This window comes from Sarcophilus harrisii, chromosome 3, assembly GCF_902635505.1.
Source record: "Sarcophilus harrisii chromosome 3, mSarHar1.11, whole genome shotgun sequence".
NCBI classification, from domain to species: Eukaryota; Metazoa; Chordata; class Mammalia; order Dasyuromorphia; family Dasyuridae; genus Sarcophilus; species Sarcophilus harrisii.
In genome coordinates, this window is record NC_045428.1 from 6,849,602 (window position 1) to 6,921,690 (window position 72,089).

The window sequence follows — 72,089 nt, forward strand, 5'->3', positions numbered from 1 at the left end:
GAGGCAAGAAGAACTAAAATTCTGCAAATTTGCCTGACTAAAAAGATGGTGATATTCTGGCCAGAAATGAAAAAGTCTAAAGGTTTGGGGCATGAGTGGAGGAGCAATAATAGATTCCATTGTTGATATACTGAATTTAAGATGCATTGTTGACTCACAAGTGAAGATATCTAGCAAGCAATTGTTGACATGGGAGAGAGATTTTGGCTACATATTTAGACTATCTGTATTGAAGTGACTTGATCCCTTGGAAGCTAAAGAGGATCCCAAAGGGGAAAGTGCAAAGACTGAAGAAAAAAGAGTAGAGTATAAAGCCTTGCAGGTAATTCTCAAAATTGTTGGGTGGACATAGTTCCAAGACAAAAATTGAGAAATGGTAACAAAACAGAGAGGGGGGAAATCAATGAATTTGGCCCCAAGGACAATTTTCAAATGGCCTTTCCCAAGTCCTAAGGGATTTATGATCTCTCTCTGAGCTAGTAGAGAGAATATCCCTGCCAATAAAATTATGAATCCAGGAAATACTTTGGTTTTCCAATTAATAAGCCACTGATCTCTACAGATCCATGGAACCCTACTTGCACCTAGGGAGACTAGAATATCTCTTCATCTGTTTGAACCACTATGGGGCCTCCAGCCCACCAGTGTTATGCAGAAATTTTAAATACAAGTCTTTAATTTAGCACATCCACCCACAAGGTTCCAGAAACTTAAGTCAGCATGAGCCTTTGGGAAAATATCACTCTGGAAAAAAATAGTTCATGTGAGAAAAACACTGTGAATTTAGAAGCATTTGTTTTACAAACTACAGCTGCAGAGTGAAGGAAAATGCCAGCCAAGCTGGAGCTGAAGCATTCCGACATCACACATTGGCTTGTCAACATGTTGCACAGTCATTTCCAGCTCACCCTTATAGCACCCTCAGCAGCAGATGGAGAGTTGATCCAGCTGTGCCCATTTTACAGATGGCAAAAGTAAAAACACCCTGAAATAAAAGCACTTTCTTAAGTGGGCAAATGAGTTCATGGAGCTTGACTACTCCCCTAGGATGTTCCTGTTTGATGTACTGCTCACCACATGCAAATAAATAAATAAAAATCATAGTTATGTTTGCCAAAAACTCAGGTCTTCCAAACAATAATTTTGATAGTTATCAATCAACTAAGAGTGTGTCTTTATTCTTAAAAAAAGAATGAAAAAAAGAGAATTGAATATGACATCATAAATCCCTGTTTTGTTCAGTTTGCTTTATTAAAAATATATCTTAAAAAAACATTGCTTAATTTGTTTGTTTGTTTTTATCAAAAAAGAAAACCAAATTACCAGTATCAAAAATAAAAGGGACTAATTCACCACAAATGAAAAGGAAATTAAAGCAATTATTAGGAGCTATTTTGATCAATCGAAAGTCAAATCTGACATTTGAAACAAAATGAGGGAATATTTACAAAACTATAAATTACCCAGATTAACAAAAGAAGAAAAAGAGTATTTAAATAACCTCATCTCAGAAAAATAAATCAAAAAAGGCATTAATTAACTCTCTAAGGAAAAAAAAAAATCTCCAGGATCAGATGGATTCACAAGTGAATGCTAGCCAAAATTTAAAGAACAATTATGTCCAATAGTATATAACCTATTTGGAAAACTAGAACAAGAAGGCATTCTGCAGAATTCCTTTATTGCCCAAATATAATGCAGATTCCTAAATCAGGAAGAGCAAAAACAGAAAAAGGTAGATGAGTTTCCTTGATGAATATCAATGCAGTGGAAAAAAATAAAATACTAGCAAGAGCATTACACTGTTATGTCACAAGGACCATACACTATCTTCAGGTTGTTTCATATTAGGGATGCAGAGTTAGGTCAATATTTAAAAGAATCCACAAACTTGAACAAAATCATTATTATGGTAGATAATTATCTCAATGGATTTGGGGAAAAAAAAAAAAAACTTTGACAAATTACAGCACTCATTCCTATTAAAAACACAAGAACACATAGAAATAAATGGAACTTGCCTTAATATGATAAATTATATCTACATAAAATCATCAGTAGGCATTATATATAAAAGGAATAAGTTTTCCCTACAAGATTGGGGTAATAAATCATCTGGAAATGTGACTTGATATCTCTCTCTTCAGGTGTTTCAGCCTCTGCCTCTCTAGCAACACTAACAAATGCAGATCTGATAAAGAAAATTCCCTCCCCCACCCCAATAAGGGACAAGGATGCCCCTTATCATCATCATTATTTAATATTTCATTAGAAATGCTACAATAGCTACAGTTACAAGATAAGAAGAAATTCAAAGGATTAAAATAAACAATGAGGAAACTCATTGCAGGTGATATGATGCAACACTTAGAGAATTCCAGAGAATGAACTAAAAACCTACTTGAAATCATTAGCAACTTTAGCACAGCTTCAGGAAATAAAATAAACCACATAAATCATTAGCTTTTCTATATATAACTAGCAAAGTCAAGAGGTGACAGATAGAAAGAAAAAATTATTTTAAAATATTTGTAGACAATATAAAATACTTGTGAGTCCACCTGCCAAGAGAAAGCAGGAACTATAGGAACACAATAAAAAAAAAAAAAAAAAAAAAAAAAAAAAAAAAAAAACAAAAGCACGTACACATACACACACAAAACCAAAACCAAAAGCAAGTAAACAAAAACTTCATACAAATAAAGTAAGATCTAAACAACTGGAAAAATATTAATTACTCATAAGTAGGCCAAGGAAATATAACGAAATGACCATTCTATCCAAGTTAATGTACTTATTCAGTGTCATACCAATGATATTACCCAAAAATTTTTATAGAGCTAGGAAAAAATATTAACAAAATTCATCTGGAAGAAGAAAAAGTCAAAAGTATTAAGAGAAAGAATGAAAAAAAAAAAAAAGGAAGATATTCTAGTATACCAAATGTCCACTTTGTACTAAAAAACAATCTGCCTCTGGCTAAGAAATAGAGTGCTGAACCAGTGGAATAGTTTAAATACACAAATACATTGTTATAAATAATTGTAATTTAGTCTTGGATAAACCAAAGATCTAAGTTTTGGTGATAAAAACTATTTGACAAGAATTTTGGGGAAAACTGGAAAACAGCATGGGAAAAACTAGGTATACACCAACATCTCACACCATATACTAAGATAAATTCAAAATGGGTACATCTTTTAAAAGTAAAGAGCAATACCACAAGCAAAATAAAGGAGCATGGAATAATTTATCTGTCATATTGATGGATAAAAGAAGAATTTAGTATCAAACAAGAGACAGAGAGATCACAAAGTATAAAATGGATCCTTTTCCTAATATTTAAAAGGTTTTGCACAACAAAACCAATTCAAACAAAAATAAAAGGAGAACAAAAACCTGGGGGGGGGGGTATTTTACCTCAAATATCTCTGATAAAGATGTTATTTCTCCAATATATGAAGAACTGAATCAAATTTGCAAGAATGCAATTATTTACCAATTTAATAAAAGATCAAAGGATTTGATAGGTAGTTGTTAAATGAAGACATTAAAGCTTTCTATAGTCATATAAAAGTGCTGTCGATGACCCAATAATACCACTACTAGGTCTATATTCTAAAAATGTTAAAAGAAAAGAATTTATTTGTACAGGGGTACTTAAAAAAGCTCTTTTTGTGTGGATAAGGATTGGAAATTGAGGGTATGTCCATCAATTGGGAATGGCTAAACAAGTTGTGGGATATGAACGTAATAGAATACTATTATGGTGTAAGAAACGACAAGCAGAATGATTTCAGAAAAGAAAAACAAATCTGCAAAGACTTAGATGACCTAAAGCAGAATGAGGTGAACGGAACCAGAGAACACAGTAACAGCAATATAGTACAGGGAAGAATTATAAATGACTTAGATGTACAATGATCCAAGATAATCCCAAATGACACCTAATGAAAAAATGCTATCTGGGAAAGAACTAATGAAGTCTGAAGAATACTATTTCTTTTTCTTTTCTTTTGCTCCCTCCCTCTCTTTATCCTTATTTCCACTTCTAATATTCCCATGATGCATGATATGAGGCATTTACTAAGTACTTACTATATATTGAGAGTTGTTCTAGGCTTTGGAGAAACCCAGATTAAAAAGACAGACCTGACAAAGTTTATATGTCACTTAAATGTCAACCAAATCCAACGTAACTTGTAGGGGCAAAGAGGGAACCAGACCATGTTAGTGGACAGAAATAGGATGAATTGGTATCTAAATGAGAAGATATCTCTAGAGAGGACGGTATCTTTGACCAAGAGTTTATGGAAATCCTACCTCACATTAGAAATTAGGTACATAGCAAAATCTACTAAGCTCTCTAAACCTCAGTTTCTTCATCCTTAAAATGGGAATAATCATATAGTCATCACTTCATAGGGCTATTGTGAGTGAGACTTAGATGAGGTGACATAAATAAGGCTATTTGTAAACCTTAAAGCCTCCACACGTGTCAGCTGTTGCCATTTGTCTATAATATGTTTTAAGAGTCCCTGTCTCCAAGACTGAAATTTAGCAGACACTGGGTCTAAAATTAATCCCCACCCATTTACTTTGGTCTTCTCTTTGAAAGAGGAAAATAGCAGTTCCCTAGACCTCTCATCAGGAGTGTGATGAGGACAAATGAGGTAATTTCTACATGTAAGCCTGAGAAGGTCCCTGGGAAACCTTAAAATGATTCAAAAGATTTCTTGCTCTAGAACTCTCCTAGGGCTTGTTTCTCTGTGAAGAAAAAAAATAGAGAAGGGAATGATTCCCTTGAGGCTTGGGTTTGTGTGTTTGAAGGCCCCAGGGTGCTTTGGGTCACTTTGGAAAAGAGGTTGACTCCTGGGCTCCTCTGGTTCCATTTCCAGAATCAGAGTAATGATATTACGGACTATAAATAGTATATTCTTCTCATGCCCAGGGGAAATAATTTGGTCCACCACGGAAATGAACAATGAAGAGGGGAACTTAATATCCCACGGGCAACTAAGGAGCTGAGTGGAGCAACTTTAGAGACCTTTTCCATCTCTTTCAACTTGGGGGTTCAACCAGTTACTGAAAGCAGTCAATCCCCAGCTGACTGGTGGCTTTGACAGCTGCTGTTATCAGGGTGTCAGCATGTAATCTGTTATCCCATTTACCAATTTAAAAATGAACCGAGACATATGTACTGTCAATCTCCCACTTTGGCTCCTGCCTTCAGCTCCATGCTCTCATCCCCATCTTCCTCTTCTGTGTTCCAAGGCCCTTCTTCCCTGTGCCATGTTGAAAAAAGTCCTTTCTATATCCATGTAGATATTAATTCCCTGGCCTCCCGCTAGAAGGTAGACCAGAACTTCTTGAAAGGGTCCCCTGCTTTTCCAAGGAAAAAGAGAGGATCAATTTGAGGATGACTTTTTTTTTTCCCTTTTAAATGACAAATGCATCTTTTCTCTCAACTTTGCCAATGGAAGGTGATATTAAAGGAAAAAGAATAATAATAAAAGGAAGGCTCAGAGCATGGGTGTAATTAAACTGAAGAGATCACACACAGAGAGAAGAAAAAAACCCTCTGCAAAGACTTCCTCTCCGGCACACCCCTGTACACCCAGACCTCACCTTGGAAAGGTATGTATGCTTGTCATTGTATCAGAGGGCAAACACCTACTCTTTCTTCCATCTGTATCAGGGAAAGGAGCCTTAGCTCAGAGATTCTCCCACTCTTTCAGAGCACATGTTACTTCAGGGGAGACACAATATCACTGACTCTGTCTGCACATGTCAGCTACTAGGCTGGGCAAGGGGGGGAAGGCAAATGATTAAAAAAAATAATAATGAATTAATGAGAAGGATGACAATGATTTAGATGAGATACCAGTGAGGTTATGTCTGATCATGGTTCAGGTACAGTTTTAATTTATGCCAGGAAGACCTAGAGATATTGTTAGATAAAATTTGATATTTTGAAGGATTCGCAACTCCACCCCTGTTGGGTGAGTCTTCTTCATGGGACCAATGAGAGCTACATCAAACCTTCTCATCCTTTAAGACTTTGGTCATTTTGTAAATCTTCCTAGGGAGAGAGGGGTATTTATCAGAAATAGAAACATTATCAAAGATAAATCTAGAATTCCCCTCTCCCAATCCTAGTATGTTTTGGAAAATATATTATAGTGCGAAGTGTCGCGTACCTGAGATAGAAGCTTGTTCCAGGAGACCTCTCTCAAATAATAGACACTGTCAGTCATGTAGGAGCAGGCACAAAACTAGCATCTTTTCCCAGGTGTGATGGTTTCAAGCTTTCCCTGCCCCCTCCTATTCCAGTTGTATTGTTTTTCTTCTTTTCTTCACAGAATCTCAGTGTTGAAAGTTGTTCTAGTAGGTATCCAGAGGAACTCACAAGATCCTATCTAGAGTTTCTTATTATAGCCATCCAACTTTGCTCAAAGACCTCCAGTGAGAGGGGACCCAGTACTTTCCAAAGCCATCCATTCTGCTTTGCTTACTTCTGAGTGTTGTTTATTTCTTTTCCTAACTTTGAGTATAAATGGATCTGTCTTCAACTTCCCCTAATCAGTTTTTAGTTTTGCTCTCTGAGACCAAGAAGGATGATCCCTCTTTCATGCGAAGTGACGGCCTTTCACACATTGTCTTCTCTTCTCCAGGATGAATAGCTCTAATTTCTTTAACTAACATTCCTAAGCAGAGACTCTACCATTCTGCTCCCCCATATTATCAGTGTCCATCCTCAATTGTGAAGCCTATTACTACATACAGAGTTACAGGGCAAAGAACAACACTAACTTGAAATCAGCCTGAAGAAGTGAAAGCAGGCTCTTGGTGGATTCTTAGAATGCATGGAGCCCTGGGCATCCAACAGGCTGTTTACATTAATGCAGGCAGTATCATCAATACCATCACCCTTATCATCTCTTCCTACCTCAATATCTCTGTTTTATATCTCTCTGGGTATCTCTCTCTATCTCTGTCTTTGTCTGTTTGTCTGTGTCTTTTTCTGTCTGTATCCATCTGTCTCTTTTCCTCTCCCTCTTCTTCTCTTTCTCCTTCTTCCTCTCTCTTTCCCACTTCTCTCTCTGTCTCTGAATCTGTTTCTCTGTATCTCCTCCCACTTTTTCTTTCTCTCTCTCCGTCTCTGTCTCTGTCGCTCTGTCTCTCTCTCTCTCTCTCTCTCTGTCTGTCTGTTTCTCTCTATCTCTCCGAATCTTTGTCTCTCTCTCTCCTCATTAATCCTGTGGTTTGAAAAAAAAAACCAAAAGATTCAATTTCCTTTCTCTAGATGGACCAAGATTGTCAGAGAAATATATACTCATCTAAGACATTACCCAGATTTAATATAGTACTCAGTAGGCCAGTCAGTTAATAAGCATATATTAAGTATGGACACTGTTCCAAACACTAAAAGTACAAAAAATGGTCAAAAAAAGTCGTCCCTCCCTGAAGGAGCTCACATGGCAATGGGGCAGACAACATGCAAACAAATTTGCACAAAGCTGATATGTGGAGAGCAGATGGAATGTGTTATCCTTGGGAAAGCACCAGCAGTGGGGAACAGGGGCAGGGAGAGACATCCTGCAGAAGATCAGATAATTCTCCAGCCTTGAGCTCAAAGATGATGAAACCTGCCTTTCTCAATTTTTCCATACAAGAACTTTTCAACCTGCTTCTTAGTGAGTAAATCAGAGCTTGATTTGCTAGTTCATAGTCACTCCATAGTTAATGCTCTTGACTATAAACTGAATTTTCCCCAACTTCTAGAGTGTTTATACCAAGTAGGAGATGGGAAATATTAGTTACTGCTTGACATAGATCTTTCTTTAGTTCAGAATGTCTTAATGAATGGCTAGATTAAGTACTGAAAATTGACCATAAGAGGAAGAATCTTCCTTACTTTTACTGCCCTGACTCTAGTCTTAAAACTCCATCATCCCCCAATCTTGCCATCTTTTGACTTGCTTGAGAATGAAAAAAGAAATCCTTGTTTGAAAGTTTAGGACTTTTGGTGGAATGGCAGCCTACAGGAAACTAAATATTTTGTATTTGATTCCTGACCCCAGCCTACAGGAGAAACAAGTGATTTCTACTGAAGAACTGATCACAAGAGGGGACATTTTCATTTAATCTCTCTAGCCCCAAGTGGGTTCTACTGAGTGGCCCACTCCTAAACCACACCCAAACACACACCAGTGAGAAACACAATAGAATGCTTCCTTTAAAAGTACTCAGACCCACCCCTGCCTGGACAAAACCTGCTTGTCCTTGCCTGAAGCTATGGGACTCTTCCAAGTCCAACCCTTCCACCCAGATCATAACTTTTGATTATCCTTCATGCTATACTTTAAGTTCTGTGTCTCTCAATCTCAGCCTTTCTCTTTACTCTATTTTTTTTTTTTTTTCGTGTATTTTCTCTTTGTATCTCTCCAAATTGGTTTTTTCCTTGATTGGTAAATTCCAAGCTCAATCCATAATTCCCTGCTGGGGTGCCAATGGGACCCTCTCAAAAACCCTTTCCTTTTCAACTCATTTTTAGGTGTTATCTTCCTCTCTATTATGACATAAGCTCCTTGAAAGCAAGCATTACCTTTTTTTTTGGTGCAGTACTTAATAAACATTTTATCTATCTTTCATCTTTTCCTTCCCATCTCCCCATCCCCCTTCTCTGTGTCTCTCTCTGTCTTTCTGTCTCTGCCTCTTTGTCTCTGTCTCTGTCTCTGTCATTATTATATAATTTATTTTATTATTTATTATTTATATCATGTATTATATTATACATTATTTTATATAATATTAACATGTTATATTATATTATAATAATATAATTAACTACTTCGTATTTACGACGTCCATTCCAGAATTCAATATTCCAACAAAGTCATTTACCAAACTTAAAGATCTACCTTTGATCTTGTAGAAGGCATCTGATGTCTCTGCCAAGAACTCGAACTTTCTTCCTCTCTGATTCTTAGGACTCTCATCTCCTATTAAGGGTCAACTCAAGTGCAGCCTCCTACAAAAATCTTGCTCTATTTATTCCTTTTTAAATTTTCTTCATTTTTCCTTATTAGAGATTTATCTATACCCATGCTGTATTTCTACCTCTACTGTTCCCCACCTCAACTGAAATATATGCTTCTCGAGATCAGGGTCATTGTTCCTCACACATTGCCCGGCACAAAGTAATTGCTTAACACATGTAACTTAAATTAGAGAACCATTTTGTACACTTCACATAATAATTTAGGCCACCAAGGCGGGGTTCTCCGTGCAGTGAACCCACAAGAAACACTTGGTGCTTGGTTCTCATGATTGAATTGTTGGAACTAAGAAATACAAGAAAAGCTTCCTCGGTTCACAAAAACAAACAAAACAATTAATCCTCTAAGAGTTTAGCAGATGATAATATTGCCAAATGTAGCTAAGGGGTAGAATTGGACTCATTATTGCAAATCTTTGAGGGATAAAGATGTATAATGCTCTATTTTAACAGTCAACTGATAAATGTCAGTTGCAAAGTCTTCATGCCAATGTGATTTCCTTCTAGCTTCCCAGTATGCTTTGAGCTTGGCTCTACCTAGTCTTAGTAAGTCAGTTGTTATCCACATCAGTGCCCTCCCCACTTTGGGTAGAAGATTACCGAGCCAAATGTAAGAAGTAGAACCAACATATCATTGAAGAAAAGACAGACCTGTTTACTTATGATATAACCTACAACTCCTAATGTTTTCATGTGAATGGAGTCTGGTACCTTAAATATTACAGAATGCCTAATGATCAGGAAAAGGTCTGGGATGGGAAATGACAAGATGTTATATCTGTGGATCCAGAAAGGGAAGGAACTAGCTATCCAAACATGGAACTAGCTGCTTCACAAGGGAGTAGGCTCCTCCTTCAAGGTATCTGGACAGAGGCCAGACCATTTATCGACTATATTAGAGTATTAATTCTGTTGTATTTGGGTTGTTCTAGACAACCAATCCCTTCCAGCTCACAAAATCCCCTCTGATTGCCTTGATTTAATAAGAAGTACTAAGGATGTGGTTTCATAGGAAAGCAAGTTATATAAGCTGCTTTCCTTCTGGATGATCGATCATTTCCTTTTCCTTCTTCTCTGTTCTGGCCCTATTCTGATTGGACAGTTCTAGCATCCTGATTTATAAAGCAGTAAAAAGTCTTGCTGACATGGGATCCAGGGAAATGGTGCTGATTTTCAGTATTCTGGGGTCGACCTAGACATCTATAAATATATAAACAAACTACAATGAATATGGAATAATTGTGACCCATTTCCTGACAGATTCTGAAGTATATTCACCCTTGAAGTCAATTTTTTTTTTTAGTTCCTCTGCCCTATCATACATCTTACTTAAAAACAAACAAACCAAAAAGAAGAAAAAAAAAAAAAAAAAAAAAGAAAAGCTAGAGATAAATATAAAATTCTCTAAAGTAAGGAATATCAAAGGATAACAGTTTGGTGCAATGGCAGGCACTGGCTATATTCATGTCTTGCAAAAACTGAGGCAGGATCAGGGAAGATCATTTTCCACAAGTTCTCTCAATTTCCACAAATTGAGGCTGAAAGCTGTTTCTTGTGCTAACATTCTGGCCCTGTGGTATCACTGTTAATTTAATTTTTCTCACTCCCCAATGATTGTTATCAAGAAGGTACAAAGCACCCCCAAGCATAGCTCCCAAGCTGTGCTGCTGCTCGATTCTGGCCTGGAGCACATTGTCTCCTCCCCTAAGCTCCACCTTGCTACTATGGGAAGTTTGCTTTATTGGGATGCCAGAACAAACAGGCTCCAAAACCACCCCTAACATCACTAATGGGGATGCCCATAAATCAAAGAGCACCCTGGGGTCAGAGGCACTCAAACACACACACACAGACACACAGACACACACATACACACATACAAACACAGACACACACACATTCCCCAAAAATCTATTACAAAGGGGAAGGTGTGTCAGAGAACTCCAGATAAAATTACTGTGTGTATATAATAACACCTGACATTTATGGGTCCCTTTCATCCAGCACAGTCCTCAGAAGGGCCAGAAAGTGCTATCTTTTGAAAGCAAGCCAGTGCTTTGGGGGAGAGAACGAATGACTGCTTATAGAGTCATATAAGTGAAAGAGTCTTGGAGAAGTCATCTTATTGATTCTTCTGCCTTCAGGAAACCCTTGCTTCCTTGTAATTTATTCTTCCCATGAATCATATACTCAGACCCTACTATAGGTCAGGTCCTCATGGACTTACTACTAGATTATTGCAGTTAATTACCCAAATACCCCCTTCCCCCCATTATTCCTCTTTTTTAAGCTAGTATCTACACACAGGTTAAAACCAATTTCCTAAATCATAAGCCTTACAGGTTATTCATCTCCTCAAGAATCCTCAATAGCTTTTGATGCCTCTGAAAGTTGCCACTGAAAGTTCTTGTAGATCCAACCTCCCTTGGAAGAGTACCTTCCTAACCACCTTTTCCATGCAAACTTCCTCAAATTATTCACTGGAAATTCTGTCCTTTCCCAAGCTCAGATTTCTTCTCTTTTTCACCTCTGTTCTTTTCCACTGGCATCTCCATGCTTGGAAAATCCATTCCTGAATCTTCTACTTCCTAACATTGTTCCTGGAGCTTTATGTAAGACTCAGCTCAGGAGTCGCCTCATACAAAAAGGCATAGCCTTGATTTTATGACCTTCCTAGTTTTTTTTTTTTTTTTTTTTTTAATGCTTTCTTCATCTCCCCAAATACATACATTTTAAATGATTAGTATATGCATTCTTTTGGAAATATAATCTCCTTCAGGACAAGATCCATCTTTTTGTTTGCTGTGCCCTTGTATCCCAGTGCTTAGCACGGCGCTTTTTCCATTAAAAAAATAAAAAATCACAGAAACTAAGATTTCATGGGTGTGGACTTTTAATCAGAAAATTCTCTCAATGTAGGTCAGCAGCTATTCTAAATCTCAGAGTCTTGGAGACTTGCCTGGGGCTTTCAGTGCTTTAGTAAGTTGCTCGATTTCACACATTCCTATGTCTTTGAGGTGGGATTTGCACCAGCTTTTTCCAAGTTCCTTCCTTCTTTTTCACCCATTACTTCACACCATCTTTCATTTAATAAATGATAAGTAGCTAAAAATACTACTATGGATTGAATTAAACTGAATTGAATTGAGCATATACCCACATCTTGAGTGTGCTTTATTAGGACTTTTTCTGGAAGAAAAGCCCCTTCTGGGCAGGGATATATGGACACAGGTACCTGAATATAGAATATGCACCTAAAAAGGTAGTTTATGAGAAGAGATTGAATATCAAAAGGTAAGAGAATTCTGGGAGAGCTTTTAGTAGGAGATGGACCTCAGCTGAGACTTTAAGGGAGCTGAATATTAATTACAAGAAGTGGGAGACTATGCCAGACATGGAGGATGGTCTGGTAAAGGCATATAAAACCTGTCAAATACAATGTCAATCACAACAGCAGCAGTGGCAGCAGCAACAACAACGACGATGATAATAGCAGCAATGTAAGGTGAGAAGAACTCCTTGACTACAGAACATTACACAGGAAGGTCTGATAAAAATGATCTTAAGTTACTTAGTCAGTCAAATAATGCTTATTAAGTGCTTTCTGTGAAACAGGCACTGTGCTCAGCTCTGAGAATACAAGGAAAGGCAAAAACAGAAGTTCTGCCTACAAGGAGCTTGTGGTCTAATGGGAGAGACAGCATGCCTTAAACTATGTACATATGAAAGTTGTACACTGTTAATGGGAGATAGTTTCCAAGGAAAGGCAGTAGAAGTTTAGGGAAGGGATAGAAAAGGTCCCCTGCAGGACATAGGATTGGGGAAGAATCTTGAAAGAAGCTAGGAGGCAGTGTACTAGATGCATTATTCTGGGCAAGAATAAGAGAGAAGGAAAAGGAAGGAGATGGAGACTTGAATGCCATATTCAAGGGACAGTAATGAGGTCAAAAGTTGGATCCCATAAAGAACTCGGATTGGTCATAAAGTCTAAAAGGACTTGAAAGGTAAGAGTTTGTTGAGTAAGAGAGTGATTATTCAGACAAACTTTCTGGAAATCAGCTGGGCTACAGGGATGGAGTAGAGAGAGATGAATCAGAGAAAAGTTCTTAGGAAGTTTTTCAGTAGTTCAAGGTGCAAGGCAAGCAGGAACTCAGGATGTTGGCTAGAAGGAAAAGAGAAAAGGAGATAAATGAGACACTGGGAAAGTACAAAACAACTGACTTGGAGAACTACTTGTATATGCAGGATGAATAGGAATAAGAAATAAAGAATGATACTTCATTTTAGCATAATTAAAGAAGCAAACACTAGTAATTCTGTATTTCTTCAGCTCTACTGGTCAATGTCTTCACTCTAAGGATCTCTTTTAAGTCTTCCAGAATGCAATCTCATCCCTCATTGCCCTTTTACTTTCCCTGGACACCAACTCAGACACTTTAGAATCATCAAAAGTTCTAAATAAAAAAGGAACTTTTAAAGTTGTTTAGACTCAAAATCCCATAATTTTAGGATTAGAATTGTTTATATCTTTTAGCATTTCCTATAACTACTGAATTTTTGTTAAATTTTAATTTGTAAACTGTTATTAATAACCTGCATAGAACTCTCTCACCTCTTATTGCCCCATGTCAAAATTATATGTCTAATATTCCTGCCTGTGAGATTGGAATTACTCTGAGGACAAGTACCAAATAATTTTATTTTTTTTTCTTTTTTTACTCATTTGATTTCTCCTTTTGCCTTTACCCAGAGTTTGGCTTGTGACAGATGCTAAATAATCATCGTCAAATAAAATAATAGATGAAAGGATTAATTAATGGATTCATAGATGAATGCTCTGTTTCCCCTAATAAATAACTGACATTCATTCCCTGTAATGTATGTGGTCAATATTAGTCCTTACAGAACAGATTCCTTTTGATTCCATTTTGGTGTTTTTCCTTGAGTAGCAGCATACAAATATTGAACGTATGACATGTTGTTCCCAAGCCTAGCTTCCTGATTGTATTAGCTCTTTTCTCCATCACCTGGGACCTCTGAATCTGAACACGAGATTGCAAATAGAGGAAGCTGAGTCGTTGTTCAGTCATTTTAGTCAGAAAAGACTATTCATGACCCAATTTGGAATTTTTTTCTGCAAAGATACTGGAGGTGCTTAACATTTTCCTCTCTAGCTCATTTTATGAATATGGAAACTATAACAAAAAGAGATAAATTACTTTTCCAGGGTCACTCAGCTTGTAAGAGAACTCAGATCCTCCTGACTCCAGAGCTGGTACTTTATCTACTGTGCCATCTCATTGTCCAGTAAATTGAGGAGCCCATGTGGAGAGGCCCAAACTGGTTGACTCAGGGATTGACTTGAGATCCTTATTTGAGATGCTCTAGGCAAAAATGGAGAGCCCCGATCAGCCCATCTGCACAAAGAAGCCAATTTCATTCTAAAAAAGATGAGGTGGGTGGAATGAAAAGTCCCATTTGTAGATAATTCTCGGTCCCTGAAGCCAAAACTACACTTCAAAGAAACTGCCAAGAGTCTGAGCTTCAAAGGATCCCTGCAGGGTCAATTAGCAAGCAGAAAGGGTTATCTAAGTAGTCACTAATGGCAGTTAAACTCCTGTATAGTGTAATGAGAACTGACAGTCCCAAAGCATTCTGGCTGTTTAAATAAGTAGTAGGGTTTACACAGCAGACTGTGGGTGCCACTGAGGGGTAAATTCAGAAGCAGAAGCTTAGGGCACTAGGACAAATTTCCATCAGTGAGAACAGTTGTCTCACGGGAGTGACAACAGAGCCACGATCCCAATTTTTCGAGATGCATAGTATGATGAAATGCTATTGGGTCAAGTCTCACTGAAGGCCTTTTAGGAAATACTGGGTGAACATTTGTCAATTAAAAAAGAAGATATTCTTGGAGATTCCAGAATAGACTAAATTGCTGCATTAGGACCTAAAATTTCCAATTCTAAAATGTTGTTTTGTCTTTCAATATCATGACTCTTTCCTTCCCCTATTGGAACCCAACTCAAAATATATCTTGGAAATCGGGCAAAATCAAATTAAATATTTTTGGTTTTCTTTTGTTCAGCACTTTAGTAGATCCCAACTAGTCATAACAATGGACATTGATATAGTGCTCTTTAAAGCGCCAAGAGTTTCATAAATGCTATCTCTGATCCAGCAATCTTGGAAAACAGATTCTATTATTTTCCCTGTTTTAACAGATGAGGAAACTGAGACAGATAGGGCTTAAGTAACTTCCTCAGGGTCACATAGCTGGGAAGTATCTGAAACAAGATTTGACTCAAGACTTCCTCACACTAACACCAAAACTTCTTGTCCTCTACCATCTGCCATTTACCTCAGAGATTATAATATCAATCTATGTGTGTATATACATTTTATATATATTTAAATATATTATATAAAATACATATGTTTTGTATATTATACCTACATATATATGCAGACACACACACATATATATGTCATGTATGTTTGTGTATGTGTGTGTGTGTGAATTTGGGGAAAATAGTCCAATAAAGGTTGTTTTTCTACTGAATCCATTGTTCTCTTATTTCCCTTAGAGAACTTTAAAGAGAGAGACAGAGGTTCCTAGTGATTCTTTGAAACATCATTCCGGAGTCCAACATACAATTCTGGGTAATCAGTTAATATTTATTAAGTACTTCCAATGTTTTAGGCTCTGTGTTAAGCATTGGGGATACAAAGAAAGGTAAGACAACTTCTGTGCTCAGAGAGCTCACAATCCACTAAGAGAAACAATGTGCAAACAATTATGAACAAACAAGCTATAGACAAAGAATGGATAGAATTAAAATAGAAAAATTACAAGGTCAGGTTTATAAATGCAGAAGGTCTTTGTTTGGGTCCATGTGAATAAAACAGACTTCTGAGGGCCCTCCCTCATTTGAGATTGCATTATTAAACAAAACAAAACAAAACAAAAAAAATGGACAAAATCCCAGGGTTCTTACCTGGGAATTCTTAGCTGGTAGATCTGGTTAGATTAGAGACCGGCATCATTTATTTCTCTGTTCTTGTTAAGAAAACTTTACCTATGAAAACATTTATTTTGAGTTTGGTTAAGCCCTTAAAAAAAAAAAAAAACTGATTATGGGATCATAAGAGGAAAGCTCTGGATAATCCCTAAAATAGTTGGTCTGTCAATGGTGAATAAATGCACAAAAAATATGCAGAAATGCACCAACTTGGCATTTCTTTTTTCAAGGGAAAAGTCAGTTCCAACTTCCGCCTTTTGTGGCTTTCAAAGTGCTGAAATAGATGACTGGGAACCAGGAACTAAATGCTGGATAATAATATTTAATAGTACTTCTTAAGAAACCTAGGGTGCATTGAGTTTGTGAGTGTCTGCAGTTGAGATTTAACAACTGTGTCATTCCTTTTTTATGGACACCTCAAGACCTTTTGGAGAGAGTCTGGAGGGAGTCAAATGGCATTGTGAAGGGCATCTAGTGCATGATTTATGAAGGGTAGTGGAAGAAATTGAGAGCATTTAAACTGGAGAAGAAAAACTCGGGGCTATAGGAGAGCTGGCTTCAAGAACTTAAAAGACAGAAATATGAAAAAAAAAATTGTCCTACGTGGTCCCCAAAAGTAAACCTAATAGAGAATAGACCATTTTAAACTTGATTAGGCAGGGGGAAGGTTGATCATACTGATTAGACCTGAAAATAGAATGGGCCAGATATTTGGATCTTCCCTTACCTGGAGGCCTTTAACCAAAGGCTGAATGTTGGGTGTTGTGGATGATTTTATTTTGAATACCCATTGGGTTCAGTGATCACTGAGATGTGTTATAATTCTGAAATTCTATAAAGAAATAAGGGCAGAGACTAAGGCTTGGCACGAGGTCATGCAGGGGTAGGCTGGTGGCAAAGTTATAATTAGGGATTGACTGGAGATCCGGTAAACCTCTCTCTAAGCTAGGATATTCCAGCCCATTTAAATAATGATAGTGTTTGCACTGGTTCTTTGGCTCTGGGTCAGAAGGTCACAGTTTCATCAAATTTAAAGCATGAAAGGATCTCAGAGATCACCCAAGATCTCTGATACCATCTGATCCTTCATTTTCTATATCTTACCCAGCTTTGAGAAAAAAAAACTTTAATGAAAACACGGTGTCCCTTATCAAGATGAATAATTCACTTTTTTTTTTCAACTGAGGTGAACAAGGTGACCCCCCCAAAGGGAAAACTTAATGGGTTGCATTTTCAAATGGCCAGTACCTTTTTTTTTTCGTTTTAATTATAGAAAACAATAAACAATTGCTGATATTTGTAAGATCAACATTAATTTTCAGAGTAAACAGCAATAACAAAACATTTGGAAATCCATCTCTACAAAGTGACCGACTAGAAGTAAGAATACAAGCCATCATGTTGGACACTAGTCAAGGATTCTAAGCCATCATGTCCTCCCTTTCACTCTGGCTTAGCTGACTCTTTCAAGGCAAATATTGTCAAGAGTTCCCAAAGCACATGTATTGGACTGGAATCAAGGTCATGAAGGAGCACAATCTTTGAAACATCCTTCTTGGAAAATGAAGAGTTACCCTTTAGCTCATTTCATTATTGACTCAGGAAGGTGTCAGTCACCCTTGCCTACAAGAGTTAACACTTAAGACAGACCTGACCTGTTTGTGGGACAGTCACATAATATTTACTTTATTAATCTCAATTCAATTTAATGGCCCTGGGGAATGCATCAGGAATTGCAGTTAGGCTGGGAGTAAATTCAAACCTTTCCCCAAAGTGATGAGAATTCTCCAATTGTAGGACAACATAAAATTCTGCTGATGGACACTAAGATATTTACCTATCATGTATACTTATTGTGTATCTAATTTATATTTTAATGTACTTAACATCTACTGGTCATCCTGCCATCTGGGGGAGGGGGGGGGTAAGAGGTGAAAAATTGGAACAAGAGGTTTGGCAATTGTTAATGCTGTAAAGTTACCCATGCATATATCCTGTAAATAAAGGCTATTAAATTAAAAAAAAAAAAAGATATTTACCTATGCTTTACTCTCCCTTTAAGGGAGGGAGGGAGAGAGAGAGAGAGAGAGAGAGAGAGAGAGAGAGAGAGACAGAGACAGAGACAGAGAGACAGAGAAATAATGACCTCTGGTCCAACAGAGAACTCAATCACTTTGGGGAAGCATTTCAAAGCAGTAAAAGCAATAGAACTAGGACTACCAATAATTCAACCCCAAATTGAACTTCTCTCTCTTTGTTTCTCTGTCTCTCTGTCTCTGTCTTTCTGTCTCTCTCTCTGTCTCTCTCTCTGTGTCTCTTTCTCTGTCTCTTTCTGTCTCTCTGTCTCTGTCTCTGTCTCTCTCTCTGTCTCTTTCTCTGTCTCTCTCTATCTCTCTGTCTCTCTCGGTCTCTCTGTGTGTGTCCCTCTTGCTCTCTGTCTGTCTGTCTCTCTCTCTCTGTGTCTCTGTCTCTCTCTCACTCTGTCTCTCTCTCTCTCTCTCTCTCCCTCTCTCCCTTTCTCTCTCCTTTCTTTCTTCTTTCTTTCTTTCTCCCTTTCTCTTTCATTCTTTCTTCTTTTATTTCTTTTTTTCTTCTTTTCTTCCTTCCTTCCTTTCTTTCTTTTTCTTTCTTTCTTTCCTTCTTTCTTTCTTTCTTTCCTTCTTCCTTCCTTTCCTTCTTTCTTTCTTTCTTTCCTTCTTCCTTCCTTTCCTTCTTTCTTTCCTTCTTCCTTCCTTTCCTTCCTTCCTTCTTTCTTTCTTTCTTTCTTTCTTTCTTCTTACCTTCATTTTTCCCTTGTTCCTTCCAGCTTTCCTTCCTAGCTACCTTTCTTTTTCCCTCTTTCCTTCCATCTTTCCTTCCCCCTTCTCTTTGCTTCCCTTTCTTTGTCTCTCTTTCCCTGTTTCTGTGTCTCTGAATGCAAGCATGAGGCAGCTAGCTTAACCACTGTAGAATCAGTGAAAACATCTCCAGTACATCAATATTAGCCAAAAAGATGACAAGGATGAAATTTGTCTTACACTGTTCCCACAGGACGTTGATGTGTTTGGTGAGGTCACAACATTTTGTAATGATTCTTTCTTTGCCCTCTGGAGATTCTGAGAACTCAGCCTGGTGACATTGATTAAAAACAGTTCTTAAATTTGTTTTCTGAATCAATCATATGCCTGAGTAATTTTGTCTGTAATTGCAATGCATTTGTTCGATTCTTAAGGAAAGTTTGAGATCCGGGATTATTTACACAAGACAGTAAACTTTTGACATGGAATTCTCATCAGGTTATGTACTTCTGGTATTCAGTAGGTGATGCATGTTTACAGCCTGCCACGATGTTTAACGTTGTTTCTTTGATTCTTTGCATAATCTATACTCATCTATATCTGGGGGTGCTTAAGGATAATTTTCTCCAATTTCTAGTGGCTATGTTGCTATGATAATTATTACAATGTTTTATCTCTTCCTCATATTTTAAAAGGGACTTAAATAGAAATGGCTTGGTACAAATCACTATCCTTTATACTTAGTGTTCTGTGGCCTGCTGTACAAAGGAGGCAATATTTTTGACTGTGATAATACAGTTTATAATTTAAGTTTTTGGGGGCTGTTTTAGTTTGTATATTCAATATGTAACTTATTGGAAGAGTATGGAACTTATTGGAAGAGCTTCCTGGGCTCCTCACTTTAAAATTACAACTACAATTTCAATTGTAATTGTGCAGTTATATGATATGGAAGTTATGGAAGGTTCTTAACCAATGTTTACTTTGAATAGCATGAAGTAGTTATAAAATATCATAATTAATAATATCTTCCCTTTGGAATCCATAAGGTTTTAGCCCTGCTTCAGAGAAGATGGCGCAGCCAGAGCCATTGGTACTTAATAGTTAGATAGATAGAGAAAATGTACAATTCCAGGGGATACCAAAGAGAGATTTTTTTTTTCAAAACATCTCTATGAAAATCATGTTGCAAAAGAAAGCATAGCTACCCACCCAACAACAACAAAAAATCAAATAAAATGAAGTAAAAAAAATATATGTTTCAGTTTGTATTCAGAGACAATCAGTTTTTTCTCCAGGACAGAATCTTTCATCATAAGTCTTTCATAGTAGTTTTAGATTATTGTATTGCTGAGAATAGCACAGTCATTCTTAGCTGATCCTCCCACAGAATTGTTATTACTTTGTAAATAGTCCATTTCATTTTCCATTAAGTCATGGAGGACTTCCCAGATATTTCTGAGATTATTCTGTTCATCATTTCTTATAGAACAATATATTACATCATAATCCTATACCACAATTTATTCAGCCATTCCCCAAGAGATGAGCATCCCTGCAATTTCTTGTATAGTCTGCTCTTAATCTCTTATCCTTCTGTTAATTCCCTACCATTTTTGTCTTTTCTCATGCCCATTTTTGCATGAAACATTTCCTTGATAGCTTTAATTTTTTTTAAGAGAGATATGTTGTCTTTCCCTTTTATTGTGTTCTATGTCTTTGATTTGCTCATTAAAAAAAAAAAAGCTTTTTATAGGTTTTTCATAGGAGGGAATGAGGGGGAAGGAAAATGAACAAACTTGATTCTCATCAGAATACAAACACACTAAATATGGATACGGAAATCTATTTTGCCCTCCAGGAAAGTAGGAGGGGAAGGGGAGATGAGAAGGGAGAAGCATGAAAAAAGAGAGGATATATTAGGGGAGCAGGTGGTCAGAAGCAAAACACTTTTTGAGGACAGACAAGGTGAAAAGAGAGAGGAATAAACATGAGGGAATCACTGGTAGAAATAGTAATTGTGAAAAGAAAAGAATTTTGAAGCAAGTTTGTCTGATTAGGCCTGATTTCTCAAATGTACAGAGAATGAGTCAAATTTATATGTATTTTCACATACACACACACACACACACACACATATATATGTATATATACACACATACATATTTATAATAATGGTATGATTACTGAGCTAGAGCCAGATATCATAGAGAATGGGCCTTAGGAAGCCTATCTAACAATATGGCTAGTGGAGGTGATAGAAGTCCAGCTGAATTAGTTAAAATCCTAAAAAGATGGTGTTGGTAAAGTACTGCAATCAATTTGCCAGAAATTTTTGAAAACTCAGCAGTAACTGATTTTTTTGAGAAAGAACAATTTGCATCCCGATCGAAAAGACAATGCCAAAGAATAAATTCCAATTAGTAAACAATTGTGCTCTTTTCACATATAAGAAAAGTTTTGTGCTTAGGATTCTGCAAGCTAGACTTTGGCAATAGGTGAACAAAAATTACCAGAAGTGAAGGTCGGCTTGTGAAGAGATAAAGGAACTAGAAACCAGATTGCCAAATTACCTGTATTATGGAGAAAGCAAGGGAGTTCCAAAAATCAAACCAACCAAACAAACAAACAAAAAAAAAAAAAAAAAAAAAAAAAAAAAACACTTCTGCATCATCGACTATACTAAGCTTTTTACTGTGTGGAGGTGATAAGTCCTCAAAGACACAGAAGTACCATATAATCTTTCTTGTCTCTTATGGAACTAGTATGTGGGTCAAAAAGCAAGTTTGAGACAAACATGAAATAACTGATTGGTTTATGATTGGGAAAGGAATACAAAAAAAGGTGTGAATTGTCACCTTGGTTATTTGACTCATGTGCAGAATCATGGAAATGTCAAGTTGAATGAATCAAAAGCAAAAAATTAAGTGTGCCAGGAGAAATATAAACAACTTTAGATATGCAGGTGATATTATTCTGAGATAGAAAGTGAAAAAGGATTAAGAGAGCACTTAATAAAAGTAAAAGAGAAGAATATAAAAACTGGCTTGAAGCTTAAAATTAAAACAAACAAACAAATAAACAAACAAACAAGATAATGGCAACTGGTTCCAAAACTTCCTTATAAAGAAAGAGAGAAAAAAATGAAACTAGTGTCAGATTTTATATTTTGGGGCTCAAAGATTACTGCAGATGTTGATTGTAGCCATGAAATTAGGAGATGCTTGCTTTTTATCAGCACAAAATTATTTTAATGACCGCTGCTTTATAATATAATTTTAGATCTCGTACAGCTAACTAAACTAACTTTATTTGCATTTTTTCATTAATTCCCTTGACATGATAGAGAGTATTTTCAAGAATTTTTCTGGCTCCAGATATTGTGCTAAGTGTTGGAGGTGCAAACAAAAGCAAGAAAACATTCTGCCCCCAAGAATTTTCTGTGCAACAGAGGGAAAGCAATACATACCAGTATGCTAAAAAATAAAAAAAGGGTGGGGGAGTGGGATGCAGCAGTGTGATATGTAGAACAAGTAACAAAGAAATATAGAGAAGTGGTCCTCAGCAAAATAAATAAAAAGCTGACCTCTAAGGACTGAGGGAACAACATTTAGAGCTCAGATTCTAGGAGGGTGTCATGTATTTTTTTTACGCGATTCTCCCACCTTGGTCAAGCTTCATAAACTGAAATTGCAAGTTCAGATTTGTCTTCAAAATAACTTGGAATGGAAAATTCATTAGGGACAGGGATAATCCATAGAAGGCAATACATAGTGAAATTTCTAGGGCAGATTAGAAAGGAAGTTAGTAGGCTTGTATTGGAAAAATAAAATACAGTTACTGCAATTCTGTGATTGTCGGAAGTGCTCTCTAAATCCCCATATTTGGAGGTAAAGAATTGGTTGCACCACTTTAGTTAATGTATTTGACCTCATGCTCATTCTGGTTCATCTTCACTTGAAGTCTTCCCTGAAGTTTTCTAGACAAAGCCTGGAAGACCTACATCTTCTTACATTTCTTCTCTTTGTCATGGCAATTTCTCCCCCCACAACAGCTTCACATTGGAAAGATTTAGGTGAATTTGACCCATTATTTCAAACCATTCACTTAACAAATTTGTAGTTCTCAAAGAACTTTTTTTAAAAATTTCAATTGTCTTGAATTGGTCAATTGTGTTGTTTTTGATACAATATCTTCTTTAAGATTCTAGTACAAATTCTTCTGTGTAGAAAGGTTCTTATTAGTCCCACTCAGCTCCTGACATTGTAATTATTTAAAACAATGAAGATCAGGTACAGGGCAAGTATGATTTATTTTAGGAGAAAAATGACTCCCTTTAGAATTACAGTACTTGCATTGGAATTAAAGTTCCATCTGGGCCTGAAGATTTTTTTTTTTCCCTTAAGTAGTTCATTGAACTATCAATGAACTATAGCTTGTTCAATACTTTTCTTCTACTTCTTTTATATGATCTTTTTTTATTCAAGACCACACTTTATATTTAATCTACATATTAACATTTGCTATACTACTTTCATAAGTTTATAATATCAGCAAAACAGTAAATCCAATTCTAACTTGTGACATATCTTGAGTACCAAGGCAGAAATTTGAAACTTTACCAGTTGGTTCTACTCTCACTAGCCTATCAAGAGTTTGATTCTTGGTTGTAATCCTAGTTCCATTGCTCTCCAGAATATCCTATTCCAAGCCCTCTGATCCTTTAATGTAAAAACTGCTAAATCTTGTGTTATTCTGACTGTGGCTCCACGATACTTGAATTGTTTCTTTCTGGATGTTTACAATATTTTCTCCTTGATCTGGGAGTTCAAAATTTTGGCTATAATGTTCTTGGGAGTTTTAATTTTGGGATCTCTTTCAAGTAGTAATCACTCAAATCTTTCAATTTCTATTTTACTCTCTGATTCTAGAATGCAGGACAATTTTCCTTGATAATTTCTTGAAAGATGATTTCCAGACTCTTTTTTTTTTAATGGCTTTAAGGTAGACCAATAATTTTAAAATTATCTCTCCTGGATCTATTTTCCAGGTCAGTTGTTTTTCCAATGAAATTTTCACATTTATTCCTATTTTTTTCATTTTTTGGATTTGCTTTATTTTATCTTGATTTCTCATAAAATTATTAGCTTTCATTTGTTCAATTCTAATTTTTAAGAAATCATTTTCCTCACTGAGCTTTTGTACCTCTTTCCCCAATTGACTATTTTTGCTTTTTAAGACATTCTTTTCCTCATTAGCTTTTTGTATTTCCTTTTGTACCTCTTTCAATTCTTTCCCTAATTTCCCTCTCTCTCTTACTTGATTTTCAAAGTCCCTTTTGAGCTCTTACATGTTCTGAACCCAAGTCTTACTTTTCTTAGAGGTTCTGGATGTAGGAGCTTTGACTTTGTTATCATCTTCTGATACTTCTTGTGGCCATATTAACTTTCAATGGTCAGAAACATTTTTTGTTTTGTTTTGTTTTCTGCTCATTTTCCTAGACTATTACTCTTAATTCTTTGTTGAAGTACATCTCTGTTTTCAAGGTGGAGAGTGAACTGTCCCAAGCTTCATGGCTTCTGTGCAGAAATTTTCAAAAATCCTTCTATGAATCTGACCACAAGCACTTTTTTTTTTTTTGGCCCTGGAGTTATTAGGTGTGTCCCCACTCTACTGTATTTGTAAGATATAATGTGCTGACCCTGAATTAAGGATCTGCTGATTGGGGCTGTGTTAGGATTGCACACTGGAATTCCACCTCATTACCACAACCCCTCTTCACTGACCTTCCAAGTCCACTGATCTCCCTGGTGTCCCTGGGCCAAGAGGTCCAAAAGTCTCTAACACAGCTGTTGATTCAGAGATCCCACCTCACTGATGCTGGGGTCTAGCAGGAAATTGCCTTTGGCTGGAAAACATTCTACTCCATTTTTAAAGGGATGTTGTGAATGTTTAAAATTAGTTTAGAGTCATTATTTAGAGGAATTTGCAGCAGTCGGGATAGAGATTGGGCAAATTCCTGCCTTTACTTCGCCATCTTGGTTCCCTTTCTTATATGATTCTAAAAATCTTTTTTGAGATCATGCAAGTATTTTTTTTTGCCTCGATATTAATTCTTCTTCTCCTTTAAGACTTCACTTCTAGGCATTTTGGTAATGTTTCCTCTTTTATGTTTCTGTTTTGATTTTCCTTATCACTATAATAATTGTCTATGATCACAGCTCTTTTTCTGTGTTTTTTTAAACTCATTTTACCTATTTTATAACATAAAGTTAAGCCGTACTCCTGAGGCACAGGGAGCAATGTCCCAAGTTTTTTGCACTGGTGGAGCCAGAGGTCTGAACACTGATTTTTTTGTGTTGGGACCTCAGATACTGGTGGCTTGCCCACGGTGATGAGGTGGCCCAGCCTAGTTGCACTATTTCCACAATGGGGCTGTAGGTTTCATAGCTGGCCTGCTGTGCCATTGGCCTGGGAACTGAGCTAGACCTGAGTGGTCTCAATTGCTGATCTGTGCTAAGGCTAAGGATTTCCCAGTAACTTGTCCAGAAACTCTCTGGATTGTGTTTTGTGCTTCCCTTTTACCTTTCCAGAAGTCATCTTAAGTTATCTTTAGCTAGAAAATTGTTTCCCTCCATTTTTTTCTGGGTTCTTTCGCACCAGAATCTGTTTAATGGTTTGAGTTAGCATTGTTCCTGAGGAAAACTGGGGAGAGCTTAGGCAATTTTCTGCCTTCTCTCTCCAACTTGGTTCCATCACCCTGAAATTATCATTTATATCTCCTTTTTTTTAATTGAAAAAAGGGACCTTCAAAAGTGAAGATGCTGGCCCAAGGTGACCTGCCTAGAAAAGGTCAGAGCCAGGACTAGAACAGCGGATAAGAGAGTTTCTGGCTTTCAGCCTAGCACTCTTCACACACTTATTCCTACATGCTCTGATTACCATTAAACTATTTCTCTCAAGGAAGTGTGAAGAAGCTCCTACTTATTTTAAACCTGTGTTGAATGGAAAGAAACCTTTGCAAAAGCAGCTGGTAGGGTAGGTATGACACTGTCTCAGCAGCCGTCCTCCAAGTTCATGATGTTTTTGACATTCTGTAACCAGAAATATAGGGATGATGTAAACCTCCCATGATGCATTCTCAAGCACTGAGATACTGTTAATTCCAGGAGTCAGGGAATATCATTGGCTGGGGTGGGGAAAACTCAGGGCCAATGGACTGCCTCAGAGTCAGCAGAGATGCTTAGTTACTGCCCTTAAAGTGCCAGCATGCTTGGATCCCCATCCTGTTTGCAGTAACACTAGAAAGGCAGTTTGAATTTGCCACTAGATACTTTACTAAAATATCCCAAGGAAGAAGGATACAGTTTAAAGTGATTTATAACCTTTGCGTCTTTTTATTCTGGGAAATGGGTTCTGTCCTTTATAGACCAAAAGATAAGAGACAGATTAATATAGTGGACAGTTGTCTTTAGAGATCAAATCAACTGATAATCTAATTCTGTGATTTTCTATCTTATTTACTTCAAGTTAATTAATCTCTTTTAGTCTTTGGTTTCACCCCACAATATGAAAGTTGGCTTGAATAGTATCTTAGAACCCTTGAAGGTTTAAATCTATGAGTCTGTAGCCCACAGGCCGTGGACAGGAAGGTAGAAAATAATGTTTTCATCTAATCTGATTTTCAATATTTATACATACCAGCACAAACATATACACACATTTTCATTACAGATCCACATGTATATACATACATACATATACTTATATGTGTGTGTGTGTTTATATCTTATATGGGAATTTGATTTTAGCTTTTTCAAGATGGTTTCTTTTTAAATTTTGATAATTTTTTTCAAAGTACTTGCAAAGATAGCTTTCAACGTTCATCCTTACAAAACCTTGTGTTCCAAATTTTTCTCCCTCCATTCCCCCACCCCTTCCCCTAAGCAGCAAATAATCTAATAGATATTTAACATATGCAATTCTTGGAAATATATTTCCACATATAGAATGCTACACATGAAAAATCAGATTAAAAATGAAAAAAAAATGAGAAAGGAAAAAAGCAAACAAACAACAAAACAGGTAAAAATACTCTGTTGTTATCCACATGGCAGATGTGCATCTTCCCGCAACATACGTCTATTGAAATTGGCCTAATTCACCTCATTGTTGAAAAGAGCCAAGGATGCTTTCTATAACTAACTCTATGCTTTTAAGACTTTTCCAATGTTAAGGGAATTTCCAGATCTAAAGTCCTATTTCTATTCTTATCATGATCATTCTGGGTTAGTCTATTTTGGATGAGAAGACAAGAAGGATTTCTAAGAATTATTTTGTCTTCTTTTAGATGGAGAAAATGAAAGCATCTGTGTAAAAAAGAGAAAGTTTCATTTACCTGGAAGATAACTTCATATGGAAGAGCTCCACTCTTCCCCCATCCCCTATTCAGACTTCCTCTGTAGGGCAGGAAATTTTAGATTTAGGTCTTTACAAAACAGTCCTCTTTGACATTGTGTTTATGATTCCAGAGTTTTAGAATTTTTCATTTTGCATTGGATTGCTATCCTCCAATTAAGTCCATATCTCATTCAAGCTCCTCCAAACCAATGGGTTGTAACTTATTATTTCCTTAAAAGAATTTTAAATTCCAAATCAAAGCTAAAATCATTTACAAGTGCATGTTACAGATGTGTTATTGCAAAGTAGAAAGTAAGAGTCTTTTTAAATTTTTTCCACTGTATTTTCCATAAAGATTCTCTCTCCCACATCAAGTTGACCTTTATTTAGGAAAAGTTCCTATAATCCCAGTCCTGAGATCTTCTTCTCTGTCACCACACTCTAAGTTGTCAGTGATCTCTAAACAAACTTTTCAGTACTTGGAAGTATCATGGTTCCCAAAGGAAATCCCCCCCTAACATTTTCCCCACTTGAATCATCATCTCATAATTCATACAATGATCTGTTAAGATATTATTACATTGCTTTTTGTGACAGTGAAGTTTGCAATTTAACTAAATTTAAAGCTTTTTTTTTACATTTGGAAAATACAATCTATACATACATATATATATGAATAGATACACCTGTCTCTGTCTCTCTCTCTCTGTCTCTTTCTCCTCGCTTCCTTCCTTCCTCTTTCCATCTCTGTCTCTTTTTCTTTCTCTCTGCCTCTGTCTCTCAGAGACTATCTTGACCACTGTGTACCTGAAACAATGCCCCACCATTACCTAGGCAACAAATGGTCATTCGGCTGCCTGTGAGCAAGTGGGGGCGGGGGAAAAACCATGAGTCCTTGAGGAAGATCACCATAATTTGGGGCAGCTCTGATCACTTCTTCCTTCTAAGACCAAGCCAAACAAATCCAAGTCTTCTTCCATTTCACATCTTTCCAAATACTAGAAGATAGCTCTCATAGGGACTTTGCCTTCTTTTCTCTAAGCTCAACATAGTCAATACCACAAGCTGATATTCCCTTTGAGCTATCTGAGCTCTCCTTCCCATCTGTGTTCATCTATACTTAACACCTTCCAGCTTGCCCACTGTCTTCCTAGGATTGGGTGTCCAGAACAGAATATACTATTCATTTCCTTGAAAATAAATCACAAACCTTTTTACAGATGTAACTTAAAAATAACCCTTCTATCCGCCTTGCCCAATGCATTGTCTGCTTTAAAATAGGGATTAAAAAAAAAACTGTCTGTGGAGGAAAAATTATGATGTTTCACTGAGATAATTTCAAGGTAAGTGGTGGATTGAGTTTCTTCCAACATTTATTTTATAAAAACAGCAATGACAAGCCTAAAGATATCAGCACACATGTCGCTTTGGCTTCTGCTTTCATATAACTAGGGTTTATAAACTTAACTACACCAGTCTATTTGCTGAGCAAGTTGACTAATGGTCTTATCAAAAACATCTGCCAAGGAGACTTGATTTGGAACTTATTTCTAGATGTTAACCAGAGGAGAACCAAGGCTAGCAATTAATGTTCTGTTCTGCTTAGGTCACCTAGAGATTTAGCGTAAATACATACATAGCTAGATATGGACATGGAGTTCCTTGTCAGTAAAGAATGTTTTTTAAAGAAATATTTACCCTTCATGTGATTGCAGATGTCATAGCCAATTTCTAAGGATCAGAATTCCAGCTCAATTGGGTGCTGCTATTTCATTAAGAGCAGAGAATTCGACTAAAAGTTAGGAACAATTAAATCATCACATATCTGAACTTCCTGCCTGCATATGTGTGTCTATATAAAAAGACCATAATTTTACAGATTAAAAAAACAACAACAAAGAAAACCAAAAGATCAAAGGGTGAATGATATTATTACAACCTATATCTTTGATATTCTGAGAACTCCTTTGCTGCTCTTTTCTTTCCTATTGTCCCTTCCCTTCCATTTTCTAGGGATTTTTCAGAATCAAGTTGTGTCTTTTTTTTTTTTTTGTCAAGCTGTGTCTACTTCAGATTTGTACTTCTTCATACCTGGTGCCCCTGTGCTGTATTGTTTGGGGAATCCTTCCTACTAGGGTCATGCAGATAGAAATGTTTAGCTTTTATGCTATACTCAAGAAGCTTCTGATCAATTCCTACAGTCTCCCTTCCTCTAAGACATGTGGGAAACCCATCAATTGTGGCTGCTAGAGGCCCTCGTGTTTCAGCCTTCCTTATGGCTGTCCCTCATCACCAGCATCACACTCATACTGTATTACTTTTCTGTAGGACCGAAAAGCAGAAAAAGGTGCAATCAATCCACAAGCATTTGTTATATTGTGTTAAAGGCATTGGCTGGATACCAGGAATACAAATACAAGAAGAACAATCCACACTCACCAGGAGCTCACAATCTAATGAAGAAGACCATTCTATGGGGCAATCATTCGATGGTGTTTGGAGTGCTCAGTCTCTAAGAGAAAAATCTCAGAGAAGGTTAAAAAGGTTTTCAAGTACCTGAAGAGCTGTCATGTGCAAGAAGGATCTGATTTCATTCTATTGGGCTTCAGGATTGGGACAGAACCAGGCACGATGAGAATGGAGTAATAAGCAGCAAATATTCAGAGGATACTGATGAGTTGTGAGTATCACAGCTAATTTCTTCTTTCAGGATAAGGAGATTTCTCAGTGATGAGCTTCCTGGGGCTGGAAGGTCTGATGGAGAGATCCAGAGAAATCCAAAAAACAGTTCACCTGGTGGGAAAATGAGTAGTTAGATTCCAGAATTAATTACTAAATTCTCTGGAAAGGAGAAGGTTTTATATTCTCTGGGGTTATTGAAAACAATTAAGCTACTCTCAGATCTATATTGTTATACCATTTTTTTTTTTCTTTTCTGGACAATGGTGGGTGTTTCCATTTCTGTAAAGGAAAAAAAATATAGAGGACCCAATGGGCGTGTAGAAGCATATTGGAGGCCAGGAGGGAAGATAAAATAATTTGCAATCCATTTCCTATGATGGGATATGGGTGGGAAGTGGCAAACAAGAAATCATCCATCCATAAGATAAAGAGAGAGACTCACCCGATGGTTGCCATCCCTGATGTTCTATACGTGTTCTAGAGAATACCCCCAAGAGTTGCTTCTGTGCACAGAAACATAAAAAGGAATTATATAGAATGGCAAGCCAAGACCAAGGTATTTTCATTTGTAAACAGTGAGAAAAGAAGCAAATCCATGAAATTATGGGTCTGTTAAAACACTGAAACTTTTCTGCAAACAATTGTATATCAGTGAATCTGATAAAATCAGAAATCCTCAGGTTGCTTCATCCTATTTAAATACAAAAGTAGGGATAGATAAACTTGTGAAAGTAAATGAAAGTCACCAGGAAAAACAAGAAGGGATTTGAAAAGGGAACTTCTGAATTTGTTCCCAAGGATGGAGCCAGGATTCATTAGCATGGGGAACAATACCCAAGGGAAGACATTTCCCTTTTCAAGATGGGCTGACCAGTCTGGTCTTAGATTGCTGTTTAGAGCACCAAGGGTATGTCACTCATCCAGTCTCCTATAGCCAATATTGTTCAAAAAAATTAAAAAAAAAAAAAAGACTGAAATCAGATCCCTCAGGCTGCAAGCTTGACTGAAATTCTGTCTCTGTTCATAGTTTTCAAGAAGAAAAAAATAACTAAGAAAATGAAAATAAAATGTTTTCATGTGCCCAGCAGACCACAAGAAAAAATTCAAAATAAAAAGTCATCAATTTCCATTTCAAGAAAGCTTTTATAATGAATACCTCACAATGTGTTCAGAGCTGGCCATCTTTATTTTGCTTTATCATAAGTTTCTTCTCTACTGTGAACTTTTTACTTATTTTTTCTCCTTTCTCCCCTACCAATTAAGTTACAATTAAGCATAGATGTAGATAGAGAGATTCATACAAATACATGCTTATATACATGCACATAAATATACAATACATCATTATCTTTACTTATAGTCATATGCATATGCATAAGACTAGATTATGCTTATTTCCACTTGTCCTTTCCTTCTCTTAAGGAAGATAGTATTTTCCTTCATGACTCCAAGTCTTTCAACATTTTTTCTAAATACTCCACTTCTTCATTCCCTACACCACAGCAATTTTCCAATCTGATACTATTTATTTATTTTAAATAGTCCAAAATATTTATTAATACAGTGTAGTTTTCTTATTTTTCTGTTTCAGTTACATTTTAATTTTGTCGAGATCATGATTGCCATCCTTGCTTTTTAACATCATAAATCGTAATTCTGATCTTTATTTTATGTGTTTATCTCATTTTTATAAAATTTCCTGAAAACAATATATTGATGAGTTCAAATTTTTAAAAAAATCTGGTGAATTCATCTAATTCACATTCTTTTTTTTTGTTTTTGTTTTTTTTTTGTTTTATTTGATCTTTTTTTTTATTTAATAGACTTTTATTTATTCTAAACTACAATTACTTGTTTATTTTCCTCCTTCTTTTCCTCACCATCCTCCCCCTATTCCCAACCCTCATTACTCCTCTACTTAGTTTCCACTCATTGCCTTGCCATCTTGTTACTTAATTTGCCTATCCCTCCAAGGATCCCTCCCTTATCCTTTCCCCCAGTCCTATTGCCCTCTTATTTCTTTCTGCCTCATAAGACTTTTATATATACATTATATATGATATATATTATTTTATGTATTTACATATATTACATCATATATATTCTTCTTTTTTAACCCATCTAATGATAGTAAGCTTTTAGCACCACCTGCCCTTTCCCTACTAGCCTTTTTCTTTTATACATTTTTTTCTTGTTTGTATGAGATACTCGTTCCTTTTTATCTCTCCCTACATGCAGGCACACACACACACACACACACACACACACACACACACACACTGGCATCACCCTATCCTATTTAGCTCAATCCATGGCTTTCTTTCAAACTATCTCCATAAATATGACAATCACAAAAGAACTGATATAATTTTCATATATAAGAAGCAATTTGATCTTATTGAGTCACTTATAATTGGTAAGTAATGTTTACTTTATATTTCTCCTAGATTTTACATGTTAAAGATTCTCTTAAATGATGCTATTTTTGTCATAAATATCTAAAAAAATCTTTCAGTTCATTAAATCTTTTTGTTTTCCCATTATTATACTTAACTCTGCTAGGCAAGTAATGATTGATTGTAACTCCAGAATATAGTATACTGAGACAAGAGCCTTCAATATAATAGCTACTGGGTCTTGTGTAATCCTTATTGGAGCTCCACAATATTAATTTTTTTTTTCCTTGTTACTTTCCACATATATTTTTTTTTAACTTGGGAACTTTGAAACCTGGCTGTGGTATTCTCAGTTTTTCCCCTGGGATTTCTTTCAGGTGGTTATTGGTGGATTTTTTTTTTTCTGCTTTACTCTTTTGTTCTAGCAATTTGGGGCAATTTTCTTCATGATTTCTTTTAATATTGTAGTTATTTTTTAAAATCTTAATTTTTGGTTAATGATCAGTTTGACTATTCTTACATTATTTCTCCTTGATCTATTCTCCAGATCAGTTGTTTTTCTGATATTTCACATTCTTTTATTTTTTCATTCTTATGATTTAGTTTTATTATTTCTGTGTCCCAGGATATCATTAGCTTCTCTTTGCCCAATTCTATTTTCAAAGAATTATTGTCTTCCTTAAATTTTTGGTTCTCTATTTCAAGTTGGTTGACTTTCTAAATTTTCTTGATTTTCTTGGATTGCTCTTTTTTAAAAATGTGTCCTTGATCCCCCTCATTTGATTTTTTAAGTCCTTTGAAAGTTCTTTTAACATATAAATAGAAGTTACCCATAGATATAGATATTGTGCTTCAGATCTTTTGATGTTTCTTATTGAAAAGGGGTGTGTTGTTTATTGATTCTCCAGAGTTGGCCTGGAGGTTTTTGCATTTCACTCAGAGCAAACCTTTATCCCTATAGATCAATTCTTTCCTGAAGCCTTCTTAGGTTATCTTATGAGAACAACTGTTTTACCTTGACTTTTGTTTACTTCTGTTGCTCTACATTCCTTCTGAGGCAATATGTCATCATTTTCAGTGGAAGAAATTTGGAGAACTTGAATCTTCCCAGAATCCTCTCCCCTCAAGAATGTTTAAATGACTAAATGACTCAGGGAGCCTGCATACTGTTGCCTTTCTGGGTTGTCCTATTGTAAACTTAGGCTAGACAACTTCAGAGGCATCCAAACAAGGAAGGACACAGAAACCAAAATCCATACTGGCAACTCTATCTGGGTATAGGGGAATATGGTAATATATTTTATATATATATATATATATATATATATATATATATACTGTTAAAATTGTGGTTCAGAGTTGGAATTGGGAATAGTACATGAAAGATTTATGAAACACTCAGTATCATAACTTTGAAGAATCACAAATTCATTCTTCAACAGGATATTGAACAAGATAATAAGAAAGGGAAATTGACTATTCCTTGACAAAAATTCACCTGTCACCGCAATTGTTTCAGAATCAGGTGTCTGAGAGCAGTTAGACTCTTGATTATTGGGAGAAAAATGGGAAAGCCAACATCAAATGAGAAGAAGGGATATGGATGGTTGTATTAACAACTCCAAAGGGCTCCAGGTGTTCAGAATCTTGATGCCAAATAACATGAAATGGATCAAGATAAAGACTGATGTGGATGGTGATTTCTAAGAAAATTTTAATTAATAGGATGCCTCTGCTCGGAAAAGGCCAAAAGAACCCAGTGCCCAATCAATCAATATTTATTACAAGCACGTCAGTGCTATTGATTATAAGTTCATTGAAGGAAATGACTCTGATATGTTTTTGTCTTTTCACTCCCAACGTGATCCCTACCCCACAGAAGATATTCTTGTGAAACTGAGTTGTGAGAGACTTTCAGCAGAAGTCACAGAAGGACATGGATAGGAACTGATAAGAATCAATAGACTGAGATGAGATCTATTCCTCCCATGTGTTCTCCACATCCCTACAAAGCACATATACTTGCAAAAGAGGGGTGTTCAAGAAGCTCTCATGGCCAAAAGCCCGTGGGCAAAGTTTTGAGTTACAGAGTGCCATCTCCCAAGGCCATGGAGCTACAGAAACCCATGGGCAGGAAAAACAGGATTTACTAGATGGGGAGCATTCGATGTACCATTTGGTTCTTTTCTAAGAGCCGGTGATAATTGCAGAGGACAAGGTTTTACTAGGTAGCAAGTATCCCCATCCTTTTTATCAGCTTGTAAAACTTAGAAGCCCATCTGGGGGATTTGCTTAGGAGGAAACTCTGCCACAGGCCAAAGGTTTTGTCCCATTTCTAAGAGGGAGTAATCCATCGCCTCCCTGTTGTGTTGCCACCGTGGGTTAGGTGTCCGTGTTCCCTTTCCCTCCCCTTTCATCAAGGTCCCTTGGTAGACTGGAATAGCAACGGGTGAAAAGTAAGAGGGAGCATGTGTGCAGGTTGCTGGGTGTCACCCATCAGTCATGCTAACAGCTGCCAGGTCCCAGAATGGGCAAGAGAGCGTAGGCGAAGACATTTGTTTGCCTTGGGCTACATTCCCCAGGCACAGTGTCATGGGCCTAGGATGGTGACCCTCTCTCATCTCCGCTGAGATCATGCATCGGCCAGGTTAACGCTGAGCCCGCGCTTCCAAGGCAGCCAGATCCCCTTTCATCCTAGGAACGATTACTCATTTGTGCATTGATACCGGGGAGACACTGCTTCCCTCTTTTCCCAGGAGGCACTGAGCTCAGAGCAATTTAAAAGAGACATGAACCTAGACCAGATTACCTGAACACTGAGGCCATGTAGCATGGTCCTGGCACCATCCTATCTCTGGACCTGACTTTGATTCTTCTGTGACTGAGGTACAATATATGATGAGATTTTATTAGAAGCTGTTTGGTATATTGGACAGAGATGACCTTAAAACCAGGAAGAGCTGGATTCAAATCCTGCGTCTGACATACTGACTGTCTGCCAGTGGGCAAGTCTCCCTTGGTAATGTCGATCTATCCTATCTCAGAGAAAGTGCAGTTGGCAGATAAGCAATTAATTGGAAAACAGAAGATAATCTGCTTTTAAACTTTCCTCTGATGTTATAAGCAATTGACTCCTAGTAGGTTCGTTCATCTCCCTGAGTCTGAGTTTGTTCATCTATAAAATGAGGAGGTAAAAATCAGTGACCTCAAAAGAAGTGGCTCTTCTTTTTTTGAGAATCAGGTGCTGCAATTGGCCCATTTTAGTTCAAGTAGGAATACTTATTATATTAGGTAATCTTTATAAAAGGAAAAAGCCATAAATACAGACAGACAGAGATCTAGGACTCTTCTTCATAGAGATGACAGTTGATTCCATGAATCTGATGAAATTATGAAGAGGGAAGAGAAGAGCCATGGAGTCCTTCCACATAAATGAATGACACATACAAGATCCAGAAGAGAAAGCTGAGATGGGAATCAATAGATAGTATATGGACACATTAGCATATATATTCATATATGCTCAGAAATTTAGTATACATATGAATACACATAAGTCTATAGACATATATACCCATGGGGATATATTTTATATGTGCGTATATGTATATTCATGTCTCTGTGTATGTATCCATGCCAAAGATGAGGCATATTGATCATATCTATACTACCAGGGCTTTATTATTTTCATGGCCCTGGGCTTCCATTGTCTTTCCAAATTTTTCTTTGGATCCCCTCAAATGTTTAAAAGTAATATAATTTTAATTTGATTTCTTGGATTTTGTGACACTTCTGTCTCTTAGTTTTTCTACTGGACATTTTGTCTCTTCCATTGGCATGACATTATACATATTAGGTACATTTTTATGTTTCCTTATTTATCGTATATGTTTATATTATCGATAGTGGACATTTTGTGTCCTATGAGCATCACAGTATACATATTAAAAACATTTCATATGTTTACTTATTTAATATATATGTTACTATTGCAGATACAAATAGAAACAGAGACAATATGAATGTACACATATATTACATACATATCTACATGTGTAACAAGTTTCACAACAAGCCTATCATCCTAAAATGTAAAAACCACTGGTATTATTATCTACATTTGAGCTTAAATTAATCATCAAGGGTCACAATCCAATTTTTAATCAAAGATAGGATTTGAACTGAGCATTTCCTGACTCCAAGAGTATAGAACTCAGGTCCCAAGGTAGTAGTAAGTAGCAAATGAGACACATATAAAGTTGTTTTTTTTTTTTCAAATCATTAAGTACAATTAAATGTTTCTATTCTATTATCCAACTGAGAGTTTGTCCCAAAGTCAAATTTTCTTCTTTCTTTAACTGATAGTCTTAGGAGAATAACACTCTCTTTTAACCTAGTATTATGTCAAAAACAGTTTTGGGGATGGACTCAAATATGTTGTGAATGTAGAATTCCTCGATAGATGCTAAAGTCAATTTCTCTGGATCCCACTGTAGACCCAATTCCCTGTACTATTAGAAAATGGTGTGCACTGTCCTATATTTTTCTTTATTTCACAAAGCAAACAATCAGTTAATCCATTATTATTCTCAGTATTTTTGAAGAATCTACAGTGTACTAAGAATGGTGATAGGGATTGGGGATAAAAAACAAGTATGTAAAAGCCTCTGACTTCAAAGAATTTATTCCACTGGGAAAAAAAGGAAAGCCAAGAGGGTGAAATCTCATGGAAACTCAGAAATCAAATAGAAATTGTATTATTTTTAAAAGGTGAAACTTTTAAACTTATAAAAAGGGCCAAATAAGCATTTGGAGGGCAAGTAGAATTCCTAGGAAAGTATGAATCAAATGAAGCTCCAGTAGCATAGATACAGTTAGTAGAACTCTTGGTTACTTTTCCTGTTTCTTCTCCCATTTATTGAATCATTCTGTAATTCCCTTTTCTTGGTCAACTCTGCCCCACCCCTTTCTGTGGAAGGATCCCAAGATTTTTCTCTTCCCTCTTGGTGATTTCATAAGATCTCATGAAATTAACTTACATCTCTACATTAGTGTCTCTGTCTCTGTCTCTGTCTTTCTGTCTCTTTGTCTCTCTCTGTGTGTCTCTTTCCCCAAATCCATTTTTTTTTATCTTTCTCTGTTTTACTTTTTGTCTTTTTGTTTCTCTTTCTCCTCTCTTTGTCTTACTTTTTCCTTTGTTTCTCTTCCATATTATCTTTTTTCTATCAACTTTCTTTTTTCAATTTCTTTATCTCTTTACTTTTTATCATCTTTCATTATCTCTTCTTTTTCTTTCTTTCATTACTTCTTTTCTCTTTCATATTTTCTTCTCTCACATTTCCCTTTTATCTCTTATCATTATTTCTTTCTTTATTTCTCTTTTCTTTCTCTCTTTATTTCTTTCTCTTTTCTTTCTTTTTCGCTTTCTTGATTTCTTTCTCTCTCTCTTTCTTTCTCCTTTCCTTTCTCTCTCCCTTTTCCTTCCTTTTTTCCCCCTTCCCTCTCTCCTTCCTTCCTTCCAATAGTACAACTCCTAGTATCAAACATATATGTTCTGATGAAGGGGAAACACATTTCTATTTCTGGAGTCTTTGTTTCTTTAGGCTAAAGAGATATAATATTGTCAAACAATTCTTATCTGGAAGTGATCTATCACTTTCTTGGTTGTCATATTCTATCTCTAGGTTATTAATGCCTTCCCTAAAGAGTTTGATCCAGAATTGGACTAACTATTCTACAAGTTTAATCTGACAAGTACCAAGGAGAGTGGGATAATAATTTTTTTATTCATGTTTACTGTAGCTCTCAATGAAACCCAAGGTCACATTTGCTTTTTAAAAAAAAAATTCCCATTTCATGTTGTTTAAGTTACATTAAACTTAGAATCCATGGAAATCCCACATTACATGCATGCACATATCTAGGTGTGTAAGTATGTACACATGTGTGTATATGTGTGTATTGTGTGTGTGTGTATATATATATATATATGCATGCACATATACAAAAATTGATGTGGAGCAATGATTTCTTCATTTTGTTACTGTGAAATTCATTTTTTTCATGCAAGTATAATAATTTACATTAACTCCTTTTTAGTGTACTCTTACTAGATTTAATACAGTTCCAGAGCTTTTCAAGATCCTACTGGATTTTGATTTTGTCATTCAGTATGTCAGTGATTCTTTCCAGACTTGCTCAATCTATAACTCTCCTACTAATTTCATCTATACTTTGATCGCAGTCATTGATAAAAATGGTAACTTTCAGGACTGTATAGTTTCTAGAATTGTCCAACTGCCTTCATCCATTGAATTGATGGCCTCTCCCTTTATTTTCTACATGTTCTCAGTGGAACCCCAAACTGTCTTCCTCATGTATTTTCTCTTGAGTTTTAATGTAGGCTATCTCCTTAATTCTGCTGGGAAGATCTGATGACACAACACAATCTACAATACCAATTTTTCTCTTTTAGAGAAAAAAATATGGAATTTCAAACAGCTAGCATCCTATCCCTAGTGACTTTCCTTTTATTTAGTTTTATTCTAAAGTCTAGGAAAAAATTACATTGTCTCTTAAGACATGAACCTGTCCCTCCAAATGATGAATGTCAAAACCCTTAAAGCACTTCTTGGAATTTACATGGCCTGGTATTTACTATATCCTGTAAATTAGAACAAGTATCAGCACTAGTTCCTTGGTAACTAAGGCTTGGAAAGTTTTGTTTGCTAAACAGTGATGACAGAACAGGAAATTAATGTGAAAAATCACAGAATAGGGTGTACAATTTGGATTATGAGATTGACCCTATTATCAATTAAATTAAAGGTAGTTTCAAAAAAACTCAGTTTTGTGATTGAAATATAAAGAGCGATGGAGGACTGCAATTCCTAGGGCCACCAAGAATTCTTGGCATTAAACTGATACAAGGAAGAAGGCAGAATGGTCTGAGAATAGGATGCCCATTTATGGAAATCAAATTCCTGACCCATGATGATTCACCTTTAGCCATACTAAAGGAAATCAATGTAAAATGAAAGAAAAGGGAAATGACAGGGATGGAGGTGGAAAGCTGGGTTGAGGGTAAGAGTAATTTGAATAAAAGGCATTTTTTTCTAGTTTATTAGTCAGAAAGCATTGAGTAAGAGCTCCTTAGACCCAGACAGGACTTCAGAGGCTATTTGATCCTATCTTTTCATTTCATAGGTAAGGAAACTGAGACTCAGATCTGTAAAAGGGAGTACGAGGGGCTGAGAGAAACCAGAGACAGGAAATGATCTGCACAAAGTTACAAGGCACTTCATGACAAAATCAAGAGTAGAATTCAGATTTTTTACTTCACCTCAATAATATTATTACTAACAGGAATTACTGAACAGGAATTGAGCTAAAACTTCAACAAAAGGCATTTAAGCCAAGAAAAGTAGGGCAGGAATCGTTTTGTTTGTGTTTCAGTATTCTAGTACATATTTAAGTATAGTTCATGGTAAATAATCAGTCCCTAAGATGCTTTTTGAATGAGAAATGGCATTCTGACAAGAAAGACTTCCCCAGTGCAATTGCCTTCTCAGGATATTTCAAAGTAAAACTGAAACAAGCTCTATTAAGTATCATCTCTTGACTAGGAAAAGAGATGAGTCAAATAACCCCTAGAACAGCCCTCTGGTCCTTTAAGTCTGTTCTACATCATAAACCAGTTATTTATTCACTTATATAATTTACTTAAGGGTTAATTATGCAATGCTTGCAAAGCTTCTAATGCTTCTGCAGAGACACATTTGTCATTTGCAGAGTCCTTACCATATTTTCTTACTATGAGAACACTGAGACTTATGGGAGATTCTAAAACTCAAATTCTGTTAGGATTTTGCAGTCCAGAGGAATTCATAAGGAAAGTTCAAAGTGAATAAACATACACAAAAGATAATGTTATCCCAGGCATCAACAAAAATAATGAAAACTCTCATAATTCTTTTGTATTTGAAACATATTTACCTTTAACAGTCTTGGGTGGACATAGATTCCACATTCCAGAATACATGATTTTATGTCCTTTCAACATAACCCTCTAGGATTACTACCAAGAATAAGGTGCCCAAATAAATGTGTATAATTCTTCTAGGGGGGGAAGGGGAGAAAGGGAATGGATATTTTGTGAAATAGAGAATTTTCAAGCATTCCTGATTAAAAGACCAAGGCTAAATAGAAATTTTGGCATTCAAACACAAGACTTAAGAGAAACATAAAAAGACAAACATGAAAGAGAAATAAAAAGAATTCAATGTGACTGGCAATAGATAGGAGTATAACTTTTTTTTTTCTAGTTTTGCAGGGCATCTTCTCAAAACTGGCTATGTGTAAGGACATAACCTCAAAAACTAAGTAAAAAGGAGAAAAACTAAGTGCATTTGTTTTATACCAAAATTTTTAAAAAATTACATTTAGTAAAGGGCCATGGAAACATAGATTAAATATTATTTGAAAATGAAACAATCTAATTCTTAAAATTAGAGTCAAAGAAGAAATTATAAGAAATAATTATAAGAAATCATAAAACAATAATTTTTATTAAAGAGAAAGGCAACAATGAGACAACATATCAAAATTTGTAGGAGGCAGCCAAAGCAATCTGTAGGAGGAAATGTATATTTCTAAATACTTATATCAATTAAACACAGAAAGAGAAAATTACTGAATTGGGCATGCACTTTTAAAAATATGAGGGGGGGGATATCAAATAAAACATCCTTAAACAACAAATTAAAAATTCTGAAAATCAAAGGATTAATAGCATTGAAAATAAAACAAAGATTGAGTAATAAATAAAATTAGTTTTTGAGGAGAACTGAATCCATGGCAGTAATGGTGATTTCTAGATCTCTTTATCCACAGATGATAAAAGAGTCAAACAACTGATAATAAAGAGATTACAGGGATCCCTTTGCTGACACTGGGGTAGGATTCTGTTACAATACCCATTCTTGAATCTGAATCACACTTCTGGGAGTCAGTCCCATGGTGAAAAAGAAGCAGAAGAGTAGCATACCACAACCTGCAACCAAAGGAGAGCAGTTTCAGTTTGGAAAAAAGTAGGCACTTACAGAGCCGTGCACAGTAGAGAAAACACTAAACATATCTTTAGTTAGATCATATCACTTTGGAAGAACTGAAAACTTAAAAGTGCCAAGAATTACTTCTAAAAAAAGCTGTACAAAATATTAGGACATTAAAACAGTGCCCTCTTCATCATGGAGGTGGAATATAAAGTTAAAAGTCAAGAAATAAACTGGAAAAGTAGCAAAAAGCAGAAAAAGAACATGGCTATAGAAAGTTACTATGGTGACAAGGAAGAACAAAATACCAATTAAGACAATAACAGAATCAAAACCCCAAAGTCTCAAAGAAAAACATAAATGAATCCAGGCCATAGAAGATATTTTAAAAATAAATAAATAAATCAAGTGAAAAATGTAGAGAGAAAATTGGAAAGGACAATGTGAGTGATACAAGAAAATCATGAAAAAAGTCTATAGTCAGTAGTTTGGTAAAGTAAGCACAAAGACACTGAAAAAAAATAACATTTTAAGTAACAGAATAGGCCAAGTGATAAAAGAGACACAAAAATCCAATGAAGAAAAGAATGCCTTAATAAGCAAAATTGGTGAAATGGGGGGGAGGGGAAAGAGGTACAAAAATCCACTGAAGAAAAGAACTCTGCAAAAAGTAGAATTGGCCAAATGAAAAAGGAGGTTCAAAAGCCCACCAAGGAAAACAATTTCTTAAAAAAAAAAAATGGAATTGGGTAAATGGAAGCTAATGACATTATGAGATTTCAAGTAAACAAAATCAAAAGAATGAAAAAATAAAAGAAAATGTGAAAATGTGAAAAAAAAAAAAAAAAGGTGACCTGGAAAATATATCCAAAAGAGACAATTTAAAATATATTGGACTACCTGAAAGCCATGATTAAAAAAAAAAAAAAGGCTAGATGTCATCTTTCAAGATATTTTCAAAGAAAACTGCCTTGGTATTTTAAATTCAAAGGTTAAAATAAAAATTGAGAGAACTAGCCATCTCCTTACAGAGATTCCAAATGAAAATTCCCAGGCATATTATAGTCAAATTGCGAAGCTCCCAAGTCAAGGTGATAATACAGTTAGTAGATAAAAAGAAATAATTCAAATATTGTGAAGCTATAGTCGAGGTAGTACAAGATTTAGTGGTTTCTACATAAAAGTATCAGAAGGCTTGGAAAATGATTTCTTTGAAGGTAGAGTAACTTACTTTTTATGCTTCTTTTGAGTATTTGAAACTCAAATATTCAGAGTAATATAGAAAGGTTAATGTTTTAAAAAATCACTCCTATTCTAAATAGTAATATCAAATGGTCACCAAATTTAAAAAAAAAAATGGAAGAACTTAAAAAAGAATTCAAAAATCAAATCAGAGAACCCAGGAATAAATTGGAAAAAAAAAGTTCAAGAACCTTTTGAAAATATAGTTAATTGGCAAAAAAGGATTCAGAATCTTAAAAAGAAAATAAATCCTTGAAAAACAGAATCAGGCAAGTAAAACTGAATGATCATATAAGACATCAAGATATCATGAAACTAGATATAAATAGAAGAGAAACTCTTAACTTTTCAATAGAAAACAACTGATCTGAAGAACAAATTAGGAGAGAGACAAGATAAGAATTCTCAGACTACCTGAAAATGATGATAATCTGGTTACAATATTTCAAGAAATTATTTTTTTTAATGCACCAAAGTTCTAGAACAAGAAAATAAAAGGGAACTAGAAAGAATAATCATCAAACAAAAGAGATTATAGAAAGAAAAATTACAGGAATGTCATAGCCAAGTTTAAAAATTCCTAGGTTAAATAGAAAATATTGTGAGCATTAGTATCAATAACAACACATTAAATATTACGGAAAACATTTAGAATTTCACAAGATATAGCACCTTCTTCCATAAAAGACCATAAGTCTTAGGACATTATATTTTGAAGAACAAAGGAGCTGAAGTTGCATCCAAGAATAACTTATCCAGAAAAATTGATTATAATTCTGTAAGGGAGGGGAAGATATCTGATGAACTAAAAGACTTTCAGACCAAACCAAACCAAAATAACAACAACAAACTGAACTAAATGGAAAATCTAATATAAAAAAACCAGAAGAAATATAAGGAAATCATTAAAGACAAATTATCAGCCAATGATTAAGGTCAACCTGTTAACCTATAATATATGAAAATGTTATTAATATTAGTAATTATTAGTTATCAGTAGTAACAATAATGTTCTTAATGCCAGTATCATCTAGTTTGAAAGAATGGTTTGGGTTATGTTATATATGATAAGGTGATTCTGAAAAAGAAAATTGAGTAGGAAAAGGTTAAAGGGAGAAAATATCTCATGAAAAATAGAGTGTGAAAGGAAAAACTAATATAGGAACAAATGAGAGTAGAAGGCTGGCAATATTGGAACCTAATTCTTATCTGGGTTAAAAAGAAACTATATCTCTGATGAAGTTTAGAAGCCTTCTGAACTTCTAGAGAGGTGAGAAAACTAAAGAATAGACATTTAGAAGACTATATAGATTAAGATTAGAAAGGTGGGGTGAGTAGATAAAGGAAGGACCTTTTGAATGGTGGCTAAAATAAGGGATAAAAGAGGAAGGCAAAAGTTAAATTTCCAGAGATAAGTTAAAAAGCAGCTAACAAGGAAAATAGTGAGTAAAAAATAAGAGGAAGAAAAATTCGTGAATATTAACTATAATTTAAATGTGAATTATAAAGCAGTAATAACAAAATTCATTTGGGAAAAAACACAAAAAGTCAAGAATATAGAAAGAAATAATGGAAAAGATATAAATAAAGGAAAGAGTACTGGCAGTACCAGATGTTAACACATGTTAAACTTGATTGTTTTGTTTTTGTTTTTGCAACATGGAATACCATGCAATTTCCTTGCAATATAGAAATATGTTTTTCATGATTCCAAAATTATGCTTAATATTACATTCGGTGCCTTTTCAATGTGTGAAGAGGCATGAGAGGAGAAAATTCAGAGCTCAATTTTTTTTTGGACAAAATGAAGGTCAATTTCCAATCATATGAAAATGTTCTCCAAATCACTATTCATCAGAGAAATGCAAATTAAGACAACTCTGAGGTACCACTATATACTTCTCAGATTGGCTAAGATGACAGGAAAAGACAAGGACAAATGTTGGAGGAGATGTGGGGAAATTGGGACAGGTGGAGTTCTGAACTGATCCAACAATTATAGAGTGTTCTTCAGAAGTATCCTGAAGTATCACTTCAGAAGTGATATCAAACTGTGCATTCTCTTTGATCCAGCAGTGTTTCTACTGGACTCATATCCCAAAGACATCTTAAAGGAGGGGAAAGGGACCCACATGTGTAAAAAATGTTTGTGGCAGCCCTTTTTGTGGTAGCAAAGAATTGAAAAATGAGTAGATGCCCATAAATTGAGGAATGATTGAATAAATTGTGGTATATGAAAGTAATGGATTATTATTATTCTTTTTAAAAAAATGAACAAGCTGATTTTAGAAAGATTTACATGAATGGAAGATGAGCAAAACAAGCAGAACTGGGAATATATTGTACACAATAAAAAGTATCTGTAATTATCAACTATGAAAGACTTGGTTCTTCTCCGTGGTTCAGTGATCCAAAGCAATCCCAATAAATTTTGGACACAAAATGCCATTTGCAAACAGAAAAAGAACTATGGAGACTGAGTATAAAGCAACACATGCTAGGTCCATTTCTCTTAAATATTACAACATCTAAACAATATCAGCTAGCTTCAATACAACATACCTAAAATAGAGCTCAATGTCTCCTTTCCAAAACACCTCTCTTACTTTCTCTAATTCTGTCAAGGATTTCATCATGTTCCTTGATCCTCACTCTTACACATTCCACTCTTAGGAGCCACTGAAAAATCATATTATTTTGTTTTTGTTTTGTTTTGTTTTGTTTTTTGTGTTTCCATATCCCTTTCTACTGACTCTTTGTCTCCATTCACACAGCAAACCATGGTTACCTCTCACCCCAGTCATTGTAATAAGTTTTGGATAAGCCACCCTCACTGAAAGTCCATCTCATTTCAATCAATTTTCATATGTAAGAATTACTTTCTTAAACCCAGAATAAATTTTTTAACAACACTGTGTCCAATCGTATTACTCCCTTATTCAATAAATCCCCTTGGCTTGTTTTTGCTTCTCAAGAGCCTAATTTTTATTCTCCTGTATAGCATTTAAAATCCCTCATATGTAATTCATTTTCTACCTCTCCAGTCATGTTATGCATTAATCCCTTTCATGTTCACTATGTTGTAATTAAATTGTCTTTCTTACTATGCCTCGTACATGCTACTTCATCTCTCATTCTCTGTTAATGGAATGAACCCTTTAGCTACAATCTTTATCTTTCAAGCTGTAGCTCAAGCCCTTGCCCTTTCACTAAGTCATTCCTAATTCCTCCAGTGTCTCATGACTCTCCCCACATCCCCTCAGATTGATTTTGCTTCTTTCCCCTCATTTTGGGAGTTATCAAAGTTTGTACCCCAACATCCTAGTGTGTTTGGTGTTTTGCAAAGTTTGCCTCGAGATTCAGTAGAGTTTGCTCTGGTGGTTGTATGGAGAAAAGCATCATCTGTTACTGTGACAAGGTTTCTTATTCTTCACAAGTAATAATAATCTTCCATAACCCAAACAGTTGGAGACCTTATGTCATCTCCTCCAGTACAATGCAGACTCTCCAAGGATAATTTTTTTTTTGCCTTTGTAAGCCCATTGCCAAGCACGGTGTCCGGTACACAGTAAGATCCTAATAAATGCTTGTAAATTAAACGATTGATTAAGTAAACAACTCTAGGAATTGTGATAATATGGGTCCGTCTTTGGAGCCCTGTTTGAACATGGATTCTTGCAAAGGGCTCTCAGATTCTTCCTCAGCACATTCTCTCATGTCCTTTGCCCTATCCAATAAGTGCCAAAACCATTCAGAGCATTTTGTACTTAACCCTGAGGAATGCCTGACCCATCACCAAGCCTGGGGAGAGGCCCCATGCCCAGCACGCACTCTTCATTTCTTCTGACATTAATTACAGTGACATGATTGACAGGTTTGCACGCTATTAGGTTTGGGGGGAAAATCTGGACTTGTAATGATTCTAAAAATTGAACCGTTAATACGCTGGCATCTTGCTATAATGCTGTCCCTGCCTCATACATGGAGCTTGTTATGATGCTGCCCATTCCTCGTGCAAAGATAGATTGCACTCCTCGGATAGCTGACGGGCTTTAGTACAAGAGAAAGAACTTCTGCTTGACCCCATGGCACAGAATTGGAACACATAGATGGGACTTGGAAGGAGAAAGAATTTTTTTTTTAAATTGAGGGAAGGCGGTGAGTTTGGAAGTGGTTGAGACCTTTGATTCGTTGATAGAGAACATTTCTTTCCATCCATGTAGATAACTCCTTATGAGAAAATTCTCTCTATCCATATAGCTCAACATCTCACCTCCCCATACATTTTCAGTTTTGAAATTATCTTTATTTACCTATGGTTCACATGATTAGCTTCTGTCAGAGTCAAATTTGAACGGATAACTTCTTGCTTCCAAAACTGATGCTCTATTATCTCTATTGTATCTCAAATGAATATAGCGTTTTATTGTTTTACAAAGGAACATTTCAACCTGTTATGACTTAGCATTTCCCCAGTACTTCTCTCTCTAAAGTTAATAATCACTTAATTGCCATATCTGATGGTCTTTTCTCAAACTTCATTCTCTTAGATCTCTCTGCAGCCTTTGACAATTGATCACCCTCTCCTCCTTTCTTTTCTTTTCTTTCAGGATTTTCTGGACGTCATTCTTTCCCAGTTTTCTTTCTACCTATCTAACCATTGTTCTTCTCTCCCCTTTGGTAGATCCTCTTTCAGATCATACCCTCTAACCATAGCTGTTTCTCAGCTGCTGAATCTTCTCTTTTTTCCCTCTACTTCAATGAGTGATCTCATCAGCTCTCGTAGATTTAATGACCATCTCCATGTTGCTGATTTTCAAATCCACCTAACTCACCCCAAAATCTTTGATATCTACCTGCCTTTCAGACATCTCCAACTGAATGTCCAAATCTTTTTTTTTGCCATGAATCTACATCAAATTTATTAGTTTATACTTTGCACAACATACTTCTGTTTTTTATGTATACATATTTAAACAATTATTGTGCTGCACAAGAAAAATCAGATCAAAACGGAAAAAAATAAGAAAGAAAACAAAATTCAAGCAAACAACAAAAAGAGTGAAAATTCTATGTTGTGATCCATATTTAGTTCTCACAATTCTCTCTCTGAATATAGATGGGCTCTCTTCATCACAAGATCATTGGAAATGGCCTCAATAATCTCACTGTTGAAAAGGGTCATGTCCATCAAAATTGATCATCATATAATCTTGTTGTTGCCGGATATAATGATCTCTTGGTTCTGCTCACTTGACTTAGAACTAATTTATGCAAGTCTCTCCAGACTGCTCTGAAATCATCCTGCTGATCATTTCTTCTAGAAAAATCATGTTCCATAACATTCATTTACCATCACTTTTTCAGCCATCCTCCCATTGATGGGCATCCACTCAGTTTCCAGTTCCTTGATGCTACAAAAAGGGCTGCCACAAACATTTTTGCACATGTGAGTGAATGTTCAATTCTTACAATAAATGAATCTAAAATAAAACTCATTTTCTTTCCCCCTAAAGCTTCTCTTTCTCCTAACTTCTGTGTTACTATAGACGATATTATTATCCTTCTGGTCCTTAAGAATCACAACCAAGTAATCATCCTGGATTTGTCACTATCTCTTGCCACCGATATTCAAATTGTTGTAAAGACCTGGTGATTTCACTTTTTGAAAAATCTCTTCTATATGTTATCTTCTCTCTTTTGATACTTTCACCACTCAGTTACAGACCCTCATCATCTCAGACCTGGATAACTGCAATAGCGTACCAATAGGTCAGCCAGTCCATCTTCAGCCACTAAAGTGGTTTTCCTCAAAAGCAGGTATAATTATGCTATGCATACCTTACCCTTCCCCCACAAAAAAATACTTTAAACTCCACAGGCTCCCATTGTCTCCAGGAGCAAATAAAAAATGCTCTGGTACATTCCCAGTTGTTTATAAGCCATTCCTCTCTTACCTTCCCAGTCTTCTGACACCTCACTCACTAGCACATGCTCTTCTATTTGCTGACACTAACCTCCCAGTTGCTCCAGGAAAAGGAAACTCCATCTCTTGGCTCTGATCATTTTCTTTAGCTGTCCCTCATGTCTAGAATTACTTTCCTTTCTCCTTTCCTTAACTCACTTCCTTAACTTTCATTAAGATTCAACTAAAATTCCACTTTCTATAGGAAGTTTTCCCCAAACTCTCTTAGTTGCAATTCCCTTGCCTTTTTGGATTCTTTCCTATGTGTTTTGTATAAAGCTTTCTTTGTAGATATTTGTTTGCATGTTGTCTCCCCCATTAGATTGTAAGTTCTTTGAAGGAAGGAATTGTCTTTTGCCTCTTTTTTATCCCCAGCACTTAACATAATACCTGAAATGTAGAAATCAAATGGAAAACTTATTTCATTTTTTATATATTTTAATTTCCTGTGATCCTCACTATAATGTTGTCAGTACTTCACACAGTTTGAATTTTTATATAGGAGGAAACTAAGATTCAGAGATGTCACATGGTCCCATAAGCACCAAGTATCAGAGGTGGGAATGGAAACATTAATCCTGACTGGAAGCTCAACTTTCTCTCTTTTATACCGCAATCCTCTTCATTTCAGCCTCAGAGAATATTTTATTTCCTTCAGAATTCAGGCCAGGCATTACCTTTGACCTGAAGTGTTCCCTTTACCCCTAGACATTAGGGCTCTTCCTTCCCTAATAATCTAGCATTTCTTTTGGAGAAAGAATATACATATGTATATACACACTCACACATATACATATACATATGCATATACATATTGTATATATATATATATATATATATATATATATATAAAACAGACAGACACACAAAGATTGACAGAGAGAACAAGATATGGAGGGAAAGAACAGATTATATATATATGTATACACACACACACATATATATATAATATATATAATGTGTGTAAATATGTGTATGTGTGTGCAATTAATATTAAAGTTTGTAAACACTTTTCCTGTTGCCACTGCTTAATCATTGCCAGTTTTGTCCAACTCTCCATGACTGCATTTGGAGTTTTCTTGGTGAAGATACTAGTGATTCGCCACTTCTTTCTTTTAGCTCATTTTACAAATGAGGCAACTAAGGTAAACACAGTTTAGTGCCTTCCCTGGGAACACACACCTTGTAAGTGTTTTGGGTTGGAGTTCAAAAACTCACGTCTTCCTGACTCCAAATCCAGAACTATGCTACCTAACTACTCTTTATTTACCTTTTCTAATTTGGCTCTATGTTTTATCTCACATGGGAAGTTTTTAGCATGTGTGTGTACATACACATTTGTATGTATTTGTAGAATGTGAATATATAGAGACATATAACATACATATAAGTCCATGTATGTATAGAGTGTGTGTTTATGTAATGTTCCTCACTCTACTTTTACCTACCCTACCCTATAATTTGATGGAAGCTCCCTGAGGGCAGTAATATTTTTATATACTCAGAGTGCAGCCCCATACCTAGGATGTGGCAGAGGCTCAGTAGGAGCTTGTGGATTGGCTGGTTGACTGAAGGAAGGCATTCCTAACAGTTGTAAGGAGAGATCAACTTTTGCATATGTTTATAGATGTCAAGCTACACAATCCCCTATATACTATCATGTGTGTCCAGCCTCCTCATTTTAGAGATGTTGACACTAAAGCTCAGAATGGTTTAGTGCTTTGTCTACTGTCAGCAGCTAAAATCCTGTGGCAGGATTTTAATGAGGCTGCCCCGATTCCCCAGTTCCCCAAGCCAGAAGCTGCCTGCTGAGTTCTCTGCCACTGGAGGTGTTTAAGAAGCTAGACACCCACTTGCCAGAAATCTTCTTCTAGGGGTTCTTTCTTACATAGGACATGAACCTTAATGGTTTTTTGAGACCCTTGAGCATTTTCTTCAGGATTCAGTGATGTTATGACTACTCTATGGATGAATACTTTAGAATGAGCAGTTGAATTTTTCAGGGACCGAATCCCCCAAATGGGGTCCAAAATTAGCCCTCCTTAGGCTAACCGTTATGTAACCGCTAGGTTCCAGTGTAGTGATTTAAAATGATGAAATCCGACAAGGATAAGATTTCACTTCAGGGAAAATTCAAGCCATCGGACATATATCATAGGTTGGCCATTTCAGGGAAGTGAGCAATGGATTGTAGACGTCTATTTTAATAATGTAAACCTTCATGTAATCACGAACACGGGATAGATAAGAACTGAAACTGCCTCTGGCTCATGGAAAAATTATATGCTGGGGGTGAGTAGGTGTGACTATACCCAAAGGCAGATATTTAGCATCCCTTTATAGACTGGTTAACCTCACACTGTTACATTACCACAGGCCTCAGTCCTAATCCCAGACAGCTGTCTCAAAAGCTAATGGCCCCAAAGGAGACTAGGAAAGAGGATATGAATGATGCATTGCCAATCCATCATCACTGTTGGAGAAGAAGAAAGTACCTGGTAAGTGCACAGTGAGTAGGGAAAAGGCAGCATCTTGTGAGAAGGGAATCCATGCACAGGAATGGGCAACGAGGTCTTATTTTAACTGAAAGGTAAGATTCTGAAGTAGACATACTCCCCTGGTAACCGTGTTAACTGGATATAGAACTGAAGGAATTTTAAGCAACATGAAGTCCAAACGTCAATTTTTACACATGAGAAAACAGTTTTAAATCACCCAACATCACAGAGCATCTAAGTGATAGAGCTATGTTTGGAAGCTTTGAACTCCAAAATCAAAGTCCCTAATCTGCCAGAAATACTACCAGGTTGAGATATCTCTCTCTCTCTCTCTCTCTCTCTCTCTCTCTCTCTCTCTCTCTCTCTCTCTCTCTCTTTACCTTTCACTCTTTCACTCTTTCTCTGTCTCTATCTCTATCTTTCCTTCATCACTCCCCCTCTTTTTCTCCCTCTCCCTCTCTCTATCTCTCTATCTTTCGCTGTTTCTTGCTCTCTCTGTCTCTCTCTCACCCTTTCCTTTCCCCTCTCACGTTCTTTTCATAGATCCAAACAGTAGCATATGGATATATCACTGTAGATCGATCTATATGTTTACATAAGCTCACATATGTTATTGTTGTTCACTTGTTTCAGTCATGGCTCACCCTTCATGATACCTTTTCAAGTTTTCTTGGCAAAGGAACTTGAGTGATTTGCCATTTCCTTCTCCAGATGATTTTTACAGATGAGGAAACTAAGGCAAATAGAGCTAAGTGGCTTGCCCAAGATGACCTAAGTTTTTTGTACTGTGTGGCACACATATATGTATATATCCATTAAAAAAAATTAGGAGGAATATAGCCAGGATGTATGTGTGTGCATGTGTGTGTGTATAAATACACACACATATATACACACACACAGATATGTATATGAATTATATATATATATATCTCCACATACACATCTGTCTATGTATAGATAGATATTGATATAAATATATAAATTCTGGACATGTTATTTCTTTACTCATAACACTACAAGTTATGATCTTTCTAGTACAAAGTCCTAGGAGCCTGGATCCACCAGCATTTGAAGTTCTGTTCTTCTCTTCCCTGATCCTCTTCCCAGCTTTTCTGATTATCTCCCATGACCCCCATAAACCACAGTGTTCTATTTGTGTTTTCTTATTCAGTCTAACTTTCACGTAAGCCCATCACATAATTATATAGATGTCACAGTGGGAAGGGCAGCGGGAGAGCTCACTCACTGACTCTCCTGTGATTCCTGAAATCTCCACATTGTTCAGATATTGTAGTTAAGGCTTTGAAGGCCATTGTTAAAATAAAAACGCTGCCTGGAAGTGGTAACTCATGGAGCTGTTATCAGTCCTCACTACCTGAGCTCAAATGAATTCATATTTTTAATGGAACCCATGTCAAGGAATGAAGGAAGAGAGCAGAGAAGTAAATTTTGACAAGGGGCAATAAGTTTGGGATCAGGAGACTTTCTGATTCAGCCCCAGTAGAGAGGCAAAGGTTTGTCATGACATCCAGAGCACAGGGTGGCTGAGGGTCAATAATAAACAAAAGGGGGCACAGAAAAGGGAGAAAGGGGTGCTGAAGATAGGAAAGCTGGGACTTCTTGTTCTGTCAACTTGCCCCTAGATAAGGAAGATGGAAGCAGCTGTCCCTCAGTCCAGTCCTGGCTGGTAACAGACATACCTAAGTGAATGGTAGGTCAAGAAGCAAAGGAAAGAATGAAAGACATTCAGTGGGGTCCAAATTTAAAATGTTTTCGGGGACTTCTTCAGAGTCTCAAATCCACATGACACCAAGTGACCAGCAAGCAGCAGAGTCTATTGGACACAAAAGGGGTCACCGCAGCTCAGGCCCCTTCTCACCCCCCACTGATAAATGTCAGAACATCCCATGCTTGACTGTGGAAAGTCCCCTGAAGTCACTGTGACACACACAGGAGCATGTGTCTGTGAGTATAAATATAAAATACCTCATTGAGCTTTTGCAGCAACTTGGTCCTAATCTGTCAAAGGCTACCTCGGCTGAGTCCTTCCACATGACCGAGAGGTCAGCAGAGGGAGGGAGGGAGAGCAAGAAGGCACCTCTGTTCCATCAAACGGTCCAACAAAAGCACACAGTCATGTGTAGGAAAGAACTAGACCCTGCAAGCCCTCTGAGTTTGGCTTTCCCAGACCCTACCATGGCCATCTCCTGCCTTCTGCTACTCTGAGGAGCTCAAAGCACTGAAGAGTTTAAGACTCCTCGATTTCAAGGAAATCTCTCCATGATGACCCAAATATGGCCCTTATTCTTCTGGTTTGACTCAAACACAGAATGAAAGTGCCATGCTCTAATAAAAATAAACAGAAAAACAAACAAACAAACAAACAAAAAACAAAATCTGGTCTTGGGATCTAGACTCAAGAATCAGGTTCTGCTTTTGAGTGAACATGGGTTGCCATGACTGGAGAGGCCATTCAAGTTCATTTAATTCAAAGTTCTTAATTTGACACAGGACAAAGCTAAGGCTTAGAGACATGAATGTGTTTGTACAAGGTCACACAACTAGTAAGAGCTGGAGTCCAAATCCCTTTTCGTTTCCTTTGAAATTCAACAAAGGTATGGTGATATTATTACAACATTCACAGGTTTCTCTTCCAAGCTTTAGCAGTTACATTATCAGAATTAGCTTGGTAGCTCATTCCAATGATGAAAACATGACTATTCACTACCCAACCCATAAAAATCAGGGGAAAGCCATCAATATATCAATGGATTTCACTCCAAAGGGGTCATGATGTTCTAGGGGCAGATAAAAGGGAGCTAAGAAAGTCTGTGCTAAAATAAGAGTTCAGACAACTCTGAGATGTGGGAACCAGAGCAGGTCACTTAACCTGTCCCTCGGCCAACTGCTAAAGACTGTACATGGCAGAAAAGGCAATGATCTGCCCCTATAGAAGGATGTCATCATTGGGATTTTCCTATAGTTCACAGATCAGTCCAATCTAATGCAACAAACATTTGAAAAGTGCCAACAATATCTCAGGAACTGTGCCGAACACTGAAATGTAAATAATAGAAAGAAAGACAGTCCTTGCCCACAAGGGGCTTACTGTCTAGTAGAGAGATACACATAAAAGGGGACAGAAAAAGGGGAATCCAGAGAAGTACAGGGGCATCTGGTCAGAGGGAATCCAGAGAAGCACAGGGGCATCTGGTTAAGTAGGATTGAAACCAGACAGAGCAGCAAATGCAAAATGAGTCAAGAAGTCTATTTTCTGTCTTCTGTAGAGGAAGGAATTGTGTACCTCCCTTTAGCCTTCCAGAGGGAAGAGGAGGTTGAGAGTAATAGTGTCAATCAAGACTTAAGCTAGCAACACGGTGATGAGATTTGAGAGGATGAGCTGAACATGGAATGGACATCTGGAATTGAAACTAGAATAGCAGAAGAAGATTGATTGATTGAGCAAAGCTAAAGGCCAGGTCATAACACACAAGGGTCTTAGCCCCTGCATTCAAGGAAGTAACATTCTCTAAGGGGTGAGAGAGTATAAGCATATAAATATATGCCAAATAAACCCAAGGTACCTTCAGGGTAAGATAACAGCAACCAGGTCTCCTAAAGGATGGGGGTATTTCAAGTGAACTTTGAGGAAAACCAGAGATTCTAAGAGGCTGAGGTGAGAAGAAAGGGCCTTTCAAAGTTAGAATCTACTCTGTGTAAAAAACAACAAATTATTAATACTTAATATGCTCAAGACCCTGCTCTGGACACTGAGGATAGTATTTTTAAGAGATTTAGAGTTATATCCAGTGTGTATTGATTGCAACCCAAGCTATAGCTGAGGACACTAAATTTCAGAGATATGAAGTAACAAATAAAATAACATGGATGGTAAAGGGCAAATTTGAACTCAAGTCCTAACATGTCCAATATATACATATATATATATATATATATATATATATATACACATATATATGTGTACATATATATGTATATATATATATATATATATATATTCTCTTAAGGAAAATTTTAAATGGGGTGATGAATGTCAAGTTCATGATCACTTTGCTTAGACTATAAATGATCTTTGGGAACCTTGGGAATGTCCTCATATTAGATGGTCAAAGACTTTAACAGTAAAAGTCAAACATTCAGATCAGCACAGGCAGATCCGCAATCTGGGGACCATTTAGAATAAGCCTCTGGAGATAAAGCTGATGTGAGGAGTTTCAGCAAAAAACAAGGTCATAAAGAAGTAAAAAAAAAAATTGAGAGTAGTGAAAAATGAGAAGAAATGAAGCTTTAATTTCAAAAGTGTGTGTTCCAGTGAAGATTAGAGGATCATAGAGAATATTGGGAGGGATTTGAAAGGTCAGCAATGGGAGCTAGGTTTTGAATCCTGGTCCTTGACTGCAAACGTAGTACTGCTCATTCTACATTTGGGACCTGAAGGGAAGACTTCTGAGATCCTTCCATCATATTCTCATACTCATCAATCTGCTCATGCTCCCGAGAGTTTTTCTTCATTTATCCCTCCCCCTTGCTTAACCAACCAGTAAGCATTTATTGAATTCCTATTATACTGGTTATCACAGAGAAGTCATTGAGAAGACAATCATCCGCATCCCATGAAGCATCATTTTTATGACCAAAAATAAATCCTTGTGGTCTGTAGATGAGCTCAGATCAAGTGAGGATAGATAAGCTATGGGCTCTTTGGATAAGACGCCAAACCTTGGCGAGGTCCATGGACCAGGCGGATCACACGTCTGGAACAGCATGACGTTAGTATCACGGGATGATGTCAGAGCGAGATTTATCCCCAACTCAGGTTCATTTCTCAGCTCTTTTTTTTTTTTTTTGAACAAGCCTTGTGGTTTCTTGCCCTTTCAGACTCTGGGACACATATACTCTATTCTCCAATTCCCCGGTGTCTGAAGAGATGAGTTTGGCCCTAGACAAAGCAGCCTTGAGGAGGGAGGAGCATTTATTTCTATCTGATTTAATCCTTACTTCTCCAAAGTCTCCCAGGTTTTAATAGGCATTGAGATTTATACCCTGTGGGATTTTCTTTAGTCTCTCCTAAACTCACTGGTTTCTCCTCAAAAAGGTCATGGGTTTTCTTAGATATAAAGGTAAACAACAAGGTTGCCATCATGATGCTTGTTTAGACTCATCTTACTGAGAACTAAACTAGGCTGTGGTTTGCAATACCATCCTGAGAATAATTGATCAGTTCCTGTCAAGTTCAAAGACCAGCATTGTAATCGTAGTCACAGAAACATAGAATTCACTTTTGGAATGAACTCCCAAGGGCCCCAAGTACCACCTTCATAACTTAATAGGAATCTCCCATATATGATCTTTAACTGGTCATTGAGTCATTGGTTCTTCATGAAGGGGGACTAACCACCTGCCTAGGCAGGCCATGACCTTTAGGAAAGCTTTGTTAGGAAATTTGTCCTTCATCAAGTATAAATTTCCCTCTTGGCAGCTTCTACCCATCATTCCTGGTTCTGCTTTCGGACCAAACTGGACAGTTCTATTCTCTCTGCCATATGACAGCCTCTCAAGCATTTGAAGCAAGCTGTCATGTCATGTAAAAGCCTCCTTTTCTCCAGATTCACTTTACTCAGTTCCTTTGTTATGTTTTGAAATCTACATTTAAAGGAAAATGCAGTGACAAAGGAACCCCAAAACCTGGGAAAAGATGAACATCAACCAAATATTCTAGATTGGTAGATAAAAGTCTGTGCAGCAAAGGAGGAAAGCAACTCTTCCTGGGAATCACATGCATCATTATTTTTTGCCATGTTTCCTCTTGGATTTTATTTGCTGTTAGGACTGAAGAGTCTCCAAAATTTTGTTTTCATTTCATTTTGAAGTGTCCTATTACTTTAAAAAAAATGTTTATTAAAAAAAGACAGAAAAGGAAATTTATAACAATGAAAAAAGAATGTTATCATGGGCACATCAGGGAGGATTGAAAACATATAATAATAAATTACTTATTTTCCTTTTCTGTTTTTAAATATCTCTGATATTGGCCTTTGTGTGTTAAATTTTCTACTGAGTTTGGGTTTGGGTGAAAGAAAATCCTGCAAATCTGTAAGTTCATTGAATGTCCACTTTTTCCTTCCCTAATATGCCTAATTTTGCTGGATATGATATTCTTGGCCACAGACCTAATTCTTTTGATTGCTGGTATATATGATTCAAGGATCTGCAGCCTTTTATGCAGCTGTTACTAAATCTTGTACAACTCTAATTGTAACCCCAGCATATTTGAATTGTTTTCTTTTTCTTGTTTCTTGAAAAATTTTCTCTTTGATCTGTAGGTTTCGATATCTGGCAATAATATTCCTATGTATTTTCCACAAAGGATCTCTTTGAGATGGTGATCATTGGATTTTTTTTTAATTTCTAATTTTCCCTCATGTTCTATCAGTCCAGAAAAATATATTTTGGATTATTTCTTGCATTATTTTGTGATTTTTTTTTTGGTCACAGCTTTAAAGTAGCCCGATTATTCTTATACTTTCTCAATCTGTTCTCCAGATCAGTTATTTTTTATAAGATGTTTCACATTCTGTTTTATTTTTTTCCTTCTTTAAATTCTGTTATTTCTTGATCTCATAACTACTGGTTTCTCCTTGCTTAATTATAATTTTCAAAGTTATTTTCATCTTTAAGATGTTGTATCTCCTTTTCTAGTTAATTAATTATTTTTCCATAATCTTGTTTTTCCTAGATAGTTTTTGTATTCTTTTCCCCCCTCACTTTTTTATTTGATTTATTTTTTTTCAGTTCTGTTTGACTAGGGAGCCATTTCCCATTACTTTTTTTGGAGTAGAAGAAGCTTTTGTTTTTCCTTCTGTGTCCTCTTCAGGTAAACCCCAGCCTTCCCCTACTAGGTTTCTATGGCTGGGATCTTTCTTCTTTGCAGGTAATTTTTTTTTTAATGAAAAGTATTAGTATAAGCACCTCTAATCATGAGGTGAGGGGATGGTGCCTCTACCTTCACTTCCTCCCCTCTGACCTGAAACCCCAAACCAAGAGTTCCCCCATCTTGCAAGTGCCTGCAGCCAATGGCTTCCCTGTTCCACTGCCTCTGCACTCACAGTGCTGGTTCCTTCTCTCCCAGAGCAGTGTCTCTACAGCAGAGCTGGTCCCGAGGTTCCTGATCAGCCAAGGTTGCCTCAGTCTGCTCCCGGACTCGGATCTCTGACTCCTCAAACTGTCCATGAGGTAAAAGTTTTTGTGATTCCTGCTTAGATTTCAGTCGCTCCCAGCTCACCCAGAAGTTACTGCTTGGTGTTTATACAGAACTAGCCAAGAGATGTTTATTCTTCACATTGGTTAATTCCAAGCCTGGGAGCTTTCTTCAGGATATTCTTGTACCCTTCTGCCCAAGTCTTCCTTGTGTTTCTCCAGTCTATTTTTGCCCTGAAGTGCAAATTTGTACTGCTTGTGGGGGAAATCTGGAGAGTTTGAAATTTACTGACCTACTCTGCCATCTTCCCAGAAGCCTCCCCACACACAGGTATTATTGAAGCCTATGTCTCCCAGGGATAAGCAGCCCATCTGGTTGCATTGATGGCAGAGCAGAGAGGGACTTCTGAGCCAGGGCAGGAATTAAAGGGACATGGGTAGAGGAAATGGAAAGGAAGTGGGGAAGTACATCAGGAAATCCTAGAATAAATTTCTTGGATACAACAGAAAACTTATTGGCCTATACTGACTTCCTGAATCATTCCCAGAGAAACAGTTGGCATCAAACTTCCTAGAACCAAAAGAAATATTTGAAGATAATCAGAAGAGAAAAGACAGAGAAATTGAGAGACAAAGAGAGACAGAAACAGAGACACTGTGAAAAGTGTCTGCCCTCAGACACTAAGATTTGGATCTCTGAAGAGAAAGCATGTGTATATGAGCCCCTCCAGGGAACCATGAGGTCGCAGAAACAGAAGATTAGGAATTCTGGGGTCATGTCAGACAGTCAAAGACATGCCAACTAGCAGCAGGAAGTTGGCAGTAGTTGATTAACAAGGAAATTTCTGTAGCCAGAAGAGGAACTATTAAACCAAACATGAGTAAGAGAACTTAACTCTAGAGAATGTCACAAAGAACAGAGATACTGAGACCAGTAATCAGTCTGAATTTCCTGGAGACAAAGCCGTCATGTCTTTGAGGAAGTAGTAGACAGTGGCAGCAACTGAGCAAAATGGAAATCCTTGAGCAGGCTGGGAATGACAAAACAGGATGTAACAATGGAGTTAGAGCAAAAGAAAAATGGAGAGGTTCCAGGTCTAACCCTCAGTAAATTAGAGGAAGAGTTTCTGGACCATAAATGCCAAGGAACAGTAGAGGAGAGAGAGATATGAAATAGAGTAAGTCACTTAGACCTCATGCTACAATGGCACTGTGAGTTATATGAACTTTACAGGTCCTGGGAAAGGGATCAACTTTCAAGAAATCCCAGGAAATTTCCTAAAGGGAAGGGGCTCTGACTGCTGAGGAATGCTATGCTGGGAGGACAGTAGGAGTCTCTGGAGGACCCCAGAGCGCCAGAGGACTCAGGCTCCAGGAAAATGGGTTGCTTGCCCAATGTATTTTGCTCTTGCAAGTTACGGTATTGGAATTCACAGAATTAAACTGTAAGTAGAGGCCTGAATATAACCTTAGCTCAAAGGAAAAGGAAGGGGACTTTCTAGACTTGGCTGCAAGTTTTTTGCATTTTTATCAAGAATACTTGTCTCTATTCAATCTTATATGAATCTGAATACTTGCATGAGTGTGGAAGACATTTCCCACCCTATTCACCAACATTTAGACAAATTCTGATGTTTCTGGGGAAAAGCCTAGATGGCAGCAAAATCCAGAGTAAGATCCTTAGAAAGCAAACCAGAATCTTCTAACTTGACCCTAGTTCTGAAATCACAAACGTTTGCCGCTTCAGACTTAGTATCATGTCTGCCACATAGTAGGCACTTTCTCACTTATTTTTTGACTAGTTGTTTGAACTGGAACACAATTCATATGGAGACCCAAAACCTAAACAGAGGTTAGCATAACAGCCTTACAGGCCTAGACATCAACTAAGACTACAAAGATCACGCCAGAAGCCTCCTGCCTTAGATCTATGCACAGTGACCCAAAGATAGTAGCATTTGCTTCCCTCCTTTTTCTGGTTTTCTTGAACTCTAACCCAGTGTTCTAGTAACTATGCACTTCTTCTTCCTGCATGAGGATCTTACAGAAATCAGTGGGCTTTTTTAAAATTTCCTATTGAAGATACCTCAATTTCCTCCATGAAAGAACCCATGATCCCAAAGAAGGAAGGAAGGAGGGGAGGGAGGGAGAGAGAAAGGGAGGAAGGAAAAAAGGAAGGAACAAAAGGAGCTCCTTTGTTATGTTTTGAAATCTACATTTAAAGGAAAATGCAGTGACAAAGGAACCCCAAAACCTGGGAAAAGATGAACACCAACCAAATATTCTGGATTGGTGGATAAAAGTCTGTGCAGCAAAGGAGGAAAGCAACTCTTCCTGGGAATCACAATTCCTTCCTTCCCAAAGAGGGAAGGAAGGAAAGAAGGAAGAAAGGAAGGAAGAAAGGAAGGAAGGAAGAAAGGAAGGAAGAAAGGAAGGAAGGAAGAAAGGAAGGAAGAAAGGAAGGAAGGAAGGAAGAAAGAAGGAAAGAAGGAAGGAAGGAAGGAAGGAAGGAAGGAAGGAAGGAAGGAAGGAAGGAAGGAAGGAAAGAAGGAAAGAAGGAAGGAAGAAAGGAAGAAAGGAAGGAAGGAAGGAAGAAAGGAAGGAAGGAAGGAAGGAAGGAAAGAAGAAAGGAAAAAAAAGAAGCTTTAATTATTTTAAATTTTATTATAAGTTCTTCCCATATGTGAAATATTAGTGTGAGAAGTAAGTTTACTAATAGAAAGTGCAATAATTTCTGCAATTGACCTTAATTCAAATAGTGGGAAGGGTCCTACATTGTGGAGTAGTGCTGCTGCTGGTGGTAATGGTGTTCCTGGAGCTGGTGGTGTTGCTGGTGCTTGTAGTACTGATGGTGGTGGTGATTGTGTTGGAGTTACACAAGCACACACACCATATGCACACACTCACATATGCACCCATACTCACACTCATTTGTGCACATTCACCACATTTAGACACTTATTTCCACAAACACTTGCACTTTTGCCATCACATTTACAGCCACCCTTTCATCCTCACATTACCATTCACAGATCTTTCTCACACATATACACTCACACATAGCCCACACACTCCAATACAGTCACACACGGTTTGCTCTAGGGACACACACACACACACACACACACACACACACATCGAACACACTCCAACACAGTCACACATGGTTCGGTCTAGGGCCAAGGCCAAGCTTAGTGGAGCATAATAACTTTGCTCACCACTCATTGCTGTCTTGGACCAGGTCAGGGCTGAAGTCATCCAGCACTTGTCAAAGGGTCCCACCTTCAGGAAAATAGCTTGTGATTGCCCCTTACACAATGGTCTGGACGTTAGTAGGGAGGCCAGACCAAAAGAATTGGGGGGGGGGGCGTGAATATTTCCTTAGGCCCAGGGCTATTGCTGCTGCTGCTGAAAGAAAGCTGTTGCTGGCAGCTCCTTCTGACAAGCTCAGGCAGGCTCCCTTGAACAGGACATCTGAACAGACTTAGGTTGACTCCTTCCCATCCCTCCCCCCAATTCCTTGCTCCTGCTTCAGACAAGATTTTTTTTTTTGAGGGGAATGGAGTAAGGATTGGATATTAAAAGATATGGTTAAAATACTTAATGTCTGGACACTCAGAACTTCCTTAGTGCCTTCCTGGGATTCCTGCCTATGTATGCCCCCACTGGAAAGACATCTCAGACTTGAACCAGGGCTTATTTAGGGGGCAGACTGGGAATGGCCCTCAGGGACCATGGACTTTAACCTCCCCATCTATTGATGAAAGACCCAAGACTTAGCATGACTAAAGTCATTCTAAGGCAAGGCTGGGGCTCACGTCCAAGATCTCTAACTTTAAAAGCAGCCCTAGGACTGTACTTGACATTTGGGGCCAGGGTTTTTCCACAGCTTTGATATTAACAAGAGTTGCATTTATATGGCATTTTAAGGGTTGCAAAGTACTTTACAAATGTTATCTCATCTTATGATCTTATGCTCAGAACAACCCTGGGAGTTTTTTTTTTGTTTTGTTTTGTTTGTTTTTATAAGATTTTACACCAGAGGAAACTGAGGCACAAAGAGGTTAAGTATGTTCCAGGATACCACAAATAATAAATATTTGAGCGTGAAGTTGAACTTATGTTTTGCTTTTTTTTTTTTCCTGACTCCAGATCTAAAGCTCTATCCCCTGAGACACCAAACTCTCTAGCAAGAACTTAAGTTTCCTAGGATTCTGGGAAAAGAAACTAGAGACTGTATTTTCTTTGAAGGCAGGTTATTCTTGCTTTCTTTTACTTAGCTGTGCTCAGCACAAAGTAATCTTTCTCTCTCTGTATCTCTGTCTCTTGGTTTCTCAGTCTCTCTTGGTCTCTGTCTCTGTCACTGTCTCTGTCATCTCTCTGTCATCTCTCTCTCTCTCTGTCTCTCTGTCTCTTGGTCTCTCAGTCTCTCTCGGTCTCTGTCACTGTCTCTGTCTCTGTCTTTCCATGTCTCTCTCTCTCTCTCTCTCTCTCTCTCTCTCTCTCTCTGTCTCTCTCTGTCTCTCTCTCTCTCTCTCTCTCTCTCTCTCTCTCTCTCTCTCTCTCTCCCCTACTTGTTTATGAGAATAAAATAGAAATCAAATACTTGCAAACATTTATCAAGTAGCTATTGTATTCAGGGCATTGTGTTGGCTGTGAAGGTAGGGGATTAGAATACAATGATGAATATAAAACAGTTTCTAACTTCTAGAAACTTAAGCCAATGGATACTATAAAAGTCTCTATCTATGTCTATGTCTGATTATATATGTATATAATACAAATTTAAATAGCAGGATCTACAGATAATTTGGATCATTAGACTTTGCTTTAAGTGAGAACAGACTCTTAGGGACAGCATTAGTTTAACTGAAGGAAATAACTTTTCATGAGAGAAACTGAGACACTGAGAGAAATGACTTAAGAGGATTTTGTTCTTAAAGGCGATAATGAATTAATTATCAAAGAAAAAGAATCTAAAGATGCATATTCTGAGAGAACTAAATTTCACTTGTATTTTATGAGGCAGATATTCTGAAGAAAATTCTTGATTAAGGAAACTAAAATATTGGCTTGCGGAGTAAATGCTTGGAGTTGATGGCTAGAGGTTCATCTTGGTTAAGCTCTTTCTTACCCATAATACATTGTGGAAAACTTAAGTATGTCTTTGTGTTGTTTATTAGACTGTTAGCATATGGTATAACTACTGAAGCTAATATTTGAGGAAGCATGTCAGCCTGGGTTTTGATAGCAAGAAAGGGAAGTGAAAACTTTCAAGAAAAGAGATTTCTTTGGTTCCTTTATAACTGAGCTGATGGCAGAAATAATAGCGCAATTTAGTATTGGCATTAGTATTAATATATTAGAAAATATCAAAATATATTCCTTGAATGTCTCAAAACAAAGTTAGAGAATTATGAATTAGCAGCACAGAGAGTAAGGTCTTTTTTGGTGGTCAATCAGCATACTCCCACAGAGACTATACACAATCTGTCATCCCTAAAATTCTGATATATAAATAAATAAAGAATACAAATCAGTTTTGGGAAGAAGGGTACCGACAACTCTGTGGTGTGTGTGTATACATGTGTGTGTGCATGTGTGTATATGTGTGCATGTGCATGTGTATGTATGTAAGAGTACTTTTATTGTCTCCCTTGTACAGATGAGGTAAAATTTAAATGGGTTCCAATAGACGAATGTGCTCTCTGAATGTTCATATATGGCAGTGATCAGTGTCAAGGTCACATCAAGAGAGATCCGATGGATTTCAGGAAGACAGTACCAAAATCTCTGGTCTATGACAAGCTCAGGAAATTGGAAGTTTTTCTGCTAATCCAGAATAGAGTTTATAGGAAATTAACATATCTTATTTATCTGACAGGAATCATTCATTAGAGATTTTTCAAGAATTATAATTCAATAAAATAAACAGACAACACTAAAAGAACCCCGAGCTTGTAGTCATTCAATCATTCTTTCTTTTGATGATTCAAAAAAAAAAAATCTTGGAAGGATAAAATTTCCCCCCTTCTTCCCTACATCCCCAAGGGCTATTTAAGTCAAATTAGCTTCAGTGCTTTTTAATCCTTCTGTTTTGGAAAGGATGGAAATCTTTTAAAGAATAATAAAAAAAAAATACGCTAAACATTGCCAGATTTTGTTATATAAAGTGGGTGGGGAAAAAAGGAGACTGTAAAGTTGATGTATTCCGAATTCTCCCTTTCTATTAGGGTTTTCTTGGCTGAGAAAACCACCCAAATATTCTGACGCATTCTCACCATCCCAGCTTAGCCTCTTGTCACTTCTTACTTGAACTATCATATAAAAGTGGATTTGCTTTCCCTACTTCCAGTATTTTTACCTTTCTAACCCGTTCTTCACACAGCTGCCAAAAAGATACAAATAAAGCATGTCTGACCATGTTTTTCCCCCTTCCAGCATCATCACTGATTCTTTATTGCCTCTGTAACACAATAAAGATTTTTTTCATTTGGGCATTTAAATCCCCATACAACTTGCCTTCAGGCAGATAAGTGGTACAGTGGGTAAAGTACTAGACTTGGCATCAGAAAGACCTGAGTTCAAATCTGGCTTCAGATACTAGTGACCCTGGGTAAGTCACTTTACCGTGTTTACCTCAGCTTTCCGACCTGTAAAATGAGGTGGAGAAGGAAATCATTATCTCTGCCAAGAAAACACAAAATGTGATCACAAATAGTCAGACACAATTGAATAAGAACAACAACCTGCTTCTCCCTAACCCTTGATTTGGGGTCAGAGAAATTTAGTTTCAGTCCCAGTTCTGCCACTTCTGACATGTTGTTCCTGTCAGTATGTCATTGATGGCACAATTTCCACAGCCTGGTGGTTTGATGAAGGATGCTGGAGTCAAAACTGCCCCTGTTTGAACGCATCCACTTAGCAGCTGCCTGATCCTTTTATTATTCCCTTTTGATCTATGCCAGTCTTTCAGCCTCAGTTTCTTTATCGTTTTTATCATTAATCCATAGACATTCTTTAATTATTTAATAACATTTGGGTCTGATATAGTTATAGGGATTCCTGTTTGGGTAGGGCTTGGATTTCACTCTTCTGGCATGGAGGAAGGGTGGAGGCAGCATGTATAGAGATGAGTAAACACAAAAAGTTTGACTTGACTCAGATGAGTAAAAAAGAACAACCTAATAGCCCAGTTGCTTTGCAATAATAAAAAATAAATAGAATACTGAAAAAAAGCTATCTTGTAGCAAAAACAACAGCAACAACAAAATACAAAAGGAAATCGTCACAGGGTTATTATTGTTATTCATCCTTAGTTTTTTAAAAATAATTATAATTTTTATTGACACCAGTCCAAACTCTCCATTATTAAAATATTAAAAACCCTCTAATCTCTGTCTTGCCTCAGTTTCTCCAGCATGTTACTTTACTTGTTAAGCACATACTACATGCCAGTACTAAGATGGATCCAGCTCTCCAGGTGCTCACATCATGATATTCATGTTGGGTTTAATATTTGCAAGACATTTTGTGTACATTGTCTCATGTAAGCCTCAGAGCAACTGTGAATGGCAATAGTAATGGGGACATAGGGGTGTTCAGGGATCAGTAGCACCTTTGGTGAGAGGGCTGATGAGCCCTTCTCAGGGCTGTTCATTGATTTTTGTGTCTATCTTTCACTCAACTCTCACCTATGGATTCAACAAGCTGCACCATGCAAAGTCATTACGTCACAACAAACCATGTCATGAAACTCCACCTCATTAAAATCCAATTTACAGCAAATCAAGACATTACCTGTGATGTGATTGTTCTAAAACAAAACAACAAAACAAACAAACAAACAACAACAAAAAAAAACAACTAAGGATGATGTTACTTTTACCTTCTGAATCCAATTCTTCCTGTGCAACAAGAGAACTGTTCGGTTCTGCACACATATATTGTATCTAGGATATACTGTGACATATTTAACATGTATAAGACTGCTTGCCATCTAGGGGAGGGGGTGGAGGAAGGGAAGGGAAAAATCAGAACAGAAGTGAATGCAAGGGATAATATTGTAAAAAATTACCCATGCATATGTACTGTCAATAAAAAGTTATAATTATTTAAAAAAAAAACTAAGGATGAATAACAATAATAACCCTTATTTCACTGGATTTATAAAGATCAGATGAGAAAACATAGAGGGTTTTGTAAACCAAAATAAAGTGCTATGCAAATGATAGTGTGTGTGAGTATGTTTATTATATATGTATTCATGCATTATTATATCATTATCATGATTAGCTATCATAGCTAATAATGTATGTAAAATGTATATATAATATATACAAGTAGTATATGTATAAATAAGCAATTTATATATTAAAATATAAAGTGTGTGCATATGTGTGGGGGCTTCTCATCTCTAAAATGAAAAGTTGGATTAGATGACCTTGGATCACCAACTCCAAGTGTATGATTTGGATTTCTGGATTTCCTGTGATGACTTCCTTTTGTATTTTGTTGTTGCTGTTGTTTTTGCTACAAGATAGCTTTTTTTTTAGTATTCTATTTATTTTTTATTATTGCAAAGCAAATGGGCTATTCGGTTGATCTTTTTTACTCATCTGAGTCAAGTCAAACTTTTGTATTTACTCATCTCTATACATGCTGCCTCCACCCTTCCTCCATGCCAGTAGAGTGAAATCCAAGCCATACCCAAACAGCAATCCCTATAACTATATCAGACCCAAATGTTTATGCAGACATTCTTTGATAAATTGAAATAAGAAAAGGGGAAATGCTATCAGCTTTCAGAGGAGGGATCTCAGCAGCTCTGGAGTAAGCCATTTCTCTTTAAGACAAATGTTATTGAAATTCTTATCTTCTTAATTAAATGGGCATCTAGAATAAAAAGCAATCCAGAACCCTTATTATAGCCACAATTGACAATGCATCTGATAATCTTTATTATTTTTTATGGAAAAAATACCTTAGAACTTGTGTTGTCTGTCTTGCAAAATATTCAGCAAAAATCTGTGCTAAAGAATTTGTATGTTTTGGGGATATTTGTTTTTAGTACAGCTTACATCCTGCAGTATAGTTTCACATCATTCACACACCTGAAGAACAATTTCTTGTAACAAAAAAAAAATCTGGGGGAGAGAGAACATCCAGTAAACTTACTGAACATATCCACAGAGTCTTACCTTATGTGTAGTTTCACATCTATGCTTCCCCATCTCAGAAAGAAGCATAGCAACCACCTCCTTGAACTTTGTGAGGAAGCGTGGGCACCATGATTTAAGAACATTTCAGTTCCTTTCTCAGGCTAGATATTTCTATTCCCATTGTTACCATCCATGTGTCTGTTGTTTCCTTGGCTCTTCAGTTTTCAACGGTTCACAGAAATTTTCCAGTATTTGTTCAACATTTTCTAACATCTTCAGACATATATTTGCCCAGAGTTAGTTATTTGGGATCAGAAAGATGACTGGGGAATCAAACAATCCAATTTTGTGCTAAATGGTAGACATCCTGCTACAACACTTCCAATGGATGTGAATTCAGGTTCTTTGGGGCTATTTTCAGAATGCCTTCAGTGAGATTACTCAGTAATGAAAGAGGAAATCCATTTCCTTTATCAGTAAATTCTTACAAGGACTTACACAGGTACTTCACAGAAGCCAACTTTTTCCTTGGGTGCAAATGATTTCCCCAATAAAGGGAAAGGAATCTCACTTTAATAATCACCCGAAAAAGCCTTTCCCATAGCTTTCTCTCACACGTGCAACCCCTTACACACCTTTAATAAGTAAGGGTCCCATTTTAGCATTTCTCTGTACCTCTAGGGCTTACTACTTTGCCTGACACATAGAAGTCATTTAATCAAAGCTTGTTGACTTGACTTGGTTTGACTTGACTTAAATGTTGGTCCATCCATCAGGAGACAAGTTTCTGGCTCACACATAGGTCCTATATCCACAAATCTCTGGTGCTATTTCTAGATGCTGAACTGCAACATCTGCCCCTCTTTTCATTCCCCTTCCTCCATACTTCAAGTACGAATGAACTTTAGAAGAGTTTGTTCACACAGAAAAATCAGTTATTACTTGCATATGCATAGATATGTAAATTAATGTGTCTAAATGTGTGAAGAAGGATACATACTTATAAGACACAAAACATGGCAAATGGATACTTAGATCACAGAAATAAATTGATCAGTGCATAGGAATATTTGGGAGGCTCCAAACCAGCAAAGTCTGCCTAGTTTTACAATGAGCATTCCCCCATGATCAGGCTGTATGTCTATGGGCAAGGCACAGCACCTCTTGGAACCTCACTTTTCTCATTTGTAAAAAAAAGAAAGGGGGAGGATTGTAGTGCTTACATCATACAGTTGTTGTGAGGTTTAAGTGAGGAAATGCACATAAAGTACTTTTCTTACCTTAAAATGTTACTGGATAGTATCTTGTGGCTCCTGGAAAGTAGGGTCTGTCTCAGCACAGTGTCTGACACATAGTAGGTGCTTAATGAATGTTTCTTGACTGAATGAAATGAAATATAAGTTTAGTGAATTGTGCGAATCAGTAATGATGATAAAAGTATAATCTTTTCACTAATACCATTTACCTGGTCATCTATGAACCAAAATCCAAAATATACTTAATTGTAATTCCAACGATGGGAGAGCTGACAGTTTTTACATAACAGAAATGTTTACAGAGCATGGTAACTTGTGCTCCTTGTCACTACCAGTACCATGGCACCAAATTTAGGTTTCTCAATGCTTCAAAATGGGTGACAATCTTCAGATTGAAGATGATTGTCATTTTTTTCCTAAAGCTTTTTATTTTCAAAACATATGCATGCATAATTTGACAACATTACCTTGTGTTTCAGATTTTCTCCTTCTTCCCTCCACTCCCTCCCCTAGATGACAAGTAATTCGATATATGTTAAACATGTTAAAATATATGTTAAATCCAATATGTATAATTGCTGCACAAGAGAAATCAGATTAAAAAAAAAGAAAATAAATGAGTAAGAAAATAAAATGCAAGTGAACAACAGCAAAAAGAGTGAGAATTCTATGTTGTGATCCAAACTCAATTCCCACAGTCCTCTCTTTGGGTATAGATGGCTAGATGCTTTCCAGTTCATCAATGATCTTTTTTTTTTAATGGGGCACTCAGGTAGGAACACAATACTACAGATATGATCTGAACAATGAAAACGCTGCTGTCCTGTGCTAGCATCTCTTTCAGAGGAGAATCTATGCTTCTTTTGATGAAGCCCAGGATAGAATAGCATTCGTCTAAAGGATCAGCATGTCATTGTGCCCATATGAATGAAGGACAATCATGATTTATGTCATTACTATATTCCAGAAAGTGTCCTGAATAACACAAGTTAATCAATCTGCTCTCAAAAAGCCTACATCCTAATGGAAAACAACAACCCATAAATGGGGCTGCTGCCCAAAAGAAGGAAAATTGAGTCTCAGATGTCCAGGATGATGAGTGGAATAACTGATCTATCAAACAAGATACTCTTTCCATAAGCAATGGTCATAATGATTGTTTTACTGTCCCCAGAGAAAGAAGTGGAAAACAAGGGTGAAGGAAAGAAGCATGTATGGAGTTCCAGGACAGAAGCTGTTAAGATTGCCAGGATGGAGCATAGTTGGGTCTGGAGGGTGTCTAAATATACTAGAGTCCCACCAATCATTAAAAAAAATACCAGGGTAGAGCTTCTAAATCTGATTGTTTCTTTCAGCTGTCTGGACTGTTATCTCTGGAGGTTCATGTTCCAAAAACCTAGTAAGTGGCAAGGTCGATTGTGAGAAATGACCAGTGATCCTGGTCTTCTCCAACATCCCTAGCTATTTGTCTTAATCACATAGACTATTTTCTAACCACCTCATCTCTTCCTCATCTATAGAGCTGGATTTTAAATCCAAATGCAATTTTTTTTCATTTATCTCCATTAAATTTTGTCATATTAAACTTGGCACATCATTCTATTCTGTCAAGATCTTTTTGGAGGCAGACACTGCCAGTCAACATATTAGCCATCCCTTCCAGCTTTGTGTCATCTGAAAAGTGAATAAGCATGCCATATAAGTCCTTATCCAAGTCATTGGCGACAGTTACAGTGGAGGAGAGCTTGCTGCTTTGTGAGGCAGTCTGTTCTTTTTCTGGACAGCTCTAAGTTAACACGCTCTACAATCTGGCTCCAATCTCTCTGTCTATCCTTATTTCACATTATTTACATTCACATAGTCTGCCTTGCAATTAAAATGGGCCATTAGCTGATGTTATAAGTCATTCTGTGTTTCTGTGTTCATACAAGTCATCCCCAGTGCTGATTGCATCCTGCTTTCTCATTTCTGTCTTTTGGAACCTGCTCTGCTTTCAAGGCTAAGTTCAGGTGACCTCCTCTTTTGGGAAACTCCTTCTGATTTCCTGCTAAGTTGCTCTCTCCCTTTTAAAATATCCCTAGAGACATCTTTCTTTTGTTTCTTTCTTATTTAAACTGATATTATACTTAGCTATTGTACATATTGTATTCCTCAGTAGATTAGTTCTTAGAGAGTAAATAAATTCATTCATTCACTTTCCTATTTACTACTCGTGAATTTATTTATTCATTTGTTTTTTTTAAATATCTCTGTCTATCTATCTGTGTTTATTTAGCTGTGAAAACTAGAACTAGTTATAATTAATATAAGCTTTCCTTCCTACGACAGCAGGGAAACAAAGAAGACTGGAGTTTGCTCCATTTCTCCTCTCTTCTTCGATGCTCTCTCTAGTATGTCTATATACATTGTTTAATAGACAGCATTCAGGACTCAGAGTCAGGAAGACTTGGATTTAAATCCTGTCCTAGACATTTGCTGTGACATTGGCCAAGTGATTTCATTTCATTTCTCTGTATCTCAATTACTCATCTCTTAAACAGGAAAAACAATAATATTTACATGGCATTTTTTTTTCAAATGAAGACCGAATTTAAAACACACATACACATTAGACCAATTCCACTGGAAATGGTCATTGTTCTGGTCATCGCTATTAACACCACCCTTTTAATTGGGTCAGTCCTCTAACTTTTCATTCAAAATTCTGAAAAGCAGTGCTCCAGGATTGCTTTCCCTCCACCTTTATTCCTATTTGATCCAAACTTCTTGGCTCTGATTCTTTACAGTGATGAGTCCCAGCCAGACCACAGAAATTTCTTGGAAATGGGAGTGTTTCAGAATAGAGAGAGAGAAGATTGAATATCTCAGTTAGCTGCCACAGGGCTACCAGTGTTCTTTTCATAGAGCAGTGATCTAAGGAAAAGCACACATGAGAAGGGGTTAGATATTTACTAAGGATACCAATACCAAAGTCTCATCAGGGCATGGAGGTGACCTTCACCATCCTACCAAGCTGGAAAATCTCACTTAAAAAAATTATCTTCTAAGCCTCCCCAATCCCACATGGAAAAAAAATCTACCACAGATCTGAGGCACTTTGTGCTTTGGTATATACCCCAAAAACCAGCTTATGAGCTCAAGGACATCCATTCTTTTTTGTATGAGGACAGTTAGAGGGGATAATAGTTCAGAGCAGGACATTAAAACAATATAATCACAAACCAAGTGACAAGAACAGTTCCTATGTACACGCACAGGTACATTGTTCTATAGGTCATCAAGACAATTGGAGAATGGGATGCACACAGGAAGAAAATTAACTGATGAAAACATTTGAAGGGTATATATAGACACA

The 72,089-nt window shown here is 36.7% G+C and overlaps 2 long non-coding RNA genes across 3 annotated transcripts; one reads left to right on the plus strand and one right to left on the minus strand.

Moving 5' to 3' along the window:
- Positions 1 to 12,208: 12,208 nt before the first annotated feature.
- On the minus strand, positions 12,209 to 27,988 carry LOC116422175. Of its 2 annotated transcripts, none has more exons than XR_004232722.1 (3): positions 27,947 to 27,988; positions 16,060 to 16,140; positions 12,209 to 13,223 (listed from the first exon to the last, which is right to left on the minus strand). It is a non-coding gene; the product is annotated as an uncharacterized LOC116422175 (long non-coding RNA). The 2 variants fall into 2 exon arrangements; XR_004232721.1 differs by lacking the exon at positions 27,947 to 27,988 and adding an exon at positions 27,259 to 27,615.
- A 157-nt stretch (positions 27,989 to 28,145) lies between these two features.
- Positions 28,146 to 51,069, plus strand: LOC116422982. The gene is made up of 3 exons (XR_004233472.1): positions 28,146 to 28,603; positions 29,589 to 29,940; positions 50,975 to 51,069. It is a non-coding gene; the product is annotated as an uncharacterized LOC116422982 (long non-coding RNA).
- Positions 51,070 to 72,089: the final 21,020 nt, after the last annotated feature.